At 37.4% G+C, this 65,191-nt stretch overlaps 1 protein-coding gene and 1 pseudogene across 7 annotated transcripts; both read right to left on the reverse strand.

Annotated features, from left to right (window-relative positions):
* Nucleotides 1-23,832: 23,832 nt before the first annotated feature.
* LOC148207920 (secreted RxLR effector protein 161 pseudogene) lies at nt 23,833-24,513 on the reverse strand (annotated as a pseudogene).
* Nucleotides 24,514-32,183: 7,670 nt separating this feature from the next.
* LOC111024531 (uncharacterized) lies at nt 32,184-55,022 on the reverse strand. 7 transcript variants are annotated; one of them, XM_022302232.2, is made up of 13 exons: nt 54,414-55,022; nt 54,284-54,323; nt 51,683-51,811; nt 51,550-51,597; nt 51,340-51,381; nt 50,873-50,992; nt 50,539-50,684; nt 49,261-49,408; nt 49,055-49,138; nt 42,923-43,038; nt 41,841-41,899; nt 41,534-41,624; nt 32,184-32,590 (listed from the first exon to the last, which is right to left on the reverse strand). In XM_022302232.2, exons 3-13 carry the CDS (start codon nt 51,777-51,779, stop codon nt 32,363-32,365), a joined length of 1,179 nt encoding a protein of 392 aa, XP_022157924.2. In that variant the 5' UTR covers nt 51,780-51,811; nt 54,284-54,323; nt 54,414-55,022; the 3' UTR covers nt 32,184-32,362. The 7 variants fall into 7 exon arrangements, with proteins under 7 accessions (XP_022157924.2, XP_022157923.2, XP_022157922.2 ...); XM_022302231.2 differs by having other exon boundaries at nt 54,422-55,021; XM_022302230.2 differs by having other exon boundaries at nt 54,410-55,021.
* Nucleotides 55,023-65,191: the final 10,169 nt, after the last annotated feature.

Below are 65,191 nucleotides of genomic sequence, written 5' to 3' on the forward strand. Positions count from 1 at the left end.
GGGAAGGAAATATGGTTTGATGCCACACAGATCAACTACACCTTCAACATTAAGAATATCAGAGATGCTGTGGGCAATAAGATGTTAGTGACTCCGACTCTAGAACAGCTCGGTGAGGCTCTAGAATGTGTTGGGACGCCCTCTGCCACTTGGGATTTGACTACTCATGGCAAGGTACGACTAAGACCCGAGGATGTTTCACTAGCTGCTGCAGGATGGTTATATATAGTCAAAAACAGAATTCTGCCAACGGAGCATGATAAGCATGTCACTCAGGATAGGGCACTGCTGGTTTATGCCATGCTAAAGGGCATAGATATGAATTATGGAGAATTGATCAATACCAGTATCCATGAGTGTGCCCACCGGACACGTGGTAAGCTTTATCACCCACGCTTGGTCACTTCTTTATGCTTGTGACAAGGTGTGCAGCTCCCTGAGGATCAAATTAAGAGAGATGCCCCAGTTGTGGAAGAGAAGAATATTCGGAGAATTATCTCATATGCGCTACAAAGAAGGGAAGGTACTGGGACGTCTCCTACATCGGAGATCCGTCGTCTCCGAGAGGAGAACCAACAGCTGCGAGATCAGGTTCGAGAAGTCGTGCAACATATCTACAACTTGAGGGCTTCATTGGATTTTGCGGTTTTACCTTCATGGCCTCCAGCGCTAGCTGCTATCCTTGGTCATCCATCTTCCAGTACCGGCACTGATCCTAGTCCACAACCTCCAACTTCATGAAGGGGAGGTTCCTTCTTTGCTATTTTTTTGTGTTTCATTCTTTTGGTTAATGACGTTGTTTGCATATTCTAGCCTTACTACGCATGTTTTTTTGTATTGATTATGTTTCGAGCTCAGTTGAAGCATGTATAAATTAGTATCGTTTATCTTCTGATCACTTAAAGTATGCCTTCACTTAACCTTAGTTTAGCTTTTCACATGCCTACTTTGAAGCATCTGTGCTGTGCATGTGATTTCATGTCAATGATGATTCTAAGAGATTGTTGAGTTTTCTGTTCTATGCTGACTAAGCTTTGAGCTATTTCCTTCGTTTATGTGATAAACTCATTTTCTTTTATGTGTTTTTGATCTTTACAAACTTTAAGCTTTTTCTTTGCCCCTATATAGGAAGTCCTTGTCCTTTTTACTGTTAAGCCTTTTTCATCAGATGCAAAAGTCTTTCCCCAGTGAGGACACTATCTCTCTTAAGTTTGGTGGGGACAGTAGTTGTGTCAGTCATTGTTTCAGAAAGATAAAGTGTTATTATATTTGAAAAATCATGCTATTTTCTTTTGAAAAAGAGTCAGTTGGAAAGAAAGAAAGTGTTGAAAATCACTTAGCTTAAAAAAAAAAGACAAAAGTTGCAAGAGAGAAAAAAGAGTCTTGTTGAGAGAAAATAAGAGTGGGGAAAAGACTTGTGTTAGAAAGAAAAACGTGGTAAAAACAATCAGAGTTAAAGAAAATGTATTTATGATTTATGAGTCCTACTTTAGACACCCATTTAGTTTTAGGTTGGGTGTTGACTTTGAAAATAGCAGTAAGGATGGTGATAAGTGGCTTCGTGTTTCTTATTGTCGTCATCTTATGACCTAGCTGTTAGTTTCAAAGTCTTTCTACGAGTAGCTGTGGTTAAAACCGATGTTAGTGTGTGGAAACCTTAGGGGCTAGTAGCCGGTCTTTCAGATGTAAAAGTTTCAAGGTAAAAAGGGAGTGTGCAGATTCCTTAGAGGTATTTGAAAACGTTTTCTGTTTTTGAAAGGAAAAAGGATTTTGAAAGAGAAAGTTTTTATCATTTCAAACTTGGTTTATAGTAACTAAGCTTACAAAGGCAATAGAATGGTAGGCTTTGACATCTTTTCCCTGAGACAATTTATGATTGAACATCTCGGTTGCTTTTGCTTTACCTTGTCCATGTGTTAGAAAGCTGATTAAAGTTGCTAAGTTTTGCTTGAGAACAAGCAAAAAGTTAAGTTTGGGGGTGTGATTACGCTTGTTTACATGCGTAAAAAGAAGGTTTTAGATGCTGTTTTTACTATGTTTTAACTTTGTTTCGGACTTTGTCTCGGTCGTTTGAGTTCCAATTCATGCAAAATTCATATATGATACTTTGTGGTTGGCTTATATTGTATTTATGACATTTTAGGACCATTTGGGAATGCAAATTAATCAAAAGAAGCAAAAAGACTGAAAAACATCATAGGAGGCGCCAGACGCCTGCGTGGCTGCAGAAAAACTGGTTTTCTTCCAACTTTGCCCTTAATGAAACGCGTCTTCCAATGCGTTTTGGTGGTTCCAACTGATGCATACGTGTAGAAGAAGTGTTCCACTATCAGTTTGAGCACGATTTAGTCAGTCAAAGGAGTTGAAAATGGGTGATCCACCAGCGTTTTAGGACCTACCTAACCAATTCTGCACAGCTATAAATTCCAGCAGCTTCTCCACCAAATGCATCAAGCCTTGCTTCCTTCTCTTGATCATTCTTAGTGTTTCTTTGTTTCTTTCTAAGTACTTTTGAGTTGATTTCATTAGTTGCTTTCTAAGTACTTTTGAGTTGCTTTCATTAGTTGCTTTTAGTTTTTAAATCTCGAGCACTTTACATTCCTTTATTGAACTTTGTTTTGTTTCCGTTTGTACTTAGTTATTTTCTACCTATACAAATATATAAAAATTCAGCACTTTGCTTATCTTCCCTTTGCCTTTACTTTATTTTTAGTTAAGAGAATTGTGTTTTTGGAGGAAAGAGCACGTAACACTCCCCCTTGCTTGAAAGAGAAGGGCGAAGCTCTCAATCCCGAGCAAAACTCTCCGTTAGTTAACTTTTGTTTTTCACACATGCATTTCAATTTCAACTATTTTACTTGCTGTACTTTCTTCAATATGTCTTTCTAAATTCCCGTCTCTAGCCCGGTTATGGATAGTTAGCCTTTTATTTCTAAAAAGGGTTGTTAAGAGTAGTGTTTTTGCTTTCCACTCATTGCTCAACATGTTTTCCCAAAAAGTTAGGATTTAGAGAAGGCCACTGTAAGTCTTAACAAGTCAATACTGAAAAGGTTGCTTATTTGCATTGTTGAGTGGTTAAACCGAGGAGAGGAGCGCCTTAGACATAAGGGTTCCGGTTAAGTAGCCTAGACATAGGACCTTAACCCGAGGTTGCGACTATTTCCATCCTAAAAGTAAGATATCTCTCATAATAGACATATTAGGGAATGTCTTAGGACTTTGAACTTGCTTAGACATAAGTCAAGTGAAAAGCGTAGTCGTTGGTTCCTAAAGTAAAATGCATATCGTCCTTAGCGTATCCTTGATTCTTTGTTGGCTAACTTGAAGTAATTCGGGCTAGGTTTTACCATTATAAGACCAAATCCCAAATCCAAAACCATTATTTGTGACCACTTCCCATTTTACAAGAATCACTCATTTCAACGTTCACTATTCATTAAAACTTTAGAGTTTGGAAATTATTTAGAAGTCCTTGAGGATCGATACTTGGATACTCCATCCATTTTATATTACTCTGACAGGTGTGCGCTTGCATCTATAGAATTGTTACCACGCTTAGTGCGTGCGTTCAGCATAACGTCAGTCAACACTTACGAGAAGTTATTAAGTTTGTTAGTAACTCCTTGACCAAACAAATAGTGACTAACTTTTATAGGATGTTATTCTGGTGTAATATTTAGTTGAGAATGTCTCAATTTAGTGAAGGAGTAGCTGACTTCCCTATGGTAGCTGTTGCTCTAAATCACTGAAAAATAATCTTGATTGATTTGGTGCATTATTATTTTTTGCTAAATTTGATTGGGTTTAATGGGTAGTGCAAGTTTCTAATATAGATTTGTTACATTTGAGCATGTCTACTTCCGTTATTGCCCTTTTTGTCGTCGAAAAACTTAACGGCGAAAATTACACACAATGGAAAACGAACCTTAACATGATACTCGTGGATGATCTTAGGTTCGTCTTAACTGAGGAGTGTCATCAGGCTCCCACGTCTAATGCAGCCCGAGCCAGTCGAGATGCCTATGACAGATGGATCAAGGCCAATGACAAGGCCAAGGTCTACATCTTGGCAAGCATATTTGATGTGCTTGTTAAGAAGCATGAGAGCATGGTCACCGCAAGGGAGATCATGGATTCGTTGCAGGATATGTTTGGACAGCCGTCCATTCAAGCCCGACACGATGCCTTCAAGTTCATTTACAATTCCCGCATGAAAGAGGGAACATCAGTGCAAGAACATGTTCTCAATCTGATGGTCCACTTTAATGTGGCTGAAGTGAACGACGCTGTCATAGACGAGGGGTGTCAGGTCAGCTTTATCTTGGAATCTTTTCCGAAGAGTTTCCTACAGTTTCGCAACAATGCTGTAATGAACAATATCGAGTACAACCTTACCACGCTCTTAAATGAGCTACTAATTTTTCAGTCTCTTATGAAAAATAAGGGACAGGAAGGGGAGGCAAACGTTGTCATCTCAAAACGGTTACATCGAGGTTCAATCTCAGGAACCAAATCTGCATTTTCTTCTTCTGGAAGTAAGACTTTCAAGAAAAAGAAGAACAATGGTAAGGGGGTAAAAGCTGACCCTACTGCTACTACTGCTACCAAGAATGACAAGGTCAAAGTTGCAGACAAAGGAAAATGTTTCCACTGCAACATGGATGGGCACTGGAAAAGAAACTGTCGAAATACTTGGTCGAAAAGAAGATAGCCAAATAAGGTAAATATGATTTACTTGTTTTTGAAACATGTTTAATGGAGAATGAAGACTCTACCTGGATACTGGATTCAGGGACCATTAACCATGTTTGTTCTTCTTTTCAGGGAATTAGTTCCTGGAGGCAGCTTGATGATGGGGAGATGACTCTCAAAGTTGGAATAGAAGATATCATCTCAGCAGTCGCAGTGGAGACCTAAAGTTGTTTTTAGACAAGAGTACATATATATTATTAGATAATGTGTATGTAGTTCCCAAAATAAAGAGGAACTTGATTTCAATTTCTTGTCTACTAGAACAATGTTATGCTAATTCTTTTTCGTTAAATGAAGTGTTCAATTCACGAAATGGTGTTAACATTTGTTCTGGAAAACTTGAAAACAACTTATATGTGTTAAGACCAACCATAACTACAGTAATTTGAAATACAGAGTTGTTTAACAATGCAAAAAACTCAACACAAAGGCAAAGAAATTTTCTAAAAGAAGATACCTATCTTTGGCACTTAAAACTAGGTCACATAAATCTCAATAGGATCGAGAGATTGGTTAAGAGTGGACTTCTAAGCGAGTTATAAGATGACTCCTTTCCTCCGTGTGAATCTTATCTTGAAGGCAAGATGACTAAAAGACCTTTTACTGGAAAAGGTTACAGAACGAAAGAACCTTTGGAGCTTGTACATTCAGACCTTTGTGGTCCGATGAATGTTAAAGACAGAGGAGGATATGAGTATTTCATCTCTTTCATAGATGATTATTCAAGGTATGGATATCTCTACCTAATGCAACATAAGTCTGAAACCCTTGAAAAGTTTAAGGAGTACAAGACTGAAGTTGAAAGCCAATTAGGTAAGACGATAAAGACACTTCGATCTAATTGGGGAGGAGATTATATCGACTTAAGATTCAAGGACTATATGATAGAACATGGAATTACATCTCATCTCTCATCACCTGGTACACCTCAATAGAACGGTGTATCAGAAAGGAGAAATACAACCTTGTTAGACATGATGCGATCTATGATGAGCTATGCTCAATTGCCTACCTCGTTTTGGGGTTATGCAGTAGAGACTGCAGTATACATTTTGAACACAATTCCATCAAAAAGTGTTTCTGAAACACCTTTTGAACTATGGAGGGGACGTAAATTTAGTTTACCTCACTTCAGAATTTGGGGATGTCCAACACATGTGTTAGTGACAAACCCGAATAAACTGGAATCTTGTTCAAAATTGTGCCTATTTTTAGGTTACCCCAAGGAAATGAGAGGTGGATTCTTTTTCGATCCGCAAGAAAACAAAGTGTTTGTATCGACAAATGCTACATTCTTGGAAGAGGACCACATTAGAGATCATAAACCACAAAACAAGATTGTGTTAAATGAGATTTCCGATGATGCTACAAATACATCAACAAGAGTTGTTGATAAAGCTAGCAGTTCAACAAGAGTTGTTGATGGTGCTAGTACATCACGTCAGTCACATCCATCTCAAGAGTTGAGACTGCCTCGGCGTAGTGGGAGGATTGTGTCACAACCTGATCGTTACGTGGGTTTAATAGAAATCCAGGTCGTCATACATGATGATGGCGTTGAGGATCCATTTACATACAAAAAGGCAATGGAAGATGTTTATAAGGACAAATGGATCGACCTTGAGATGGAGTCTATGTACTTCAATTCTATCTGTGACCTTGTAGATCGACCTGATAGGATCAAACCTATAGGTTGTAAGTGGCTCTACAAGAGAAAACGAGACATCGAAGGAAAGGTACAAACCTTTAATGCTAGAATCATGGCAAAGGGTTACACCTAAAGGGAAGGGGTGGACTATAAGGAAACCTTCTCCCCGGTTGCCTTTGCTAAAGTCTATAAGAATACTCTTATCCATTGCCACATTTTATGACTATGAAATTTGGCAAATGGATGTCAAGACTGCTTTTCTGAATGGCAATCTTGAAGAGAGTATTTATATGTCTCAACCAGATGGGTTCATTAAGCAAGGTCAAGAGCAAAAGGTTTGCAAGCTTAAACAATCCATTTATGGATTAAAACAAGCATCTCGATCTTGGAATATAAGATTTGATACCGCAATCAAGTCTTATGGTTTTGACCAAAATATTGATGAGCCTTGTGTATACAAGAAGATCATCAACAACACTGTAGCTTTATTGGTGTTGTATGTGAATGATATCCTACTCATTGGGAATGATGTAGGTTTCCTAACTAACATTAAGAAGCTAGTAACTAAATTCCAAATGAAAGATTTGGGAGACGCTCAGTTTGTTATGGGGATTCAAATCATAAAGAATCGAAAAAACAAAACGCTAGCCCTGTCTCAGCCAACTTATATCGACAAAATGCTTGTTAGATATTTGATGCAGAATTCCAAGAAAGGTATACTACGTTTCATACATGGAATCTCTCTATCTAAGGAACAATGTCCTAAGACACCTCAAGAAGTTGAGGATATGAGACACACTCCCTATGCTTCAGTAGTAGGCAGCCTGATGTATGTCATGTTGTGTACTAGGCCTGACATTTGATATGCAGTAGGGATTGTCAGTAGGTATCAATCATGTAGATACCGTGTTTGGTCCGATTTATTTTTAATTATTATTTCATTTTACTTTCTTAACTTATTAATAAAAAAAGAGTTTTTTTATATACTATATTTTTGTCTTTTAAATAAAAACTAAAATTAAAAGGAAAAAATAGCAAAAATAATTAATTTAAAAGAAATTGATTTTATTTATTTATTTGAAAGTCTCTTTTATTAATTAAGTTAAAAGGTGAATTTTTCAATACTAATGTGCAAATTTGAAATCTTCTTAGTCTTTGCTTGCACAAGTTTAGCTCCTAACCTTTTATATTTAAAAATATATATTCTTTACCCTATATAAAGGGAGTGTTTAACTGTTTGTAGGGGACACCATTCGTGAAAGGGAAAGATGAATCTTATCCCCATTCTCTCACTCCTTTGACAAACTCACTCTTGGAAACCATCACCTTTTTCACCCACTTCCATAGGCCCAAAACTCACTATTTTTCCCATCATTTCGGTTGGAAAAATTATTCCATATGGGTCTTGAATTTTGATCAGACCATTAGCACATAGACTTTCCCTTGTCATAAGCAAATGAAAAAAAAAAAAGAACAATAGTGAAAGGCCAAGAGAAAGGAAATTCATCTCTCTACAACCTCACAACAATCATTTGTCTTCCCCTCTCTTTCTTACTTTCTCACGAGCTCTAGCGGCAGTATGACTTAACGGCGACCTTCAGCGGTGGCAGGACCTGATAACTCATTTTTTGAGTTGCCTTACACAAACTCTGGCGACTTCCGTCATTCCAGTGATTGGTGAGTAAAGGTAGGTTTCTTAAGTTTCTTTTAATAAAGAAAACGAAATCTATTTATTTTTTGAAGTAAAAGAAAACCTTTTACTAATAAAGTTTTTTTTTTTAGTTTGGAAGGAGGAAACCTTTTAACGAGATTTAAATAAATTTGGTAAAGAAAGCTAAAATGTTTGGCAAATAAAATTTGTTTTTTTTTTAAATAAAAGAGTTTGTTTTAAAAGTGAAAGCAAATAAAAAATAGGATTTTAAAATAAACAAATTGTTTTAAATAAGTTTTTGAAAATAAAATAAAAGATTTTGATAAATATAATTTGTTTAAAACAAAAAAAAATTTATTTGGTAAATCAAGATAAATTTTAAAAACAAAGAAGATTTCGTTTTAAATTTTGAGTTTTTATTTTAATGCAAAATAAATAAAATGTTGGTTTGTTTTTTAAATAAAAGGTATTGTTTTAAAATAAGGTTCCTAAATAATTTACTTTGGAAAAAAGAGCAAAAAGTTTTTAAAAATAATTTTTTTTTTTTTAAGCTTCCTCCTCTTTTTTATTTCTTTTTAAATAGTAGTAAGATAGCTTGTCTTGATTTTAAAATAGATGTCTTTAATTTTTTTTTAAAGTTTAGTTTTTAAAAGAAGGAAAATTCTTCTCTAAGGAAAGTATTAAAAATAAAGTTTTTTTCAAAATATAAGTTTGATAAAATGAAACTTAAATTTCAACGTAAAAAAAATTGAGTTTTTAAAGTAAAGATTCGTTTAAATGTTTTTTAAAATAAAGTTTTTATTTAACATGTGTTTTTAAAAAGAAATTAAAGTTTACATTTTTAGGTGTTGGCACAAGAGGTAAGAATCTTGGGTAGTTACATTTAGACCCTTATGTTCTCTTTTTTTTATTTGTTATTAATTTATGTTTTTTAAATAATGAAAACTCCGATGACGGGAATTGGAACCTTCCAATATTCTTAAGGTGGTTAATTTTGCTAATGACCTTTGTGTCACTCATAATTGTTAATTCAGATTTTATCATAAAATGTGAATTAATAAATATGGAACATTTAAACAAAAACACAAAAATATTTTTCTTTTGGACAAAATAAAATAATAGGATTATATTTGACAAAATGTGGTACCGTTTTCAAACGGGTGTGGTAGGGTGCTAACACCTTCCCTACGCTCAGTTGACTCCCAACCCAACAATTCTGTTTTTCGCAAATCGTTTTTTATATTTTAGATGACCAATCACACCTCGTAGATGATTGGTGGCGACTCCAAACCCTTATCTCAAAAGTGACCCATCAGGGGATGACGTCGGTCGCTCTGCGTTGCGATGATGTTGCGACAGCTTGGCGACTCCGCTGGGGACGTTTAGAGATTCAAGTCATTATTATTGTTTTTTATTGTCCTATTATATTGCTTTTTGGTCCGCTTTATTTTTTTTAGTTGTATTGTTTTAATTATTATTTTGTAATGATTAATTTTATTTTGCATCGCCATGCATTTCACACACATCCACAAGTACCCGTGCTTTACCTCTTAGGATTAGATCGGAAACTGAGTAGTGTGACCTTCGTGGAATTTCGGTTCCCGTGCAGGAGTATGAAATTCTCCACTCAAGTCGACCATACTGTCAAAGCATATGGAAGATTTGAGGGTCATTAACCTATAGGATTCATTAGTACATAACGTCACACCATATTCATATTGCATTTTATGTGGGTTGTTATGTCATTCATGACATATTGTTTTTTAATAAAAAATTTAGGTTTGATTTGGAGTTTTAACCATAAGGTTTGAAATGAACCACTTTTTTAAAAATAAAGGAAAAGAGTAAAAAATCATTTACCTTACTTCTTCCTAGCTATTTGTTTAAGTTTTGGGTAGAAGTGTTGTATTTCAAAAGGGTTATAAATGTCCCTATGTAGGCCCACCAAAGACTTTCAAATTCATTCATTTTTTATCCAAAACTTAGGAGTTAAGCCTTAACCCTTAGAATCAAATGTCATGCATATTCATGTTTCTCTCTTAGGATGAGTTAGAGTCTAGCATTGCATTTACATGCACTAATAATTGCATATGTATCATATCATTAGGGCACCTTGTAGCATATTTAAGGAAAATCAAACTAAAAAAAAAAACTCTATGTCTTTCTCATGCACCATGCCACATGTCGTCATCACAAATTAAAAGAATATATCTCGCATTTATCATTTTACATGTCCATCATTCTCATGCATCACTAAAAAAAAACTCTATATTATCTTATGCATGCATCATTTCACATGTTCATAATCATTTAAAAAATTTTCCCCTAATTTATATCAAACATTTGCATAACATCGTCTCATGCATATCAATTTCTATCTTCAAAAAAAACAAAATTTGTGCATTCTCCATTACTACATCATAATTAACACGAACTCTTAGAAAAAACAGCTCAACAACTACATATTTACTATTCTTTATTTACAAGGTACATAAACCAGCATAACATGGAAGAATTTAACACTAAGCTAAAGAAAGAGACGAAATCCACGAACAGGTCATGAAAGAATTGAATGCTGAGCTAAATAAAATAAGAGACGAGATTCAAGAATAGGTCATGAAGGTACAGAATGTAGAGCTAAAGAAGATGAGACAAGACATCGATAAGATTCAAAGGCAAGTCACGGAAATTTTCAATGTCTTAAAGAATATTGTTGGGGACATTTCTCAACCTAACAATTTAGTCAAATCTCATAACAATTCATCACCTAGGGTGGACCCACCTCTTTGTCAATCAACAGAGGGCTTCCCCCAGCATAATTCGTCACATGAAACTCAGCTTTCCAAGAAAGGCCAACAAGTTCCTACGAACTATCAGGTTGAATTCACATTCCGAGATGAACAAACATCAAAGACAAATTACTCAGATAATTCAAAAGGTAAAGAAAAAGAAAATGTTACCAATGGAAATGCTGAAGAAACTGCAGGGAAAGAATATCCTCACAGATGGGGAGAAGCAACGGAACAACTGCCAGTGCCTTTATTTAATAAAGAGTCACATCCTGAAACGAATGGAAGCTCTTTTAAAAGGAAAAATAAAGTCCAGGCAGCAAACTCAAAGCGCAAATGGATGCACCAACATGGATCTACGATATACAATAATCCGTCTACAGTACCTATAAACTCATAGTAGTCGGAGGCAACTAAAGCAAGAGATCTTTCATCCGATCCTAATATCTTATATCGAGCTGTTATCCCAATTATTTCAAGGTAATTTATTAGCTTCCGTACCCGTAGAGCGATTACAACCACGTTATCCAAAGTGGTACGACCCGCATGTTTGTTGTGATTACCATGCAACAGCTGTAGGTCATTCAACTGAGAACCGTACTTCACTGAAGCATAAAGTGCAAGTTTTAATGAGGGCAGGGTGGCTTAAGTTTTCAAAGGAAGATGGTCCACACATGAAGCACTAGAATCATGAGTGTACAAGGTTGTGAAAGTCAATGTTGACCTATTGCTTTGCACTATCAATAAAGTCTATTTCTTATTTGAAGTCATCTTTGAGATTGCTTGTTAATGTTAAAACGACAATGAAGCTTTAGTCATCTATGATTTAGCTAAGTACTTGTCAAAAATAATTTTAGTATGTGGAAATTGAGCTATTTTTCTAAAAAGAAAAAGTCAAAGGTCATACATTCATTCATTCATTCATACATCACTGCATATCATTTATTAAAAGAAAAAAAAAATGTTTTCTTTCAAAAGACTCTCCATAAAATAAAATTGCATCTTTTGATATGGTCTACTCTTATCATTCTTGTTAGTTGAGAATTTAGCAAGAATCAAACAATTATAGTAAGTCACTTAGAGGAAACAAGAAATAATAAATAAAAATAAATAAAAATAAAAATAAAAGTGAAAAAAGAAATGAAAAATGAAAAAAATGAATGTCTTCAAAGTTCTCAACGAGATATAATATTTTTCAAAACTCAACCATTTTACCAAGCTTTGTTCTCGGGCTAAACCCTAACTCAAAGCAACTTTATGTTGGCCTCTTTATTTCTTCTCATGTGCAAACCAGTAAACCACTAAATTTCCATGCTAGGGCAAGAATACATTTTTGAGGTGAGAATCCAAAATTACTCACTCCCTGTAAAACCTTGAGCCTAGCCTGCTTTGAGCCTAATCTACTTTGAGCCTAGCCTACCAATATATGGTAAATATGGTCAACATTGAGAGTTGACCATTTACTACAAAAAAAAAAATCCCTTGCTGAGTCCGTCACATACAATTTTTGTGATGAATATCCATATTTATTTGCTCACTATAAAAAGCCTTTTGCTAAGCCTACCACATCTAATTATGTGGTAAACATTCAAAATTATCCGCCTAATTTTACCAAGAGAATTTTGAAGGTAATGAAATAATATTGGGCTCTTATGATTTACTGCTTCATGAATTGGTATTTGTAGTAGCACAAAAATCTCCCTATTTTGACTGCCTTTTATTCATATCTAATTTTTTCTTCCCAACTCTCTTCCGTCTTGTTCTTCAAGATTAATCTTTTGTCTGCTCCTTTCTTTTGAGTAAAAAGTGATTCCAAGATCGAGGATAATGATTTTGAGAATTGGAAAGTTAGCGACCTGACAAATAGTCTTAAGATCTCGATCTTCTTTAATGAGCTTCGTTTGAGAACAGTTTCATCATGTTATTGGAGCAACAGAAAAGAAATAATTTGGAACAGCAGTCAGAGTTGTAAAAGGCGAGTACGCCTGATCAAATTTTATTTTTTTATATGAGATTGCACCCTACTTTGTTTATAAAAAAGATTATGTCCAGCAAAAAGAAAAAAGAAAAACGAGGAAAAAAAAGAAAAGATAAAAGAAAGATAAAAAGGCCATGACAATCATTTAGTTCCATGACTGGGGCAATCAATATAGATCAACAACTGCAGTTTCAAAGACTTCAAGGTTCTGTTTACAAATTTTCAAACTGGGGCAAAGTTGAGAAATGTTTCGTTGGGGCAAAATGGTAATTGCATTGTACAAAGCTTTGAGACAAAGGTCATCTTCAGATTGAGATTTGTTACATTGCACAAAATCTTTCAATTTTTGAGAAGTCTTCAACATTCACAAAGTGTAATCTACAATCCATAAAGAGCTACACTTTGAGAAATGAGAGGTCTTTTGCATTCAAAAGTGAACTGCATCAACTGCACTTCGAAGCTAAGGCTAAAAAGACTGGCTTTACATTCAAAGTGGACCACAATAACGTTTCCATGGAGGATAACATGTGGTTAGAAAGATCATTTCATCAAAGGTCTCTAGCTAAGCTCAAAGAATGAGTGAGGTAAATGAGATGAACTATTGGGAGTTACGCAACCAATTCTCAAGGTTATTTATCCAAATAAATTGGATCACTTTTACTCTTCTATCATAATCTCTAACCCAAAGCTTCAATAAAAAAAAAAATCAATATCTTATTGTTCAAGAGATTTGATAAAATATCTTTGAACTCTTGGTTTCTTTTTCTTTAAAAAGGAAGCTCACTGACTTTTCCCATCATGAGGCTTGATGGAAAATCATGGTTTCCATCCTCATTTGTTCATAAAGTCAAATTCATGTTCTCCTATCTAATCTTCTTGTCAATTACAAGGATAAGGTTATGAAGTAGTTTAATCAAGCAAGATGTACAATGTTATGGATTACTTTTTAATAGTTCTCTAAACTAGCACATGAGATACATATACAAAATAATCTCCACCAAACCTGATATGGTTGAGAAATTACCCTTATGTGTATATATTTTATCACGTGAAGGCATTCATTAAAAAAAAGGGGGGGGGGGGAGGGGACAAAAGCAAAAGAAAATGAAAAAGAAAAAAGAGTTGAAGGTTTACTCCAATGTCGACATTACCTATTCTCGTTTGATTCTTTGCTAATATTTGCTAATAAGAGGGATGAGACACAAAAGTAATATATTTGCAAAATATGGAAAAACTTCTTGTTCTCTCAACCATATTTTTACAAATCATGCATTCACATCACTTGCATATATATTCTTCAAAAAAATAAATAGTTTTCATATCATGGTTAAATTATGAAAACTTAAATATCATGCATTGTGCATTCATAGTCACATTCTATTGCTTGAGCCAAAACAAAAATGACTATCATGCATACATGTTGCAGCCTTCTAGTTTTTAGAATGCATTCATTATTGCATCATGCGTTGAAGGTCAAATTCATTGGTTAAGCTAAATTGAGATCATATGTTGTCACACATTGTCAATGAGTTATCATTCTTCAAGTAAAAAACACAAGCAAAATAATAAATGAGCATCATTTGTCATTCATGACATTGAGGCAATGTACATTTGTAGATGCACCCATCCTTCATAAGATAGTTGCGCCAAAGGTCGCGCAGCAGTTTCCCATGGAGCCTCCTGCGAATCTCTTTAGCTTTTCTTCGACCTATAGAGTTAAAGCTAATTCATAGGCCATACTCAATTGTCAGTGACAAGGTACCCGATCTTCATTAGCTCTTTTGGGGACGCATTTTAATATGAGCATAGCTTTCCACCGCCTCCATTCCTATCACATCCTTTATGATCTCTGGCTCAGCTGCAGCCATTTCTAGGACCGACCAGCGCATCACCTGCATAGGTACATATGTAGTATAGTCTCGGTTGCCAGGATGAGTTAGTTTGGTCTGACCTCTCGCTCGGATGTCAGACTCCCGCTGCGATAAGTACTGCATACTGCCATTGGAGGTTTGGATTTGCATGAACACGTGGTTTTTGTTAGTCTTATCATCATGCGTCAAGTGTATATCTCATGCACTTAGCAAGCTTATAAGAATCTATAAACCCTACACTTAGGTGGCATATCCTTATTAGAAGAGAAAAGTTTTATCACCTCAGTATTTCGACTGTCAACCGAGTCGACTCCGTTATGGCTAAGCCTACCAAGATTTTCTTTGGTCCCGTTTTCATTCTTTGTTTGAGTCGACCTAGACCTATCTTGCTCCGCCACAGATTTCGACCTATATATATAGAAATCATTTGCCTCTATCCCAGGTACACGAACATTGTATTTTCTCTCGAATACAAATTGGATTCTTCCTGACTTGGGCGTCGGAGTGTTTTTTCTTGAAGATCTCCTGCTCAGATAAATTCAGCTCATCTTCAAGGTCATCATTTTGTTTCAGCCGAGCTCGTAGGCTTGGTAATTTTTTGTGATCAAATATTTATCTTCGGTTAAATCGAACCCGACCCAAGTCCATGTCGAAGCATGTTGTTAAAGCCATGTCTATTGCATTTTCTGTTTCGGTTAAATCGAAACCGATCGAAGTCGAGCTCGAAGCCTTTGTTAAAGTCAGGTCCGTTGCATTATATCATTTGGTTAAATAGAACCCGATCCAAGTCGAGGTCGAAGCCTGTTGTTTAAGCCAGGTCCGTTGCATTTTATCATTCAGTTAAATCGAACTCGATCTAAGTCGAGGTCGAAGCCTGTTGTTAAAGCCAGATTCGTTGCATTTTATCTGTAACGCCCCGCGTTACTCAGGTTAGTTTATCTCGAATCCCCGGGCCTCTTTTCTTAGAAATTTCTTTTTATTTAATTTCATTGTTCATTTCATTTTATTTCGAGCTATTGTGGTAATTGTTATGAGTGTTGAAGTGTACTTACGTATCCAATTATTGTGTAACGAGGAAATTATTTTCTCTATAATTGTTCTGGTCCGTTGGGCCCAAATTAAGTATCTAAGTAAGTGGGTCTTTCTTGTTTTAATACAAGGGGGAAAGAGAAAAGGGCCTAGCCCAAGTGGGTCCCTTCTTGTTAAAACAAAAGGAAGGTAAGAGGAAACCCTAGCCCCCAACAACCCTTCCCCTTTCGTGAACCTCTTCTTCCCCTCCCCATTTTAGTTTTCATCTTCTTTCTTCTACCGGCGCCTCAACCCTCCCCGAAACACTCGACGGACGGCGACCACCGGCAATTTGACAGCAGCGACAGCAGGCGACGGCACGGCAGGTGGCGCGGCAGGCAACGGCGGCGGCGACTCCGGGCAGCGGCGGTGTGCGGCGTCAGGCAGCAACGGGCAGGTGCGCGTGGGTGACGGCAGCAGCAGTTCGCGGGCAACGGGCAGCAGCGGTGCGCGGGAGTCGGCAGCAGCATTGTGCGGGTGTCGGGTAGTGGCGGAGGTGCACAACGCGTCGGACAACAGCAGTGGTGCGCGAGTTCCGATAGCAGCGGGTCGTGGCGCGGGTTCTTGCTGCACACAGCGTCGTGGGCATCGTTTTGGTGAATTTTTACTGCTAAAATAGTCCGGACAGTAGCAGTTTCCGATCCCGGCACCTACCCATAACCATTAGAGGCTCGATTTACGCAACCCACAACCATTCGAGTTAGGCCTGAGCTACCCGCACCTAGACGAAGTCGATTTTTGCAGTAATGGACATTGCAATATCTCTTAGAATGAATTTAGACGGCTGGAAATTTTGTATTAATTATTTCGTTGTCTATTGTTGTTTAGGTGGTGGGTTGACGCAAGATATAGGAGCATAGCAGTGTCTAAGTAGCACCAGGGGGCGAGTCGTGCGTTATTTTGTATTAACTGAAATGGTTTTGGTGCTGATTTTTAATTAGTTGAATGGTTTTGGTGTTGATTTTTAATTTAGAATAATTTATTTCGTGCATTAGAAAATTGTTAGCCGTGGTTTGTGAACTCTCAGTGATTATCGTTGTGTTACGTGTTGTTGTTTCATTGCTAGACATTATGATTTTTTTGTAGTTGAAACTCTCAGTGACGAAATGCATGTGTTGATAGCCTGTTATATAGTTTTATATTATTTTGTTGGAAGCTGCTGAGTTAGTGTATTGTTGGTACGAAGAAAAGCATGCTGGTAAAATTGAGCTGTGAATTGAAATGTGGAAGACTTATTTATAGGTTGTCTTTGGAAGATTAGTGGGAATTGTCACGAGCGATGGGACGGGTTAGTGGTTCGTTAACCTGTGGGGTGTCTAAATTGAAAATGCATACTAGTCGCATGGTTATTCAAAGCTTTGAGTGGGTGCCTTGGGAATAAATGGCAAGACCGAACATCAGGTTTCTATGGAGAAGTATTGGGGTCTTGGGAATAAATGTCAAGAACCAATACGCCGGGTAGTCATCGGTGCCTTGGGAATAAATGTCAAGGACTGGTGCATAGTTCTAGACCTTGGGAATAAATGGCAAGGTCGAACTTCAAGTTTCTGTAGAGAAGTGTTGGGGCCTTGGGAATAAATGTCAAGTGCCAAAACGATTAGAGGAGTTAAGTACGCAGGACTAACGTGAAGGGGTGCTTAAGATGTAACAGTTCTAGACCTTGGGAATAAATGGCAGGGTCGAACACCAAGCGTTGTAGAGGGAGGTCGGTATCTTGGGAATAAATGTCAATAGCCGTTACGCCTCGAAAAGTTAGACTTGGAGTACTAACATGGAGTGGGAGTGAGTGTTAGTTCAAGTATGGACAAGTGCTAGTGGGTAGTGTGGTTGGGGTCCCGGAAGTCTAGGTGTTGGGTAGCTTGTATGGAATTGTTAATCTATTATTATTATCCCGTGCTGCCAATCTGTTGTTCTGCTATTGTTCTTTTGATGTGGTTGTGATTATGAGCGTGTTGCGGTTTTTAGTTAGGGTGGGCTACTTACGGAGTATTTATATACTCACCCCCCCCTCTACCTTTTTGTTTCAAGTGTGAACCGGGCTGACCGTGGTGATGACGTGGAGGAGGTCTGACTGAGGCGGGATCACTAGCTGTGTCGGTTAGGCTAGGGAATGATGTCTTGCAATGCAGACATCGTTAAAATCTTACTGCTATGAAATAAAAAGGGGAATTAGACATTGGGTTAACTCCAAGGACACTTTCTTTTATTGCTTTATGGGTATTTTGTTTTTGCTATTCGAACTACTGATGTATTTGGGATTACGAGACAAAATGATTATATTCTTGATTTGATTCCTGACCACTGAGGCGGGTATTATCTCCTGAATATTCTATTATTGTGTACCTCCATTTTGTATGATGCATTAGGAGAACATTACATTTTCGTTACTTTAGATGGGAGGGTTCAGTAAGCATTATAGGGTCGTTACCTCGTTAAACGTGTCAGACATCTGGGTCTTTACAGTTGGTATCAGAGCCGAAACGTTCCTGTAGACTGACCTAGTAACTAGGGTACTTAGGAGTAGTGATCCCTATCGGCCTCCGTGTCATCACCATGTACGCCTCATGCTTGCTCTTGTGAACTTATACTTTCCCCATGAATTTCCTCTGCGTTTAATTCTTTTCTCTTCAGTTAAAGTTGCAGCTCAGCTTCATTAGGCCTAGTGCGATCACTGAGTATATTAGCTAGAATGTAGCTGACCTTGCTCTTATGTTGGAGTTTCGACTGCCATTCTACTATTGGTCTTTCTGTTTGGTAACGTACTAACGTCGTACTTGATTGTTGTGCTCTTTCATCCAGAGAATGCCACCCCCGTCGTAGTATGAGGCTGCGTGCAAGCGTCGACCCAGCTCCCGGAGGTGAAAATGTGGCGGACCCACTACCCCCTCCTGCTGGTGTTCAGGCAGAGGTAGTTCCTCCAATTCCTCCAGCAGCAGATTAGGAGTGGGTCAATCGCCCAGTTCCCCCGACAGTTCCCCAGGGAAACCCACAGTTGGCGTTGCTTGTGGAGGCGTTGCAGGCACTGGTCAATAACACAGCAGGGGTTGGCGGTGCACAAACTCAACCGCCTCGACACTTTCATACTCCCCAGAGCGAAGCTCAATTCATCAAGGATTTCAAGCGTTACGGACCCCCTACCTTTGACGGGGGAAGCGAGAAAGCGACAGCAGCAGAAGAGTGGGTCAGGGAGTTGGAAGCCCTTTACGTGTACCTGGGTAATGAGGACCAATTCAAGGTTAAGGGTGCGGTCTTTATGTTGAGGGGCGAGGCTCTGAATTGGTGGGACTCAGTAGCAGCGGCTGAAGATCATGCTAACGTACCAGTTACGTGGGCAAGGTTCAAGGACATGTTGTACGACTACTATTACCCGGAGACCGTGAAAGATATGAAAGAGGCAGAATTCCTCCATCTCAGCCAAGGAACCTTAACGGTAGCACAGTATGAAAGGAAGTTTACGGAGCTCTCTCGTTTTGCTCGGGAATTAATTCTCACTGAAGCAATGAAGATCAAGAGGTTTGTTAAGGGCTTACGCAAGGGAATAAGGGGACCAGTGGACCTTCAGCGACCCGCTACCTACGCTGAAGCAGTTAGGGGCGCCTTAATCATGGATAAGGATGTCTCCAACAGGGTCCAACCTCTGGTGGAAGTCGGATCATCTTCGGGTGTGAAAAGGAAGGTCGCTCTGGCTTATGCCGACCAGCCATTTAGAGCACCCCAGCGCCCGGCTCAGCAGCAGGGCCTGCGACCAGTGTGCCCCTCCTGCCAGAAAAGACATGCGGGACAGTGTTGGACGGGAACTAGGGGTTGCTTCAGGTGCGGAAGGGAAGGGCATTTTGCAAGGGAATGTTCTATGACGGCCGCGAATACTCAGAGGCTAGGGCAGAGGGCTCCCCCAACAGTTTCGACGTAGGGAGGTAATTAGAGGGCTCGTGTCTTTGCACTTACTCGCAAGGAAGCGGCGGATGCCGAAACCGTTGTCACAAGTACTCCTTTCTCGCTTGGGGTTTTCTTTTTGTTTTATTTGAGGTGTTTGTGTGCGGGATTTATGTCTTTACCTTTGCATTATCTACCAGGTACGGTCTTAGTCCATATGTGCCTGCTTATGTATTATTTGACTCGGGATCGAGTCACACCTTCATCTCTACTGCGTTTGTTCGTCGGGCAACCCTCGAACTAGAGCCTTTAAGGTTTCTGTTGTCAGTTTCTACACCTTCAGGGTCGGTTTTGATTGCTAGTCAAATGGTGAGAGCAGGTGAGTTATCTTTTGACAATCAGACCCTAGAGGCACGTTTGATCCAACTGGACATGCGGGATTTTGACGTCATTTTGGGCATGGATTGGCTAGCTACCAACCAAGCCAACATTAATTGCTCGAGGAGGGAAGTCTCTTTCCAACTACCTTCGGGTCGGAGCTTTACGTTTAAAGGAATTTCGGGTGGAGTTCCAAGGGCAGTCTCAGCGTTGAAGGCAAGGCGCCTTTTACAGAATGGTGCCTGGGGATATCTGGCCAGTGTCGTCGACATTAGTGTGACTCCACCCAGCATCGACTCCATCCACGTGTTCAAAGAGTTTCCAGATGTGTTCCCTAAAGACCTCCCGGCGCTACCTCCTGTCCGTGAACTGGACTTTTGCATCGATTTCTTGCCCGGGACAGCCCCTATCTCGAAGGCACCGTACCGCATGGCTCCAGCGGAACTTAAGGAGCTCAAGGCTCAGCTAGTAGAGCTCTTAAACAAGGGCTTCATTCGCCCGAGCGTGTCTCCTTGGGGTGCTCCAGTGCTTTTTGTGAAAAAGAAGGACGGATCTATGAGACTTTGCATCGATTACTGAGAGTTGAACAAGGTGACAACGAAGAATTGATACCCCCTTCCTCGCATTGACGACCTCTTTGACCATTTAAAAGGAGCTATGGTGTTTTCGAAGATAGACCTACGATCGGGGTAATACCAGTTGAGAATTTAGGACGCCGACATACCAAAGACAGCCTTCAGGACCAAGTATGGGCATTTTGAGTTTACTGTAATGTCCTTCGGACTCACTAATGCCCCTGCGGCATTCATGGATCTCATGAATCGGGTTTTTAAGGAATTTTTGGACCTGTTTGTGATCGTATTTATCGACGATATTTGAATTTACTCCAAGACAGAAGAACAGCACGAAGAACATTTGCGACGGGTCTTTACCGCCTTGAGGGGGAATAGCTTGTATGCGAAATTCTCAAAATGGGAGTTTTGGTTGGATAAGGTGGCCTTCCTTGGCCACATAGTCACCAGGGAAGGTATTGCCGTGGACCCGGCCAAAGTAGAGGCGGTCAGTGGTTGGCCAAGGCCTCGCACAGTGACCGAAATCTGCAGTTTTCTCGGGCTAGCTAGCTATTACAGGAGGTTCGTCCAAGATTTCTCCCGGTTGGCAGCGCCCTTGACTCAGTTGACCCGTAAGAATGCCACATTCGCTTGGAGCATGGGTCCGAGAAGAGTTTTCAGGAACTAAAGAAGCGTTTGGTCACGGTCCCGGTACTAACGGTACCGGATGGGACGGGAGGTCTAGTGGTGTATAGTGATGCTTCGCGGAGAGGTTTGGGTTGCGTTCTGATGCAACATGGGAAAGTCATAGCCTATGCCTCGCGGCAGTTAAAGGTACACGAGCTTAATTACCCCACCCATGATTTGGAGCTTGTTGCGGTGGTGTTTGCCCTGAAACTATGGAGACACTACCTTTATGGGGAAAAGATTCAAATTTTCACCGACCACCAAAGTTTGAAATATTTCTTCACTCAGAAAGAACTTAACCTAAGGCAGAGGAGGTGGTTAGAACTGGTAAAGGACTATGACTATGAGATCAACTACCATCCGGACAAGGCGAACGTGGTGGCCGATGCACTCAGTAGGAGGGCAACGAGCATGGCACCTCCGACAGTGTCTCGTAGACCAGTACTAGACGAGTTGGATCGTTCTGAGGTGGAGTTAGCAGTGGAGAATGTCTCGGCAGTGTTAGCTCGACTCTCGGTTGAACCCACTTTCAGACAGCGGGTCATCGCTGCACAGAAGGGAGATTCCAGCCTGAGCAAGGGTTTCAGTATGTTAGGTCAAGGGGATTTTTCTCTTTCTGGAGATACGGCCCTGCTTTATCAGGGGAGACTGTGTGTACCAAGAGACTTCTCTTTAAGGAAGGACCTATTAACCGAGGCTCATAGTACCCCGTTCTCGGTGCGTCCTGGGAGCACCAAAATGTACAGGGATCTTAAGAAACACTACTGGTGGCATAACATGAAGCGCGAGATTGCCCAGTTTGTTATTAAGTGTTTGATGTGTCAACAGGTGAAGGCCTCAAGGCAGAGACCTGCCGGGTTGCTGCAACCTCTAAGTGTACCGGTGTGGAAATAGGATGACATAGCCATGGACTTCATTACAGGGTTGCCGAGGACGGCTAGAGGTTTCACAGTGATCTGGGTAATTGTGGATCGCTTAACAAAGTCTGCGCATTTCATACCAGGCAAGGCCACCTTTTCAATAGAAAGGTGGCCGGAGTTGTATATGCAAGAGATAGTTAGACTCCATGGCATACTAGCGTCCATCGTGTCAGATCGAGACCCCCGCTTCACGTCAACTTTTTGGCGAAGTTGGCATAAAGCACTTGGGACTCAGCTCAATTTTAGTACGGCGTTCCATCCCCAGACTGATGGCCAGATTGAGCGACTGAATCAGATTTTGGAGGATATGTTGAGGGCTTGCGTACTGGACTTCGGTGGTTCTTGGGACAAATACCTATTCTTAACGGAGTTTGCCTACAACAATAGTTATCAGTCAACTATTGCCATGGCCCCATATGAAGCTTTGTATGGGAGGAAGTGTAGGTCGCCGGTGCATTGGGACGAGGTCGGTGAGAGGGCCCTGTTGGGACCAGAGTTGGTGCAGGAGACTAATAGCGCCATCCAAAGGATTAGGGCAAGAATGCAGTCGGCTCAGAGCAGACAGAAGAGTTACGCTGATGTTAGGCGAAGAGCATTGGAGTTTGATGTTGGCTACCACGTTTTTCTTCGTGTGGCATCGGTGAAGGGAGTTCTACGTTTTGGTAAGAAGGGAAAACTCAGTCCAAGATTTATTGGTCCTTTTGAGATCTTGGAGCGCATTGGCCCAGTCGCTTACCGGTTGGCCTTGCCACCGTCGTTGATTGCAGTGCATAACGTGTTCCACATGTCCATGCTGAGGAAGTATGTCCATGACCCTTCACACGTCTTGGATTATGAACCACTGTAGGTGGACGAAACCTTGTGTTATAAGGAGGTACCCATTGAGATCGTAGCAAGAGAGACCAAGGTGCTGCGGAATCGGGCAATTGACATGGTGAAGGTCTTGTGGAGAAATCACCAAGTAGAGGAAGCCACCTGGGAAAAGGAGGGACGAAATTAGTGCCCGGTACCCTGAATTATTCGAACGACGAACTTTCGAGGACGAAAGTGTCTAAAGGGGGGAAGTCTATAACGCCCCGCGTTACTCAGGTTAGTTGATCTCAAATCCCCGGGCCTCTTTTCTTAGAAATTTCTTTTTTTTTATTTCATTGTTCATTTCATTTTATTTCGAGCTGCTATGGTAATTGTTGTGAGTGTTGAAGTGTACTTACGTATCCAATTATTGTGTAACGAGGAAATTATTTTCTCTATAATTGTTCTGGTCCGTTGGGCCCAACTTGTTACAATAATGGGCTGTATTCAATAGTGTCTCCAGGAAAAGGTACCCAACTTGATCCATGTACTATTGATTGTTTAGGCTATTTACTTGAACTTGATCAAGTTTATGTCTCTACATAAAGTCCAAGTACTCATTATAATAGCCAAGGGTTCGTAGTTTATTGGATTTATTAAAAAACAAATTCACTTTCATTTAACAACATTTGTCTGAATAACCTCACATTAATGTTCACTGTTTAGAAAGTACGAGTTTTAGGACAGTGTACCCAACAAACTCCCACTTGGACTAAAACTCCTAGTGGGTTTACAACGTGGTTGAGTTAAGTGCGAGAAATGTAAATACAATAAACTAGGGCATCTCATACCCAATTTCTCCCACTTGCCCTATTTATTCTAATCGTAGTCCTAAACTTTTTAGATGACTCTCAAAAACACTAGCCGGGAAGGCCTTCGTAAACGGATCAGCAATGTTGTGCTCAGACGCTATTTGTCTTACACTAACGTCTCCTCTCTGCACAATTTCTCTGATGAGATGGTATTTGCGCTCAATATGCTTTCCGCGCTTATGGCTTCTCGGTTCTTTGGAGTTCACCACTGCCCCACTGTTATCGCAATACAAAGTGATGGGCAGATATATGTCTGGAACAACTTCTAGACCATTTAGGAACTTCCTAAGCCATACTGTTTCCTTGGCTGTTTCGCATGCAGCAACATATTCTGCTTCCATTGTGGAGTCGGCAATGCAGCTCTGCTTTATACTTCTCCACACTACTGCTCCTCCATTAAGAGTGAACACCGATCCCGAAGTAGATCTCCTTGAGTCTATATCAGTCTGAAAATCGGAGTCAGTGTATCCAGTAAGGATCAGATCCTTATTTCCATACACGAGCACATAGTTCCTTGTTCTCCTAAGATACTTGAGGATATTCTTAACAACAGTCCAATGTGCATAAGCGGGATTGGACTGATACCTACTGACTATCCCTACTGCAAAGCATATGTCTGGTCGGGTACATAGCATTGCATACATCAAACTCCCGACTGTTGATGCATAGGGAACACGTCTCATATCCTCAATTTCTTGAGGTGTCTTATAACATTGTTCCTTCGATAGATGTATTCCATATCTGAAAGGTAGAAGACCTCTCTTGGAATCCTGCATCTTATATTTAGACAACACTTTGTCTATATAGGATGTTTGAGACATAGCTAGCGTTCTGTTCTTTCGTTTTCGAACTATTTGGATACCTAGAACATATTGCGTCTCTCCAAGATCTTTCATTTGAAATTGGGTTGCTAGCCAATTTTTTATGTCAGTTAAATATCCTACATTATTCCCAATAAGTAGGATGTCATCTACATACAAAACAAGAAATGCTACCGTGGAGTTGATGATCCTTTTGTAAACACAAGGTTCATCAATATTTTGTTCAAAACCGTAAGATTTGACCGCAGCGTCAAACCTCATGTTCCAGGATCTGGATGCTTGTTTTAATCCATAAATGGATTTTTTAAGTTTGCAAACTTTTTGCTCCTGACCCTGTTCTACGAACCCTTCTGGTTGGACCATATAGATACTTTCGTCAAGATTACCATTCCGAAAGGCAGTTTTGACATCCATTTGCCAAATTTCATAATCATAAAAAGTGGCAATGGATAATAGTATCCTAATAGATTTAATCATAGCAACAGGTGAAAAGGTTTCTTCATAGTCTATCCCCTCCACCTAGGTGTAACCTTTTGCTACTAGTATCCTAATTAAATATGATTTAATTAAATTAATGTCATATATTAATTTGGTTAAATTAAATTAGATTTAATTAAATTAAATTAATAATTCTTTTTTTAATTAATTATTATTTTAATTAAAATAAAAGAAGAAAGGGAAAGAAAATGGGAGAAAACCTCCCACTTCCCACTTCCCACTTCCCACCATTGGGGAAGTGAGTGGGGGAAGTGGTGACTTCCCCCTCACTCCTCCGTCCCTATAAAGGGGAGGTTCTTCATCTCTTTTAAAAAGTCCAAACGTCGGTTGATAGAGTTTCCGAAACTCTAAACGTGAAAAGCTCTCTCTCGATTTCTCAATTTCTCTTTCAATTATAAAACGGTTCCCACAAACCGAGTTCTTAATATCCAGAGGATAGCAAGGAAGATTTTGTGGTGGCGTTGGTGTCTACATTGAAGAGGTGTCTTCAAAGGTATGTATCACTAACTTTTTCTTATTCATGCTTATATGTCTTTTCTTTGTTGTAATTCTAAGACAAGATCGAAGCACACGCGTTCGTGCGTTTCCGCTGCGCGATCTGATCCCTTCAATATTTATAGAGAGAGAAAATCCTAAGACCATTAGGATATCTTATCATTTTGTATATAAAATAAATTTCTCCTTAGTCTAGGGGAAATTTCAAGACCTTCAGGATATCTTATTCTTTTAATTTAATTAATAATAAACAAATTAATCAAATCAATTAACAATTAACAATTAATTAATTTAATTAATAACTATGAATCTAAATAATAATCAATTAATTTAAATTTAAATATTAATTAAATAAATAATAATTAATTATTTAACTTTTAATTAAATATCACATATTTAATTAAAACTATATGTTTGAATCATATTTAAATGCATCTCTCTTGTATAATCTATAGTTTTAATATCTATAGTTTTAATATGACTCAAATTCATATTAATTATTTGAATCCTATTCAAATATTTCTCTCATAGTATATAGTTTAATTATTGAATCTCTATTAAAAAATAAACTATGTATACAATGTATCATAATATACATAATATAAATTCCCTGATATATAATTTGAACATTTCAAATTCTCTCAAAATCTTGATCCTCGTTTTACCCATTGTGAGCTAGCAAAAGGACCTAATGGACCTACAGATCAGAAGCTTCAACAGTACGAGGTTAATTGATTAAACTTATTAATCAAATTAACCAATATTCGTTAACTGCAGATCATTCTACTAAAGATCTGCAGCTGCACTATTCTCACTGCAGGATATTTCGTGTCCACGGAAATTGACCATTCGCGGTAAGTTCATCCTTAACGAGTGCACGTAACTCTATCTGGGTCAAATTACCATTTTACCCCTGAGTTACATCTTGCTCCTTAAATACCACTATTCCTCGAATGAACAATCCAGTTATGGTCCGATCAATAATCGGAAGTCCCTCTCGGGCTAGTGGGAGGATGTGGCCCTTTGTTCAACTCCCGGAGTCAGCATGTAAGGGAACACTCATCTACTTCCCTAAGTCGGGAAGGAGTGAATTCCATCTTGCGTAGTGATGTTTCCAGCTCCACGCTCGGTCTCGTCCCAAAAATGGTAGGATCATTGAGTCGGCAACCCGGGCCACTCTCACCCATACAAACCAAAGGACGATCCCTTATAAGTAGGAGTCCCTAACTCGGTCAGGATTAAGATCGAGTTACCTGGTCATCCTATGAGATAACAATCTATTGACTAGCGGTACGGTCCGATCTTATACAAACTCATTGTACAGGATACCCCCACTCGCATGTCTCTACATGAAGGACCTAGATAAATTTGTTTGGAACTATTACAAAACGGGTTGTATCCATAGTGTTACCAGGATAAGGTACCCAACCTTATCCATATACTATAGACCATTTAGGTTATTACTGGAACATTATCCATTTGTATATCGAATATATATTGTATATCGAATATGTACATTGTATATTAAATATATACTATATATCAAATATATACATTGTATATTAAATATATATTGTATATCAAATATATACTGTTTTAGTTAAATTAAATAACCTTGGATCTTAGTTTATTGGAATACGAGTAATGCAAATAAATAATAAGATAATTCTTTATTGAATAAATAATTTGCTCATAAATTAGAAATACACGAGCTAAGGGCACCAAACTCAACAACCTGATGTGGAAGTGAGACCCTCTATTTATAAGTAGGGGACCCGACAAGCTATTCGACATGTGGTGATGTGTGTTGGCTTGAAGGTCGGACATTTTGGGTGCCTAAGGTCAAACCCAGATGACGGCTACATTACTAAGAGGCATCTTAGTAGCGTTATATAACTAAGTATGGCAGGTCGAACTTGTTAGAGACAATGTTTAGGTAGGACTTGGTTCATTTGGACCTTCCTCCATCCTCCACATGGCAGCTAATTTTCTTTCGCCAACATTGGCCCCAACTCTGCTTGGTCGTGAGTGCGACCTGGTAGAGGAGTTTTCTGAATTTGAAAATTTGCCTAAGTGGCGACTTCATTGCTTGGAGCTCAATGGTACCGAACTAGCGAAATAATATCGTTAGGAATGTAAAAGATTGGTATGACCGCTATCGGAGCACTCAAAACGTTTCTGATGCTCGGTATGCTGTTAGATCTTAACCATTGACTTTTGGACACGTGTAAGGTTGAGATGAATTTTTGATTTGCTATAAGTAATCCTCATATCCATCTCCACCTTTTACACTTTCTTGTTTTTGAAATTCTTGAGTCCGACCTAGTAAACTCGGTGCTTCCTTTTAGGTTGGTCTTCTGCCTTTGAAAATTTTCTTGTTATATTTCGTTTTATTGGAAATGTCCAGCTCTAGCGATCCGTCTTTCAATGTTATAATTGGCTGGAAAGAGAGCAGATCGTCCTATAGTTATGTAAATAGTGCCTCGATTAGCGGGTTTCTTATGACAAACCTTTGGCACCCCGTTCCCGAGTGGTTTCACTTTGTGAATAGATTTAATGAGGAGCTTGAAGTAGATGCTCCTCACAGTAGTTTTAGGCTAAATTATAGTATATCTATTTTATATTTTCTGATCTATTTTTTTTTTCAAATACACTATATGAGGAAAAGGTTAATAGAAAAATCTTTTAAAATGACCAATTACACAAACATGCTTTCACAAATAATTTATTATTAAAAGAAGAAAACTATTATTAAAATCAACTCTTTTAATATTTTTATTTTTAGAATTTATTTCAAAAATATTGAGTGACAAATACAAGAGTATAGATCGGAGCAAATAATATGTTAAATAAAATAAATATGTCTTAACCACCAAGGTACAATTGTATTATTCTTTGAATACACATCATATTTTTTTACTATATATTTAAAGAAACATTGCATAGTTAACCCCAAAATTATGAAAACTTACTCATACCTCCCTGATTTAACTAGTGAAGGATTCTCGTAAACTTACAAAAATTGATTTTAAAATATTGTAATAATTCATTTTTTTTGTTCATAATTAAATAACTGACATTATGACCATTAAACTTTTTAAAATATATTATTTTGGCATCAAATTTTTGTTAGTTTACCAGTGTTCAAATTTACAATTTATGAATATGAAAATAACGATCCCAAAATTCCACGGTTAATTAAGCAATGTTCTCTTAAATATATAAAATTGCCGAGAAGAGTCTAGTAGTAGCTTAGAAGTAGTAGTAGTTACTTCTAATATTTTAGATGAAAAGATATTTTTGGTTGTATATATATATATGAAACATTTTCAACTTCAAAGGTTATGTAAGAGCAAACTGAGACTATGATGAGTTTGAACCGAAAGCACAGGAATAAGGATCAAACATTAGTTTAAAACGTCTCAACTTCTTACAATGTGACACAACTTTCACCATCTCGTATTTGAACATACTCACAAAATTGAGCCTCCAACCTCAAGGGAAGGAGAATATGTCTTATTGCTTAACATTTGATAAAATTATACACAATCAACTACTACGTTTTGATAATTGATATAGGTGAATTTATCTTAGAATATAGTCTATAAATAATGGACGTATGATATATTTGTAAAGTTTTTTTTAGTACATGTATTTCGAAAGTTATAGTCAATAAGTAATATTCTTTGACATTTGATGGTTTACTAATAGTCAACTAGTGGTTGATGTCTATGTGCTCTAAGATCTATGTGATTTGAGAGTGTTTTTAAAATAAGTGATTTTAGTAAAACTACTTCAATTAAAGTACTTAAACATAAATTTTTAATAAAAGTACTTTAAGTGATTCATCGACAAGTATTTGGGTCAGATGCACTTAAAAATTACTTTCTTACAAAGCACTTTTTTTCCGAAAGTAATTATAAACTAACTTCCAAACATGATGAATTTGAGTGGAAAGTATTTTGGGTGACGACAAAAATGCTAACTCTAAGTGGCCGTTTGTTTTTCGAGAATGTAGATGTTCGGCATCTAGCGATGCTTGAAATTTCAGATGCCCAAAATTTTAGATATCCGACATCTTCACATACCCATGTTTGTTTCCTAGGAATATTTATTAAGGATGTCCGGGAATATTTGGATAGCCACGTTTGTTTTGCAGGATTTGTTTTTGGGATGTGTTAAATTTATAGAATGTTCCAAAAATGCCCTCACGATTACTCATATAATTTATAAATTCATTTAATATAATAGATTTATTTTAATTAATTTAATATTTTGTTTTTTTATATGTTGTTGTGGAGAACGAATTAATTCCTATTAATTTAATATATATTTCATTTTCAACTTTAATATTTTTCCAAAAACACAATCATATAATTGGTATTATTTTCCATAAAATTTATTTATCTTACCATCATATTATATTTTTAGGAAAAATATCACAAATATATTTGTCATCAAAAAATTGTTTGATTTAAAATTATATATTTCTGATAATAAATATTATTGATAATTTAATTCCTTCAAAATATTAAAAATAAATTCATATATTATATAATTTAATTGTAGTTTATTTTATATGTAAATGTAATATACAAATATACTTAATTGCATAAAATTGCTTATCCATTAATTTATTTGAATTATAAATTTAAAAATAAAATAAAATATTTTTTGGGAAAAAATAAAGAAAATATATGCAAAAAAAATGAAAGGCAAAAATGTAGAGAGCGGATGCCCTCAACACCGGAATCTTGGATACCCACGTTTCAAAAAGGCATCTAAAACTCGCTAAATGCCTCCCGTACGGGTATTTAGGATATCCGGACATACTTGAGATACTCGGGTATCATACATTTACTGTAAAACAAACGTGGGAATCCATATGCCCGTCCAATGGGAATCTTGGATTCCCACAAAACAAACGGCCCCTAAAGATAATCTTAATATATGATTTACATTTTTTTTAGTTCAATAAAGGATGAGGAATTAAATCTTTAACCTTGGAAAAAGGTAATATAGATATCTTATCCATTAAGTAATGTTCGAACTTTTTACTCAAAAAAAAAAGATAATGTTCGGACTAATAAGATGTGTATTACATTTAGATCTAATGAACACAAATTAGGTTAGTCAAAACAAACTTTTGAACATCTCCCGATCATATTGTTGTTTCCTTCGTCTGAGAAACCCCATTGATGAACAAATAGGTGATAATTGTATATCTTCGAGACGTTTTGAGATGTGATTACGGTGATAAAATTTGAAATGTTTAGATCCACCACTGACTTGAGAAAAAAAGTGAGGAGCTAAAACAATGTGACCATATTTGACATCGTTGGATGTATCCAAGAAAATTTAAAATGATTATTAAGCTGACATATTTTGTTACATCATCTAACAATTTCTCAATTTCTCATTATTGTATAATTATTATCCATGGGTCATACTTTTAAAATTTTGTTTTATCTTGATATAACATTAAAAAAATTTGTCCATTAAAAATTTTTCCGTTTTTCAACGAAATTGAATTTACAAATTTCAAAATACTTTAAATTCTTGCATGAGCATAAATTAATTGATTAAGACATTTTTCAACGAAGTTGAATATACAAATTTAAAAATACTTTAAATTCTTGCGTGAGCATAAATTAATTGGTTAAGATATTTTTCAACGTAGTTGAATATACAAATTTAAAAATACGTTAAATTCTTGCGTGAGCATAAATGAATTGATTAAGACATTATATTGGTTTAAAAAAAAATTGATTAAGACGTTATAACTTAAGTAAATTATGCAGAAGATACAAAATTTACACTTATTAAGTGTGATTGAGATTGATGGTAGAATGAGTGATTTTTAAAAAATAGATTTAATTATAATTGATTTTCCAAATTATCATCTAATTAATACCTTAAAAATCAGTTTAAAGTAATTTTAAACTTTACTAAAATTAATTTTTTAATTTGCCAAAATTAATTTTTTAATTTGCCAAACATTGATTTTGACGTTCTTCTACACAATTGACCCTTCTAATTCAACTCTCCTTTTACACATCAATGTAACTCTCATCCAACAAAAACAAGTTTTAAACTTCGACATAAAATTATTCCACTTTTATAAATAATTTGCCTATATACTTTTCAAAACATATCATTTCATTTACATTTTTTAATCATTTGTTAAGAAAAGAGTACACTTTTGGATTTGTTGTTTTACTTGAACACATTGTTATTATTGAAATTACCCAAAAATGGTGACAATTTTATTTTTATTTAAATATTTAATGTAGCTAGAATTTGTTCGATGTTATTTACTTTGAGAAAATTTCTTAAACATTAGCTATACATGTTTCAATTAAATTTATGTTGATCAATAATATATTTAATTTTAATCTTTCCACTGAAAGAAAATATTTGGTAACCATTAAAATAACCACATTAACATAAAATACCATCTAATCAAATTTTCACAAATCTTATTAACAATATAAACTAACACAACATTTAATTAACATTCAAAACTTCAAGCTATCATATTCTAAACCATAAAAGACTAACTTGTATAATTTATCAAACATCAATGACCAAAAATTTTACCTAACCATACTTGACAAACCAATACAAACTCATAAAATGGTATAAATTCATATAATTACGGATGAATCAACAATGGGATCACAACTTGTGACATTGAAATTTAGTATGAAGATCCTACTTAATGATACTCTGCAATCTCAAAAACCCGAGCTGTATTATCGAGAGCAACAGAAACAAGGTATTCATGGTTGGCAGATATCGAGAGAGATTGGATGGCATCAGAGTGCCCAATGAAGGTCCTTACACATTCTCCGGAGAGACTATCCCATATTCGTACTCGACCATCAACACATCCAGTTGCCAGGTATCTTGATGTGCCAATCCATGTCAAGCATGCTACTCCATCCTGTCAAAAATAGACAGTTTGTTTTTGCTTAAACAAGTCAAACCGGACAACAAATAGTCAATGTCAAACAAGAAAAGATAATGATTATGAGTGCAACCGATATTTTAGTAGTTTAAATTGTATGATTGGTTGCACTCATAGATCAAATTTCACTCATAGATTAAAATAATAATAAAAAAACATTGATCATCAAATTTCAGTCCATTGATCTCAAAGCAAGAGCATATTTAGGTATTTTTCATTTAGCCTGAAGCTTCAATTTTAGGTAATTATTCTAAGGTCGGTTGTTTAAATTTTTGTAGTTAAATCATAGATCATTGGTATTAAGTCTTAATACTTTTGGATTTATTTTAGTTTTATCAAGAAATAATTAATGGCTCTACTTTTGAAATGCCTTAAAGTTTAAATCATGGAATGCATGCTTATGAATGCGTAGGTTTTAATGAAAAATTACTGCAGTTATCCTCTTTTCAAGTAGATGAACCTAGACTGAGTTCGAGTAGCTAGATTGGTGGTCTTGACTCCATAAATTTGGTGGCAACTATCAGTTGGGTAGAATCTCGCATGAAACCTGCCTACGCACCACCAAGGAATTGATAACTAAGTAAATTTTATGTACATCATAGACTTAGGCGCTTTAATGGTTCTGTAGACTTGACTTGCTTACATCATAAGAATTAGTATCATAAGAATTAGTGTCACCATGGCCAAGCATGCGAACACCCAGTCACTTCCAGGTATGTCTTTCGTTATAACAATTAAAAGAAAAAAAAATGTAACATACCTAAATAATAGACATGATTATTTGTACTGTAATGAACATTATGCTTAATGATTGTGACATTAGACTTAGCAGAAGTCTGCAGAAAGGGGTTTGTGAGACGGGGTGGCTAGGTAGAGGTGCAATCCTTGAGACAGTAAACAATAAATCAACTTAATGACAGAGAATCCACTAGTGAGTCAAACTTCTAGGCAGCCAGAGGCTATTGTAGCGCTCTTAATGATGGAGACTTCCCAAACACTTGTTCAAACTGCAGTCCATGTTTTAAAAAGCTTTTGAGGCTTACGCCTTGAGGCTCGCCTCGAGGCAAGGCTCTAACTTTTAGCCTCAAGACTTACGCCTTCTTTGAACCATAAGAGGCTTACGCCTCTTTGAAGACACACTGAGGCTTAAAGTCTTTACGCCTCGTGTAATGATTAGAATAATTTTAGTAATTTGCCCAATTCTTACAAAATATAAAGGTTTCTTTGCATACGGAATGCACTCTAGGTGTGACGATGATTCAATCTATCACTACTTTTACTAATTGGACTTTAAAAACATTGGAGACAAATTTTATAGAATAAGTCGATCATATTAGTGATAATAGTACTAGTGATAATAGTAGCGATAATAGTAGTGATATTGAGGATCTTCTTTTAGGATTTTTATTTAAGTGGTAACTAACAGGTGATTTTTTTATACTTTTATATAACTATTATGTTTAGCAATACTTGATCATACAAATTTTAGATTTGTATAATTTTTTAATTAAAATTGAGGCTTACGCCTCATACCGCCTCGAGGCTTACGCCTCGCCTCTTCAAGAGGAAAAGCCTCGAGGCAGCCTTTATCCTTTTAAAACATTGAGTCTGCAGTCTTTAACCAAATGGCTCAATTTGCTCAAGACCGAGGAGGCATGTAGAAGCCAAGTATTTGTGAGATTTTAAGAAGTGTGATCCTCGATCTCTTGATGGACTATCCTTAGAACTGACTGTTGGATTTATCAATATTTGTGTAAATATTAGGTGTCAATATTAGTTGTTAATATTTAGTCTTTATCGTTGATATTCAGTCTTTATGGTATTTATTACTTTCCTTGTTTGTCTGGTCATTCTCCCATATAAGAAGAACTAAGTTACATGTTTGAACATAGTAGTATATTTTTTACTGTTAGAATCCATATAAATGAATTAAATTTACCCAACCCATCAGCTTAAGCTTTTGGGTTGAGTGGTGGTTTGTTCATTCTTAAGATGGTATCAGAGCGGGAGGTCCTATCTTCGAACCCCTGCATTGTCGTTTCCTCCCCATTTATTATGATTTCCACTTGTTGGGTCTTGATGTTTTCCAAGCCCACAAGTGAGGGGGAGTGTTAGAATCCATATAAATGAATTAAATTTACCCAACCCATCAACTTAAGCTTTTGGGTTGAGTGGTGGTTTGTTCATTCTTAAGATTTACTCTCTCAAATTAACATGGTATCAGAGCTTAGGAAGTAAACCCTAACTCTCAAACTAGCCATCATAAAAAATACCAAACCCTAATTTTAAAACCCTAGCCGTCAATCAAAACCCTAGCTGTCAATCAAAACCCTAGTTGTCATCCATTCCTCCTTCCGATAAGTCTACCTTCGGCGAACTCCCCACGGCAACGCAGCTGTTGTCGTCGATCCGTCGTCCTCACCATCGATCTGCACCAGTGTCATCCGCACAGATCCGCCACTACTCCCATCCACGACGCAACCTGTCGTTCACCGGTCTCCGTCATCCGCACAGATCCATCGCGACGTGACCCTTCATCTGTCGACCTCCGCGTCTCTTCGTCTAATATTCACGATCGCCCATCTCTGGCTGTTGCACATCCTCACCGTCTTCGATCCGCTAGCACTCTTGTCGGTCGCCATCTTCTGCTCATAGTCGACCTCTTCTGCTCGCAGATCTGTTCGCAGCCGACCTCACAACCGCCATCACCAACGTCGTGTCTGACCTACGTTCATAGATTCGTGCCGCTACACCATCGTTCCTTCGCAGATCTATTAGTCTGGCAACATCCTTCGCATATCTGTCAGTCTAGCCACCGCAGATCTCACCGCCGCCTCTGTAGTCACCGTCAATCCTGTCCGCCGGAGATTTTCTAAGTATTGCATTGTTCAATTCTTTGGTTCAAATCGGTTCGGGTTGTTTCATCTGCCGTAACTTATTCTGACTTGGTTCAACTCTCCTGGTTATGATCATCTCCTTTCTAATATCAATTTATGGCCTGATTTGATTTGGTTAATTACTATCTAGTGGTGTAGTTCTGTTGTCAGCCTTTGTTTAGGCCAAGTTGTTCAGGACAAGTTGTTTATTTACAATGGTCCAAATCTCAACTGTCAATGGTAGAGAAATGTTTGGTGATAGTTGTGGTGACTCAAGTATAGAGCAAATTAATCAAATCCTAAAATTGCTATCCTCCAATTTACCTTCTAATAACTCATGTGTATCATTGACACAAACAGGTATTTATTATAAGGCTTTCTCGTGTAGTCATTTCCATGGATTATAGATTCTGGAGTTTCTGATCATATGACAAGTTCTTCTAATCTCTTTGAATCATACCTTCCTTCACATTCCAATAAAAAAGTTAGAATGGCAGATGGTAGTTTTTCTTCTGTTGTAGAAAAAGGAACCATTAAATTGACTGAGACCATTTCGTTACAGTCTGTCCTCCATGTTCCACAATTAGCATGTAATCTTTTATCTGTCAACCAACTTTCTAAAGATTCTAACTGTCGTGTTACTTTCTTTGAATCCCATTGTATTTTTCAGAATCAGAACTCGGAGAGGATAATTGGTCGCAGTAGGATGGTTGATGGTCTCTACTACTTTGATGAAGGTAACTTTAGTAATAAAATAACTCAGGGCTTTAGTAGTATTAGTTCTCTTTCTGTTAGGTAACAAATTATGCTTTGGCATCGTAGACTAGGACATCCCAGTTTTATCTATTTAAAATATTTGTTTCCAAAGTTATTTAAGGGAATTGATTGTTCATTTTTTAAGTGTGAAAGTTGTTTTTTAGAAAAAAATCATCACTCCACATAATTTCCAAAACCTGATAAAGCTTCCAAACCATTTTCCTTAATTCACAGTGATATTTGGGGTCCTTCTAAAATCAGTACTCATAGTGGAAGAAGATGGTTTATTACTTTCATTGACGATCATACTCGCCTGTCTTGGATTTATTTAATGTCAAAAAAATCTGAGGTGAAAGACATTTTCAAAAACTTTTATGAGATGATTGAAACTCAATTTCAAACAAAAATTTGTATTTTACATTCTGAGAATGGAACTGAGTATTTTAATGAGTTTTTGGAAAAATGTTTTGAAAGAAAAAGGTATGGTTCATTAGTCTACTTGTCCGGATACTCCTCAACAAAATGGGATTGCTGAAAGAAAAAATAGGCATTTACTTGGAGTAGCACGTGCTATAATGTTTTCTATGCATGTTCCAAAATATTTATAGGGGGAAGTGATTCTCACAGCGACCTATCTAATAAATAGGATGCCTACTAAAGTTTTAAATTTCAAAACTCCCATTGAGTCATTTAAAAATATTTTTCCAACATCCTGCATATATTCTGATCTACCTCTCAAAGTTTTTGGGTGTACTACTTACGTTCACACACCTAGTCATTTCAGGTCGAAACATGACCCTTGCACTATTAAATGTGTTTTCTTAGGCTATATTTCAGGTAAAAAAGGTTACAAATGTTTTGATCCTCAGACCAAAAAAATTTTTGTGAGTATGGATGTGTCTTTCTTAGAAAATCAACCATATTTTACCCAAAATTCTCTTCAGGGGGAGAAAATGAATTTGGAAGATAATTTTTGGGATATTTCTGTTCCTCTTTCTAGTTCTACCTGTTTGGATTTTACTAGTCCTTCGATGCCAAGTATAGAAACTGTCCAATCAGGGGGAGAAATACTACGAAACGATTTTGCGAATCCTAGTTCTAAGTTAAAGTTTTATACTAGAAGGAAATTCAATCAGAGGAACCAAGATCAAATAGTTACTCCTTCACAAAGCCAATCTGAGACTCCGAGAAATGAAACTGAACTATCTGATAATCCTCCCTTTTCAACATTGTCTGGTAATCCCTCTTCTTCAAATTTTCAAAATAATTCACTTGTTGTCTCTGACCTTGATGTTCCCATAGCCATTAGAAAAGGCGTTCGAAGTTGTACCAAATATCCTATTTCGAACTACATTTCATATGAAAAACTATCAAATAGTCAGAAGGCCTTCACATCTAGGATAACTAATTTGTTTGTTCCAATGAATATACATGAAGCTTTAGAAGATCCAAATTGGAAACTAGCTGTCATGGAGGAGATGAATGCTCTAAAGCAAAACAGTACTTGGGAGATAGTAGAATTGCCAAAGGATAAGAAACTAGTGGGATGTAAATGGGTGTTTACCGTAAAATGTAATGCAGATGGTAGCATCAAAAGATACAAGGCTAGATTGGTAGCTAAAGACTTCACACAAACCTACGAGATAGATTATCAGGAAACGTTTGCTCCTGTTGCAAAAATTAACTCTATTAGAGTTCTTTTCTCTTGCAGTTAATTCAAATTGGCCTCTCCACCAGCTTGATGTGAAAAATGCTTTTCTCAATGACAACTTTAAGGAAGAAGTTTTTATGGATTTGCCACCAGGTTTTGAAAAAGAACTCGGATGGAATAAAATCTGCAGATTAAAGAAATCTCTCTATGGCCTCAAACTGTCTCCTAGAGCTTGGTTCGAACGATTCGGAAAAGTCATATCGAGTTATGAATTTCTCCAGAGTCAAGCTGACCATACTATATTTTATAAACACTCTGAGAATAATAAAATCTTAATTCTGATTGTCTATGTAGATGATATTATTCTCACTGGTGATGATGAAGCAGGACTAGCTGGTCTTAAGAAAAATCTGGCAAGTGAGTTTCAAATCAAGGACTTGGGAACATTAAAATATTTTATAGGAATGGAATTCGCAAGATCGAAGAAAGGTATATTCGTTAATCAATCTTGACTTACTTGGAGAAACAGGATTGCTTGGTTGCAGGATCGCAGAAACTCCTATTGAACCTAACTTGAAATTACAAGTAGCAAACGCACAAGAAATAAAGGATAGGGAGCAATACCAGAGACTCGTGGGAAGATTAATTTATCTGTCACATACGCGACCAGATATTGCATTTGCTGTGGTAAGTCAATTCATGCATGCACCTGGACCAACTCATTTTGAAGCTGTCTACAGAATCTTGAGATATTTGAAAGGAACTCCTGGAAAAGGTATTTTATTCGAAAAGAATAACCACTTCCAAGTAGAAGTTTATACTGATGCAGATTGGACTGGAAGTACTACCGACAGAAGGTCTACTTCTGGTTACTGTTCCTTTGTTGGAAGAAACCAAGTTACATGGAGGAGAAAAAGACAAAATGTAGTGCTGAAACAAAGTTTAGAGCATTGGCTCATGGAATTTGTGAAGGTATATGGATCAAAAGGATACTTGAAGAATTGAAGATTCCTCAACCGACACCTATACGGATTTATTGTGACAATAAGTCTGCCATATGTATAGCTCATAACCCTGTGCTACATGACCGAACCAAACATATCGAGGTTGACAAACATTTTATTAAAGAGAAGATTGATGCAGGTACAATATGTATTCCTTATCTTCCGACAACAGAGCAAATTACCGATGTTTTAACTAAGGGACTTCCAAAGAAACAATTCGCAACAAGCTAGCTATGGACGACATCTTCAAACTAGCTTAAGGGGGAGTGTTGGATTTATCAATATTTGTGTAAATATTAGGTGTCAATTTTAGTTGTTAATATTTAGTCTTTATTGTTGATATTTAGTCTTTATGGTACTTATTACTTTCCTTGTTTGTAGTAGGTCATTCTCCTATATAAGAAGACCTAAGTTACATGTTTGAATATAGTAGTATATTTTTTACTCTCTCAAATTAACACTGACGATGGTTGAGGCTTAGTTGTCGCCCAGAAGTGTCAGGAACAGAATGTGCAGTGTGTAGTCTTCATGTTGAAACACGATACTCTTTTATGGTGAGAGTGTTCTACGAGGTCTATTGACGTTAGTGGAGAATGGTCACATGGTTGCAATTTAATTACCTAATAATAACTCGATTCAAGAAACAAGCATAATTCTTGAACCGTACCTGTCACTAAAGCATCAACGTCCTTCACTCCATGACATGTAATGAGTAAAGTTTTTCCTACTATCGGGTCTACTTGAGGTTCGCTGGTTCATATTAGAGGGTTGTTTTGCATCAACTTGGGCATATCTTCGTGGCAATTTACAACCATGTGCCCTTCCTTGCCGCATTAGAAACATAGTTTAGTTCCTTACCAACAACGCCCCCAATGATGCTTTCCACAAGTACTGCAAACAGATTTTTCATAATTAGGCCCTTGTTGTCGATTGGGCAATTGCTCTGAACTTTAGCTTGGTTTGTCGTGACAAAATTATCCTCAAGCTGTTGTAGATTACAAGATGCTTGCTCGAACTTCCTCTTCTATCCTGAGAAAGATCCTAGTCCTAAAGGACTTAAAGACTAACTTGTCAACAGTTGTCAATCAATGCAGCTGCTCGAAGTGTTGTAGGATAATCTGATGAAGAGAGAGCTACCACAGAGCCTTGAATCTCATCCTTCAAACCCATAATAAATCGTTCAATCTTTCTGGCCTCTGTGTCAACTATCTCAGGGCAAAACAGGACAATTTTGTAAATTCTATCTCATATTCCTCCAAGGTCTATTGCCTTGCTTCACGCTCAGGAATTTTGTTTGTTTCTGAATCAGGTGGTTGCTAGGTAGTACTGTCGAAAGAAAACCTTCTTAAATTGCAACTAATATCAATAGACCTCCACTAATATCAATAGACCTCTCTGCGGACTACCACCATAAAAGAGTATATCTTTCAACATGAAGACTGCACATTGCACCTTCTTTTCCTCTGGACACCTAATGTAACGGAAGATATTCTCTATAGATGACAATCAAGTCTCAGCCATCGTTGGATCTAAGGATAATCCATCAAAAGTGTGAGGGTCATACTTCTTAAAATCTCACAAATACTTGGCTTCTAGTGACATGTCTCCTTGGTCCTCAGCCAATTGAGTCATTTGGTAAGAGACCGCAGTTTGAACAAGTGTTTGGAAGGTCTTCATCAATGGCGCTTTGACTGTCTAGAAATTTGACCTATTGATGGATTCTCTATCTGACCATTAGGTTAATTCATTGCTGGCTCTACTATCTTAGTGACTGCACCTCTACCTAGTCCACCCATCTCATATACCCTCTTCTGCGTGGAGCCATAATCAAATAATCACAACAGAGTTGAACTAAGTCTTAACGTCACAACCATTAAACATCAAACATATTGTTCATTACAATACAATATAATCATGTCTATTTTTTATGCATATTACACAAATTTTTTAATATATATATATATAAACAAACATAACATACTTGGCAATGACAAAGTATTTAAATGCTTGACCATGGTGACACACTAATGCTTACAAGCAAGTCTACAAAACCATTAACTCGGGCTTTGATACCAACTTTTAAGCATTAGTGTACATAAAATTTACTTAGGTACTAACTTTATGGTGGTGCTAGATTGTAATGGGTCCTAAGAGCCATGTGCTTGGCCATGGTGACACACTAAGTAAATTTTCATTTTAGATAATGGCAAAAGCATACCAGACAAGTCTAACGGCTATTTGCTAAAGTGTGTCATGGGGGTCTGCGTCAGCATGGTCTTTTTTTCGCATTTAAATATTGTCCATGCTTGGATAGAGTTATTTTAAGAACTTGAAATAACGTTTCTATTTATTTACTATTAATAATTTTTTTAAGTTTTGGATTTGGTTAAATTTTACTTTTTCATGGATTCCATATAAGTTTTGAATATTTTTTTTAAAAATTATCTTGCGCTAGTATAATTTTCCTTTTCTAAAGTACTTCTTCCCTAGTTTTGACATTCCCTAGTTTTTAAATGTCAATAACATGCATAACCAGTATATGTCCAAAAACCAGGTCGTTACAATGAGATCAACAATAAATTGAATTATATTCTAGAGTTGAGTTAAAAACATAAATCAGTTCTCAACAGACCTCATGCACGCATGTAGTGCGTGGCAACGACTGTCGAAGATCCCAAATGATGAGCTTCTGATCCATTCCTCCAGTTGCAGCCCAAGGGGAGCTGAAATGCAAGTTTTCAAGAATCAGAACATTCATAGGCTATAGAAAATAAAAAAGTCTACACTATAGCATTTCTGCAGCAATTAGAACATCCCTACTAATTCAACATGATGTATCAAAGTCATTACTTTTACGGATTAACATGCTTTCATAATTTCTTTTTTTGGAACCTCTACCTTAAGGAGGTGAATGACAACATAGCAGAAAATCACAATACCTTGGCGCTAGACCAATGCACTCAATTGAATCCGAATGGGAAACTAGAGAATTTACCACCTGTCAAAAGCAGTAAGTGATTTCATTTCAATTTACATCAAAACATCATAATTCTGCATCCATGGTCCAAACCACCGTAAAATTTTGTTTCTTATAAATGTGGATATCCAAACCAAGTTATGGATATCTCAACCAGTCTTACAAACATCTGTTGACCGACCCTACAAAAATTTAGCGTATCACAACCAGATAAATACATTGGCCAACTCAAAGTGGTTTACTAAAATTAAGAATCTGTTGCTAAGTCTAATGCTGATAACTAAGCAACAACTGTGTACCTATCAAATATAAGATTCAATTTGTCAATATCTTATTCATCATTATCAACAAATAAAAGTTCTGAAAAGAACACAACATTTGTCAAAATTCTCAATCTCGACTTTTGATGCATTAGCCACCTTAGATATCAAAATTTTTAGAACCTCTTTTCACATTCATCATTATTAAGGTTTAAAATAAATACAATTCATAATTTTAACATATTAACTCTTCCAGTTAACCATTCATATACATTTTCCAAGCTTCCAAGATGATTCAAGGTCTCTCGTCCGCTACTATAATACATACTTATGCCTCTTACATTAACTAACCAACTAGTTTCTAGCATGCCTATAACATATTTTATAGGCGTTCAACACGAGAATTTCCCAAATAGCCACCCAACTTAGTACTACTCTCGCCGAAGCATGCTTGGCTGTGAAGTTCTCTATGAGATCTGGTGCATTAGTGCTGGTATGATCAAACCACATGGCTATATCATATCACAAAAACCCCCTCTTTACACCTTCCTTTAGCTCTCCTCACATAGTTATGTATATATATGTAGCACCAAATCTAGTTTCTCTATTACATATTCAACAAAACAATGATAGTGGTCATATTTCATAGTATTAGTATTTCAAGAAAACAAAAAATTTTAGAACGTGGCATCAATTGTCCACTCGAATGCAATCTAACTGAGACAAGAAAGATAATTATATGGTTAGACAAATAGATATCATCTAATTAAATTGTAGAAATAACCTTTCCAGTTGCTATATTCACAATATGAACGGAACCATCTTTTGAACCAGAAAGAGCAAGCGTTGAATCGAAACTGAGTGCTAAGGAAGTCAATCCTTGCGTGTGATAGGGATGACCTGAAGAATAATACAAAAAGATAAAATCATCACCACTTGAAAGAAATAGTAACTTAACATGTGCACGACACGTAGTTTTTTTTTCTTTTTTGTTAAGAAACAATTTCATTGATGAGTGAAATTACAAAATGGTGGGTATATCCCAAATACCAAAGGAGTTACATGAAACTTCTCCGATTCGTCCAAAGAGAATCTATGCTATATGAGTAAAATATTGGAGATGCTTTACATCAATATATAGCAAGAATGATATTGTCAGAGTCTATCGAATGGGCGTTCATTTTTTGTAAAGAGCCTATGGTTTCTTCACTTATAGAATGTCAACAAAAAAAAAAGGCTCGAAGGATGTGTTTCCAAATGAGCGCCTTTTCTCTCTTGAAAGGATGGCCCAACTATGTGCACCACACGTAGTTCAAATTGTTATTATATAAATATTTGATCTTTTTATTTTTGTATTTTTAATATACTAGTTTGTATTCATCAATTTTGTTATGTTTGCTTATAGCGAAAAAGTTATCAATTTTTTCTTTTAATTTTGAATTGGTTATCTATTATATTTTAAAATATCTATCATATTCCAAGTTAAGTCTACCTACATCCCTTGAACTCCAAAGGCTCTCCAGAGCTTTCCTATTTACCTTTATTTAAAATGAAAAACCAGCTTAAGCTTAAGAAAAATGAAAGATCGCAAGATGTATGTATTCAGACCCACAAACTACAGCCCATTCAAAAGAACACTACCATACTTGCAATAATCCTATCCCACAGGGTGTTCGGTTCCAATAGGAAATGCCATGACATTTGGCCAACGAGGCTTCATTGCAAAGCTTCAAATTCCCAATATCCAGGCCTAAATGTCAATTGGCCTTGAAACCACCTCTAATGTAATCCTTGATACCACCTCTCCCCTAATTAAATGTAATCCCCACCTCCTGGACACCTTCCCAAATAAAATCTCTCAAAAGCTTTCTCCACACCATTACTAATGGCCATAAGAAGTAAAGACGGATCTGTGAGAGTCCTATTAGAAATATTAGTTTGTTAGTATGAATGGGTAGTATGGTAATTAGTTAGGGTGAGTTGTTATAAATAAGGGTAGTAGGGAGAGGAGAAGATCATCTTGGAGAATTGTATTTTGGTAAGGAACTTGAGAGAGTTCTTGGGAGAGAGATAGCCCTCTCGAAAGGCTATCGGTATTGTAATTACTCTTTTGTATTGCAATATAGTGTTCTTGTTAGGTTCTTGCATTCGGATACCTAACAAATTGGTATCAGAGCAAGTTCATCTTGGCGATGGATCTATTAGTCGAGACAAGAATGAAGTTATAGAGAATGTGTGAAGAAATGATGGGAAGGTGTGAAAAAATGATGGAAAATTCGAAGGAAATGGTTCGAATATGCAACGAATTGCAAAATAGACTTGCAGAGAGCATTGCGGTTAGAGAGGAAAAAAGGACGTTAAGGAGGGAAGAAGTAGCAGGGAAGAGCATTCAGAAGCAGGGACGAAGGGTTGTTGGAAGGCGACGATTGTACCCAAGAATGTGGATGGGAGTTCGATGGAAAATCAACCGACGAAAAGGAATGTCTTCGTGCAGGTATTCATCGAGAAGAGAAGAGAAAAGTTACCCTCAACCGAATATGAAGAAGCTAAGGAAGAGAGGAAGAAGGAAACACCGACCATAGAAGTTCGAAAAGGGGGATGAAGAAGAAATTGAATATCCAAAAAGAAACGGCAAGAGTCTAAGAATGGTTGGGTCAGATTTGCACGGTGGTTCTCCGATGAAGAAGCGGCGAAAAAAGAAGGGTAGGGCATGACTGCAAGTAGAACGGCTTAAAATCCCACGAGACTTGAAGATCGGTCACGAGAGAGTCGGGGCGATATATGTGACGAGGGAGACGGGATTCTTCAAGGATGGCCGACAATTCTTGGCGTCTAAAGTATGGAGAAAAGTAGGAAATCCAGAAGAAAATGAAAGAAAAAAGAGATAAAGGACTGATGGAAGGCATCGTGGGCGAATGTTTGGGTGGTCGGAGTTACAGGAATGGTGGCGCCGCCGCATACGCTCCAAAACATGGAGGGAGAAAGGAGGAGCTGTGTGGATTTTGTGCCTAATTTTTCTGTAGTCGAACGTGCTAAAGAGAATGGACTGCAATTGGAAGCTACCGAGGGAAATGGGCTAGAATTGGATAAAGTGTTTGAGGCCCAAGACTTTTCAAAGATAGAAAAGGAGAGAGAAATAAAAGGTGGGCTTTGGGCCATGTCCTTGATTTTAAACTTCCAATCCAAACTAACTCTAGCTGCCTTTCTTTTCTCCTACGCAGCAGACCTTCCAACCTATATTGCCGCCGACCGCCGCACGCCACCGATAACCGACCGCCATCACCCGCCACATGTGCCTCCACCGCCGTCTGTCGCCGCCACCATCCGCCGTCCACACACCACTACCGCCATCGTTGGTCGTGCCACCGTCTGTCGTCGCCACCACCATCACCAGCACGATTTACCATCTGCTGCACACCTCATCCGCTGTCGTCTGTCAGAAACTAGGGTTTTTTAGTTGATATTTAGCTGGGTTTCTAAATTTGTTGGTATTCATCATTTTGCTCTTGTGTATTCACACCTTGAGGACAAGGTGTCTTTGAAGGGCGGGGTAACATGAGAGTCCTATTAGAAATATTAGTTTGTTAGTATGAATGGGTAGTATGGTAATTAGTTAGGGTGAGTTGTTATAAATAATGGTAGTAGGTAGAGGAGAAGATAATCTTGGAGAATTGTATTTTGGTAAGGAACTTGAGAGAGTTCTTGGGAGAGAGATAGCCCTCTCGAAAGGCTATCGGTATTGTAATTACTCTTTTGTATTGCAATATAGTGTTCTTGTTAGGTTCTTGTATTCGGATACCTAACAAATCCAACTCTTTGGGGGTTTCCCTAAGGATAGACTCTTAGGACAATAACCCAAAGCAAGGCTAAGGCAGGAAGAAGGAAGGTTACCCATGATGCAACTCCTCGAAGGTGAGGCTTACTGAGACACCTTCGAGGGGTTGTAAAGAACATCAATAACTAAGCTCTTCTCGAAGAACAGAAAAAAATGGTTAAGATTATGATAGGAAAAGGGATATTATTAGGGTATTGAGGGTACCTTGGTAATTAGATAGGGAAGTTGTTAGGGATAGTTGTTATAAATAGAATGAGGGTGTAAGGACCAAGGTATCCAATTAGTGAATACTTTTTAGGCTTGAGTGATATCTCAAGAGGGAAGGACCCAAGTACCTCTAATACTTGTTAGCTATTGTAGTTCGTTTATCTTTTATCCTACAATATATTTGGAGGTTCCATTAGTCGTATCAGATTACCCTAATAATATCCCTTTATTACCCTAAGGGTCATTCCTATCAGATTACTAGCTTTCCTATCTACTTTGGGAGTATCTTTTTGTGAGAGCCCTATTAGGGGTACAGGGGGATATTAGTTTGTTAGTATGAAGGGATAGTATGGTAATTAGTATGGTAATTATTCAAGGGTCAGATGGATATAAATAAGGGTAGTAAGGGAGAAGGAGAGCATCTTTGGGAATAGTATTTTGGTGAGGAACTTAGCATGCTTCTTAGGAGAGGGATAGCCCTCTCGAAAGCCTATTGATATTGTAATTTATCTTTGATATTGCAATATAGTTTTCTAGTTAGGTTCTTGTATTTGAGATCCTAACAAATTGGTATCAGAGTAAGTTCATCCTGGCCATGGGAATTGTATCGGAGTTAATCCTGGCCATGGGAATTGTATCAGAGTTAGTATTACAGAAGCTAAGGAGATGGGCAGTGGAAGAGGATAATCCTTTGAAAGAATTGCAACGACAACTCAAAGAAATGTGAGACCTGCTTAAGGAGTGCACAGCAAGACCGTTTGGGAGGGAAAAAGAGACACCAAAGACGGAAGGACCAATTGTGAAGAAACCAGTCTTAAAGTTATTGGATTGTCGGAAGCAGGAGCGAAGAGTTGCTGGAAGATAGCGATCGTACCCAAGAATGTGGACTGGAGCTCGATGGAAAATCAGCCGAGGTATGAAAAGGTCAGCGTGCAGGGATTCATCGAGAACGGATGAGAAAAATTATACTCAACTGAGCAGAAATAAGCTAGGAAGGAGAAGAAAAAGGCAACACCGATCATGAAAGTTTGACAAGAGGGATGAAGTAGAAATTAAACTTCGACTAAATTCGAAGATCAAGTGAGTTGAGCTGATGAATGTTGCGACTGAGGCTGGAGTTCCAAAGTGAGGTTGACACCATGGATGGTTCTGTGGCGAGAATCGAAAACTCGGAAGGGAAGGAGTTTTAATAATCGTTGGGAAAAAGGTGCAAGTAACGACGAAAACAAAAGGAAAAAGAGGCATAAGACAAATGGAAGACATCGCCAATGAAAGCAAGTATGGTCGGAGAAGAAGCTCAGGATGAGGCGCCGATGGAAGTTCTATGAAGAGGCAACCATGGAGCTTAAGGAGAAGAGGGGTCACAGGAGAAAGAGGGAAGAAGGAACCCTAACCACGTGAATCTCGTGAAGGGCAAGGAAGAAGAAGGTTACGTGGACAAGTTGGACCCTAGGCTGGAAGAGGGAACTGGGCTGAAAGGACTGAAATTAAATGACTTTGGTGAGGCCCATTTTGATTCAGAAAAGGAGGTCGGGCAAGATAGGTTTGGGTTTCGAGCCGGGTCAAGATTTGTTTTAAATCCAAACCCAAAACCCGACCCGAAATGGCATATCCCTACCCATGAGATGGGAGAAACCCTAATACCCAACATTGGGAAATTCCATCTTAACGCCAACATGACGCCGCCGTCCACCTTCACAATGTTCGCCGCTGATCGCGACTTGGGCATCCACCGTTGTCGTCAATCCTCAGCCATCACCATCTGCCGCTACTGCCATTCGTCGTATGCCATCGGTGTACACCATCACCCACCGAAGTTCGTCACGCCACCCCTGCCATCATTTGTCACGCACCACTGAGCGCCATCGTCTGCCGCCGCCACCATCCGCCGTACATCGTCTGCCGCCACCCCCGCCAAGTTCGTCCGACGTTGTTTGTCACACACCACCGCCGCCATCTGTCGCACACCGCTGGTTATCACCGTTTGCCACGTTTCATCAGACCAGCTGATCCAACTAGGATTTTTCTTTTACTTTTTATTTGAAGCAGTTTCTGGGTGGATATTTTCTTCTTAAAAAAAAAATTGTCATGCACACCAGGAGTAGGACAAGGTGTCTTTGAAAGGCGGGTATTGTGACAGTCCTATTAGGAGTATAGGGGAATATTAGTTTGTTAGTATGAAGGGATAGTATGGTAATTAGTTAGGGATAAGATGGATATAAATAAGGGTGGTAATGGAGAAAGAGAGCATCTTTGGGAATAGTATTTTGGTGAAGAACTTAAGCATGGTTCTTGAGAGAGAGATAGCCCTCTCGAAAGGCTATTGATATTGTCATTTCTCTTTGATATTGCAATATAGTTTTCTAGTTAGGTTCTCCGTTGTTGTATTTGGAATCCTAACACTTTTCTTGTAAAATATTAAAAGGATTCACTTTCAAGATCAAGCAAGTCTTAAACGATCACCCTTTTCCTATATCCCTAATCTCATACCATTATAGCAAGTCCCAATTGTCCAAGACTAGCTCATATTCAGAGGCAGATAAGGAATAAGGCCTCATCAAACTTTCACAAAAAGACAAGGATGGAAAATTAAATTCTCAATACTTCCTAACCAATACATTAACATCTGTCCAATGGAAATTGCACTTCCCAAAAAGTATACTTACAAAAAAGATTTTCTTATTTAAAAAAAAAACTTATAAATAAATATATTGATTAAAGTAAAATATACACAGAAGATTGACCAATCAATTTCTTAAAAAAATCAGGGCAAGGATTTCAATTTTAATTTCTTATGAGTTTAAAATTTTAACAAGTTTATAACTAATGAGGAAAAATTTTTAAATGGATCATACACTCAAGTTTCAAATGTACCTCTCACAACGTGAATATTCTCACCACTTCTTGGATTCCATATCCTCATCGTTGCATCATCAGAACCCGTGCAAATCATTTTACCTTGAATAACGTCATGGTCATTTGAAAAAAAAAATATTTAAAAATGTGCGTATCATAGAATCTGGTAATTGATCGTCACATAGAGTAACAAAAAAAAAACAAGGTGGAGATTAGTTAAATACCATCAGGGGTAAAATCACCGCAGGTAACACTAGCACCGTGACCAGAAAATATATTAAGATAGACACCTCTCTCGGCATTCCACATCCAAGCAGAGGAATCCTCAGAACCAGCCAAAACCAGATGTCCTTTTGGATGCCACCTTACCCACTAAGCATTATTTTATAATAAAAACCAAGTTTTCATTGAGAACAAATAAAATAGCATACAAGAGCCCTACAAAAAACAAGCACACCAAAGAAGAATTCATCTACAAGAAGGGACCCTGACTAAAACGAATGGCACCTGGTAATTATAAAAAGCCTAAAACCCGACAACCACAAAGAAGTATTAAATCTAACTAGATCCCAAATTTCCCCCGATAAAAATTCTAATTTTCCTCTCGATCCAAATACCCCACAAATAGCAAAAAGAAGAAACAAGTCTGCTAGCTGCAACAATAGGGTCCCTCTATCCCAAAGGGGCAAAGCAAGACTTCCTCCACCATTGTCCAAAACTCCATCCTATTACAAGCCAAAGAAACACCAAAAAACTCTAGGAACTGACCCAAATAAACTGAGCAAACTGGTAGCTCCACAGGATACGATCAAGGTCCTGATAAGCATTTTTGCAAAGGAGACACCACTGAGGACCCAACCAAAAAGAACCCCTCTAAATATGGTCTATGGTATTAATTTTTCCATGTAAAACCTATCAGGCAAAGGACTTAACCTTTTTAGAATTTTTACCTTCTAGAGCAAGGCGAATAGCAAGGCATTAAGGGGGAGGTGAAGAAAAACTCAAAATATTAAAGAAAGAACTACAAGTAAAACCCAACAATGGGTTACGGGATCAAATACGAAAGTCCTTCCTTGCCTGAATCACACATACCTCCCCTAGGTACAAGCAAATCAACAACCTTCAACAATTCCCTATACGCGACAGAGACTAGGGATTTATCTCAAAAAAAAAAAACAGATACTAGAGAAATAAAAGAGGAATTTCCTGAAGACCCCAACACAGAGGCCACTTAATGCAACCACTTTTCAGAAAGGCGGTAAAGACGAGGAAATATGAAACACGAGGGTTTGATCATCCAACCAACAATCCTCCAAAAATAGGTTGTTGTACCATCCCCAATGGAGCAATAAACAAACAGAAAGAAAAAGGGGATTAACCTAAAGAATGATGACTGGTGAGAGATCAAATGGTTCTTATTAATGAACCTAAACCACGATCATCCTAAAAACTTAATGGCTTGGTTAAATAATCAATTTTATCATAAATAAATATAGCTTCACCTCAATTCCCCCTCCTGGGCCATCAAGTGTGCATTTAAGATTCCCCGAGGAAATGTCCCAAATTTGGATAAGCCCATCAAAACTCCCTGATGCAAGTAATTTTCCATCTGTACTAAATGCTAAGCTAGACACAGAATCCTTGTGACCTGCATACAGTTGTCCTTAAACCAGTTAGAAAAAATTAACAGATATAAGATCTAATATGCTAATTCACAGAGTTAGCTTAGGGAAAGGAAGTGGAATTGATACTTAGGAAGTATAATATAATACTTTTGGAAATGAAAAGTAAAACAAAAATATATGTTTACAACTATTTACAGTATCATGGACACACCACTAAGCTCCTGTGCAAAATCTCCTCGGCTAATCTTCCACATGAATCCTTTGTCATCTCCACCACCTGTTGCAACTAAAGCAGCATCTACTAGACTACAAGCCACCGTGTAAACCTCACCTAAGGGAAAGGGGTACACCAATATGAACTTCCATTAATATGAGGGAAAGGTTCAATATTTTCTTTGCATATGCATGAAACGACACACCTCCAATTATAAGATGAATGAAAAACAAGCTTCACAAAAGTTAGATTAGGCAAATTTCTTACATCTAATACTACACTTTGATTCAAAGATTGAAAACATGAGTTATTATTGTCATCAATTGATACATCAAATAAATATATGAACCTTATGGAGAGAGCATAAGAAGAAAAAGAAAGCAATATATGTAATATGTATGTATGTGCGTGTGTGTGTATATATTGCACACATAAACTGAATAACAATTAGAATAGACTCTTACCAGTGTGGCCAGTAAAAGTATGAACTGAATCATCGGCCTCATCTGAAAACAATCAAATAAATGCAACCAATTTACAGAGCATAATACTCCGATAAATTTCTAAATTATCTTCAAACATAACATAGAAAGTTATAAACCTATATAATAGAAATATTCTTCACGAACATCAAGCATTAAGCAAGCAAGATTACTGAAAATAGCATCTCATACCGACAAATTCCTCATCAGAGCCTTCTTCATCAGCAGCATCAGGAAGATCTTAAATTGACAGAATAAACCTAATAATTAGTAAAGCAAACTTCATATAAACACACGCACAAAATCAACAGGAGGAAAGAGAGACCTTCCTCATCTACTGCAACTTCCTCGATTATGTCAGATTCATCAAGAAAGACCTCACCGCGATCATCTTCCTCCTCATGTGAAGCTGGAATGTTCATAGCTCTATCACGTGGTAGAGCAGTTGGAATTGCTGTGAAAGACAGGAAAAAGATAATATGAGAGTCAAGAAAGCAACCATTTTTTTCAATGATGCTTTTTCTTTGGTTCTGTTTTACTTTTTGAAGAAAATCATTACATAATGAATTATAGCCCAACCTTCAATAATCTTTTAACGCACTGCAAGGCCTCATTGGTCTCTTTAAAAATATTGTTTAAAAGAAATAAAAACATTTATTCCATAAGGTTAAGGTTGGGAGTAAAACACCAATTCTCCTCTTCAGACCTTTTTTTTAGAAACCAAGAGAGAAATATATTCAAAAGAAAGCACGAAAAGCAAGATGTCATAACACAATATTCACTGCAACATATCGAGGATCATCGGACTGAAGTAAAGAAGCAAGCATTCGCGTACACTTTAACTTCGATAAACATTGGTTTAATGCAAAATTCGATGTGTACTTCCTACCTACATATAGGACATATATTAAATGAGGAACAATGATCCAATCTAAAAGCAAATTGGTTATTATCTAGTTACGTGAGGAATCTCCTCACGCTAAAAGAAACGAACTTAACCAAAAGCTTAATAACATCTCCCTTTTCGAAGAGAAACCTAATTATCAAACCCGAATCTCAGGAAAGGAATAAGAGGAGAAAATTCCCCTTTTATCAGATGGGACCTTTCAATTCTCTCCTATGCAACGATATAGGATTCCAAAACATGATAGACCAAGTGAGAAACGACTTGTTACACAACCACACTCAGCGTAATATGGAGGTAGTTATGGCAAAACGGGCCGATCTGATCCTTCACAATAAAGTGATAGATGAAATTGCCATTAAACGACTTATTAGCAGGTTACTCGATCACTTCGAAATGGCATATACATCACATATCCTGGATCAAATAAAGACTTTGGGATTCCAACGGACCGTTGCTACATCCATTTCATTAGGAATTGATGATCTTTTAACAATACCTTCTAAGGGATGGCTAGTCCAAGATGCTGAACAACAAAGTTTGATTTTGGAAAAAACACCATGGAAACATACACGCAGTACAAAAATTAGAGATATGATATGCTACAAGTGAATACTGGCAACAAGAAATGAATCCTAATTTTAGGATGACTGACCCTTTTAATCTCATCCATATAATGTCTTTTTCAAGAGCTCGAGGAAATATCTCAAGTACACCAATTTGTAGGTATGAGAGAATTAATATCATATCCACAAAGACAAATTGTAACGCCCCAAATTTTCAAGAACACCAAATGGGGCACGTAAAAAAATCTCCTATTCAACCCATACCATTAACAGAGAATAACCACATTTTGTACCACGACTTCAAAGCAACTTAATCAACTTTTACTATCCATAAACTATCCAGTATCGAGAAACCTGAATACTCAAATGACAATGAATCAAGAACTATTCATTTAACTAAAGTTAATCTCAAAAGTCTCAATTTTCGCAACTTGAGCAATAATCAAACTAGAGTTCTCAAAATTTCAAAATGACAATTTTAAAGCGTTCTTTAAAAAGGAATCTAAACAAAACTTAAACAATTAACCGAAATAAGAAACTCCACTAAAAATAAACTACTGCAACTACTCTACTAAAAATCAAAACTAGAGAGAAACTAAGCTACGCAACCTAATGGTCTCTTACCGTCAAGTCTCGTCCTCGCCATCACCATGCTTGTGAGTACAACCACTAGTCCTCAGTAAGCATCCCTTACTTGAAGGGTCACGCACAAACATCATGCTTTACAGGAAATTTAAACAACAAGCTTAACAAGTCATCATGCTTTACATAATATAAACTCAACTAAACATGCAAACTACATGCCAAAACCCAATCCTCAAATCACGACTCACTCATTCTCTCTCATATTCCTCCAAGGCTTACTCCTTCGAGTCGTATCGACCCCAGACCATCTATTCAGAGCCCCGACACTTCTCTAGAGCGCTTGGCGTTCGATCCTTGACCTTTGTACCCAAAGCCTTGAACTGTTGCATCGACCCTTTACGTTCTATTCAAGGTCTCGATAGATTTGCAACATATTGGTCCTTGTCCTTTCCCCTCAAGGCCCCAATACTTGTCTTCCCTCTAAAATTCATCGCATCGACCGTCGACCATTTATTCGAAGCCTCGACACTCATCTTTGTCCAAAGTTAGCGTATCGATCAATGACCTTTGTACCCGGAGCCTCAATACCCAACTAGTGACGTATCATCCCTCTGGCCCTGATACTCACCTATTCACTTCATAATAGAGCCAAGCTCTCACCAGAAGCACAATTTAATCAAGAGAGAATACAACACAATCAAGTAACCATGCATAATCACGCAACCAAACATAATCAAGCAACCAAGCATACATGCTACAAACAATTCCCTCTAAAGTAAGAAACTACATGCATAATCACGCTACCAAACATAATCAAGCAACCAAGCATACATGCTACAAACAATTCCCCCTAAAGTAAGAAACTACTTACAAACGAATGTCCTAAAGTTCCTAAGCTTGTTGAATAGTTCCTAAAACAAAAGGAATACAATCTCAGGTTAGTAACCAATTCAAACCACTTAAATATAACCGAAACCGAGTTTAGGTGAGTCGTTACCTACTAACTCACCCTACAACAACTTGGGTTAGGAGTGGGTTAACGCCGAGGAAGTTCAGGCTCCCAAATCCGAGTTCAAAAGGCCTTATGCTGGCTGGTCCGATGTCGAGAAGTGATGGATAACTCCGATTTGGGTCCGAATAGGAGTGGGTCAACGTCGAATCAATGCCGGAAGGGGTGGGTAACACTAACCAAGCTCCGTTTGGGTATGGGTCAACGTCGAACGTCACCGGAAGGCCGGAAAACGTAACCAAATTCGCTGGGCTTAACGAATTCGGACTGTTCGGGGCCGTCGAGGCCAGAGAACGAACCAAAACTGCTCTGTCTGTCGTGCACCGCCGTGGACAGTCGCTGGAACACCGTACCAATGTCGGATCTGAGCTCGGGCCACCGAAATCCACGAGGCACACCGCTGAACCGCCGCCACTGCTAAAGGATCGCTGCACCGCGCCGTACGCCGTGCCCTCGTCGGCGTTGGTCTGGGTTCTCGCCGGAGGAGGTGGTGGTTCCCGGCCGGGGAAAAGAAATCAAGAGGGGCGGCGGCTAGGGTTTTTCCTTTTTGTTTGTTTTTCTTCTTTTACTTCTTATTTACCAAAAAAAACAAGATAATAATAATATTAAATCAAATGACTAGTGTTTTAAATAAAAAAGGATTTTCCCTAATCCATTTTAGAAAAGGAGACCCACTTTTATGATGGATAATTTAACTGAGAGATTATCTTAATTTTATAACTCAATAATATATATATCTATATCTATATCTATATCTATAGTATATATAAAAGGATTTTTTTTTTAATATTGTTGTAAATGAAATTTATTTTTAAAATATAGTTGTTTAATTAAAAATATTGTAGATTTTGAAACTTATTTTAAAAATATTGTAGTTTTAAAAAACTGAAACTTGGTCGTCTCTTGAGGAGACAACCATTTAGACGTTGCGCCACGCGTGCGCCACGTAAATTTTTTTTTTAAAATTTGAATGTCTCTAGAGACGACCACTCGGTCGGTTTATTTCTCAAAAAAAAAAAGTATAAGGTTTTATATTATATATTATTTAGTAGCTTTATCTCAAAAAATTCCTGAGTAGTGTAGTGGATATACTGTTACTCCATATCTCTTCCGTTCTAGATTCGAATCTTAGGTAAGATTCCAACCTAGGATGGAAGAGATATAAAACGATAGTACATCCACTACACCACTCAAGAATCTTTTGAATAAAAACTACTAAATAATATATAATATAAAATATTATACTTTTTCTTTTCAAAAATAAACCGATCGGATGGTTGTCTCTCCCACATGGTCTCTTTGACGACCAACATTCAAATTTAAAAAAAAAAAAATTAAATGGTCGTCTCTCGACCATGTTGGATGGTATCTCTTCAAGAGTCGACCACCCTTCACTTTTTTAAAACAACTATATTTTAAAAAAAAGTTTCAAAACATAACATATTTTAAACATTTTTAATTAAAATACAATATTTTTAAAATAACTTTTATTATTAACATTATTAATAAAAAACACCGAGGGGCTATAGGAAGAAACTTTTTATCCCTATTTTACCCTTTTAATTTCAACATTCTCATAGATATTTTGAGGACAATTTTGTACTTCAAATATAAATTTTTCTCTCTCACTCCCTCTTCCTCCCCCTTTCACGCCACTTTCCCTTTTTTTTCATTTCTTTTAAAATATTTAATCTCTATAATTACAAATCTTACATTTCTCAAATTAATTTTCTTTTTTTAATAAACTCTCTCTCTTAAAATTTAGAATATAAAGTGTTAGAATATGAAGGGTTTTGGTTCTTTATTTCTATGTTAAAAAGTTATAACTTATTTTGAATTATAATTAATAAAGAATTTAAAAAATTTCGTAACTTTTTATTTTCTACAACTATATAAAGAGTTTTTTCTTACTCTTTCTCCCAATTTTTTCTTCATCAAAACTTGAGTTTCTTTTCTCTTTCGGTATGTAAATTTTCTTCTTTAGTCAATGTCTTGTGTTTTTTTATATTTAGTTAGATTGTTTGATTGAATATTCAACTTTTTTAGTTATTTTTTTTCCAGACGACTCAATCAACTGGAAAAAGGAGAGTGAAAATGAGTGATAAGATCGAATCACATTGGACGGATCCACTTTGGGATGGTACTTGATAACCGCGAGAACTCTCTCAATGACCTCCTCCTTGGAAAGGTGAGCATCGTGTGATGAAAATAGTCGGAGCAATCCATCGGAACATGGCTACGGTTGGCATTCCCCGCGAGCTATGACAAAGAATTGGACCGGAACTCGAACATGGCAAAGAACAGCTGCCCTCAACGCATCTCTATCTCTCACTATTTTTTTTTTGTCATTTTATTTTTCAATGACTCAAATAAGAAATTGAAACAAAGTTGTATTTACTTTTATGTATTCTTATGTTCTGGGAAAAAAGATGAAAAATCCATGAATATGTGTTTTGTTTAGAAATAAAATTTAAGTAATTGAAGAATAATACTTTTAGTTACACTAACCGCATCAGTGTGTGATGAGAATTATTGAGACGTTCTATGAGATAAACATTGAAAATACGAAAAAACTTGGTGAGGTAAACATTTAGAGATAAAAAAAAAACCAAATTATATTATAAATTTTAACTATTTAATTAAATTTTTATTTTTAAACATTGAAATAAAAACTATGAAATTTCACGTGCACCGCACGTGTTTCTTACTAGTATATTATGTGTGGATGTCGGAAAAACATTTTTTTGACATTTTTTCCCTTCCTTAATTTATTAATTTTCAAATTATGTCATTAATAATTTACCATAAATATTAAATTTATTATTGATTATTAATTATCAATAATAATAAATGTACCTTATCTAAAGAAGGTTAGAATGCAAAATGTTAGAATATAAAAGGTTTTTTACACCATAAAATTAAATTATTTTCATTAATTACAATTCATAATAGAATTTCAAAAGTTTTATAACGTTTTCTCTCTACTACTAAAAACATACTTTCTTTCACTATTTTTTCACAACACTTAATTCTCTCCAAACATTGCTCTCAAATATTATTTCATCTCAAAAACATATCAAAATCATGTTGGTGACATATTCATCAAGTGGTAGAGAATACCTGTGTCGAATCTATATATTGAATCCAAGGCTTGCGAGATTACCGTTCTATAATTTATGAGGTAAAATAATAGTGATTGTTAAGCATAAGCATATTTTAGATTAGTGTATAGCTAAAGTTTGTTTTTTTTTTTGTTACTATTGTTTGTATTGTTTTATAATTAGTGTTTCATGTATTTAGAATGTTATTTTAGAAAAAAATAATAATGTATTGATCTATTACAAGTTCATGTTGATTTTGTTGAAAAAAATGTTGTGTAGGGACAAAAAAGTTTTAATTAGTTGTAAATATTAAATTAATAAATTAATTATGAACAATAGCATGAAATCTAGAAAGTTTGAATATATAACTTTTTGTCTCTTCCTTTTCTAATAATATAATTTAAAGATTTTTTTTAATAATTTTAATTATAATATGAATTTAAATTAATATAAACTAAAATGTTTAATATATAACAAAATGTTAGCCCAAAATTTTTTTAGAATTTCTAATAAAACAAACAAAATACTTTTAAAAAACAATGGACCAAAATTAGGTAAAATAACATTTTTAAAATAAAAAATTAAAGTACTTATACATTTTTTAATCAATATATTAATGATATGAAATGTAACTTAAAATCATTAAAAAGAAGTGGTACGAAAATAATGCAAAGTAAATATACTCATTGATTAAATGATTAAATTAGTAAAGTACATATATCTTAATGAAGTTTGCATATATACATCTTAATTTTCTTTTTTTTTTTTTTTTGGTTATTATTGTTATTATTTTACTATTAGTGATATTATTTTTCTCATTTATTTATGTTATTATAAATTAAGTTCAATAGAAAATATCTGTGCATTTGCACGTGGTATCGAACTAGTAAAATCCAAAGGCACAATTTAAATCTTAAAAAAATAACTTGAAAACTCAAGACATCACACAAATGATTTATTTACCCCTTCAAAGCAATTTACATGAGGGATTGTCCTTAACGGAATATATCATTCTTTTGCGAGTAAGTATGATATATAATTGACTAACTTAAGCTAATAGAGTTCTAGACCAATATTTCGATGGATGAAATTGTCTGCTTTATGGTACCGGTAAGCTCCACCTATCAATTCAATAACTTCGAGCTACCTATGTGGTTCTACAAAAAAAATAATAAAAAAAAAACCTCCTAAAACTTAGCAGCTACTAGAAAGAAAGTAGTAGTGGCTAAGAAAGCTATTCGATTTTCTTTGAAGGCTCCTCCTAAAATACTAGCAAGAGCTAATAGCAAAAGCTAGCATAGCTTTCAAATTGGCCAAAGCTATTGTCCTACTGAGCTTCCACCTTCCCTACGCTAAATGAAATAAAAGAGCTACTAGATAGCTAAGGTTAAGCCTTAGATTGGGTTGTAGCAGCTAGTAATTGAGCTTGAAAGCTTTGCTTTTTGGTTTCATTTAGTTGTAGCTGGTTTGGATAGAAAGCGTGTAGTAGCTTGAAGCACACTCGATTGAACTCACACAGGGAGCAGTCTTGCCCAACAACGTTACAGGACGTCGACATTGGTTAATGAGGAGATTAGCAGCAGCAGCAGTTGAAATAGTTGCTCAAAAAGGGTCATAATTGGGCCCAGTTCATCTTTTGTGCCTTGCCCCTCTCTAAAAGGTCTTAGTATCAAGGAAGACTCTAATTACACCACTTCGTTGGAAGAACGATTTGGTATAATCACCAGGATTTCAATAAAGATTCAATCGAGTTTGAATGCATGATAAAAGACTATACAAGAGGTCATACACAAGGAAAAAATGAAAGGGTAGACTCGATCTCATAGAAATTTAATACATCGGAATCGACGTCTTATTCGTTTGCAAAAATAAGACTCAAAAGAATCATGATATGGTAAATAGGCCACTAATCGACATACAATCTTTACTAACTAATAGGGTGAGGGTCCGACAGATGCATACCAAGCCATTCGAGGGTAGCTAAGCAAAGACAGCTTATGGTCATGTGCTAGCAAAAAGAGTCTCATCAAACCTTCCAGTGTCGAGTTGTCACGAGTAGGTTTTTTAGTCATAGCTAGACAGCCAACCTCGATGTCCTTCTCCCCGGTCAGACTTAGTATCCTTGGTTGAAAAATGATTGGATAAGACTCACAATCCTACCACTTCACTAGAAGATCAAGATCATGTCAAAACTGAAAATCCAAAGGCACTTCCTCTTAGCCATTCACTAGAGTTCTTTCTTTTTAAAGAAAGGGAAAGGTGGTGGAGCAAGATTCACGCATGTTGTCCGGTCAAAAAAAGAAGGGTAAGTCCCAAACAGTTCTTCCGTTCTGCATTTCAGGAATCAGATGATGAGAAGACGAATACTATATGATCGTGTCATTCTCTATATGCCTGAAAATTTGTCATATTAGAGATCTTTCTTTTTGTCTTCGTCCAATGGAAAGTGGAATGAACCTAGGTTTGAAAAACTTATGTTGCAGGTGAGTCGTACCTACTTCAATAGGAAATTGAACAAGGCTTCTTTCGACAGTTGAGGATCGTTTCGTGCCTGACTACACTCACTACCTTTTAGCATGAATGGATAAAGAATGCCCTCAAAGAGCTCGGTACCAAACAGGCACTGTTAAGGAAAATTGTGCACTCAAAGGAACATGTCATCGAAGAGTTTCCAACATTCATTCTCGAGTGGGGAGCGAGTTCAAGATTAAAGAAAACTGTAGCATCTCTTCCATTTTGCCTTGCCTCAAGGGCTTACTGGTCCGTGGGCACAGTTAAACAAGCCTTGTATTTAGATACAGGTAGAGTATCACGGTTGAAAAAGGCCAGACCATAAATGAAAAAGTTAGCAAGAAGATGAAAGAACCATAGCCAAAAGAACAAAGAAACTATACATTCAGTGTTGTGCAACAAACAAAAGGCAGAGATCTCGTGAGACGAGCTTGTCAGGATTGAAGACGTTGGAATTAGATTAGCAGACTATGGATAGGTCAAGACGTCGAGTAAAGTCTCCGTCATCTCCAAAATCAGGGTGATTAGGTTCGAGTCTTCATCGATGAGGTGGTCGGATGCAATCTAATAGTAGTATATATTTAGGGGTGAGAAAGGCGAAATCTCTCTCATCTAGCTCCTTCCACACAATACAACTAGGATCAAATGATTTACAATAATGCTAAGAAAGATAGAGATCGAGACCTTTTTTAGATAAAGGACTTGACTTCTATCAGGTCAGCGTCAAGGAAGAGTAAACCAGCTATTGGGTATGTAAAAAGAGAGTGGGTTAAAAGGGCATTCTCAGATCTAGAATCACAAAGATGTCGACTTTGCACTATGCCATACGATCTCAGGATTGATTTGATTCCTTAACACTATGTGGGGAGAACTTTACCAAGCAATCGGTGGTTCATCAAAGGATTCCATTTTTCGGGGAAAGCAAGAAGGGTGAGAAAGCTAACCTACCCTTTTGTTTGTTTAATCTAACCTTGGTCTAATAGTTCGGGCTTCTACACGAATAACATGCATTATGACATCAAGTTTCAACTATGCCAAGAGATCACTACTTTGATACGGTCAGTTCCATTGGTCATTCTTCAGGAGAAGTCCTGAAACTGAACTAGTCAATTCAAAGGATCATTGCTAACCCATTGACTTCATCGAGATCGTCTCACGCATAAGAGGGCATTTTAAGAATGAGAAGATTCGCTTTCTACACTCTGACATATCCTGCCTCTTCCTTCCTTGCCACCTCAGAATATTCCTTCCTGGTCGAACAAAGTTGCATTGATTTCAATTATTAAATCAATTCTGGTCTTCGCTGAAAAAAATGAGGCTTCTCAAGACGAGAGTAGACCTCAGTTACCCGCTTATTGGGACCTGCAAGAAGCTGAGTTTCTTTGCTTTCTTTCGTCACAGTAGTTGGAAAAAGAAAAGGTTAAAGCAGCAGACTAGTAGTCCCATTATCCACCATTAGAGACATTTTTGAAGAAGGTTTCATTTAACACATCTTGGCCAAGTAGGAAAAACAGGAAATAAATGCTTTATCGATTGAAGGTGCTCTCTTCTCACTCCTAAACAAGAGAGAGGCTCATTCTTCATCCATAGTATCCTCCACATCTTATGCATTTTTGTCTCTTCTCTTGGTTTTAGGGAGTCTGTGAGCAAGAGTTACCCCTGAAAGTGGCTTTGACGAAGGGAAGTGAGCTTCATTTGATGGAATACTTGTTTGTTGAACTCAAGGGGTCCGATTTTTCAATTTAGTACGGCGGGGGAGACACTATTTGTTGACCTTTCTTGGGACTAGTGTTTTCAAGGCACGCCCAGGCGGTCGCCTAAGGCGAGGGGAGAGGCATTTTTCCTGGGCGCGCCTTGAACGAACCGAGGCGAGCGCCCGGGCGCTCGCCTCTGTGCGCCTTGCTATGCCTTTGCACCATTGCCATAAGGTGAGGCGATCGCCTTTTTGAAGCGAGGCATCTTTTTTTTTTTGGTTATAATTTTAAAAACCCACAAAACAAGCCCCAAAAAGATGAAAACCCACACCTAAAAATCGAATACCCACACCCGAAAGTCTTCCTCCTTCACCGCCGCTTCATCCTTTGATGTGCCATTGCTGCCGCCTTTGCTGCTCATTACACGATATAAAGCCATCATGACCTTCTCCTTCTTCATAGATAATCAATAATCAAAATATTTAGTTTCACTTACGAACGTGTATTCATGACGACGTAGGTGCTCGAAAAGGAAGAATTAGAGATGAAGAAAGAAGAATCAGGAAAGAAGAATTAGAGATAAAGAAGAAGAAGAATTGGAAAAGCGGAAGAAGTAGAAGAGGAATTAAAAAATAAAATAAAAGATATGAGGATTTGATGCTTGGTTGAGACTTTTCATATTCCCTTTTACATTTTCAAGGCATGCATCGTTAATTGCATGCAATTTTATCTTGCCATCTGGCAGCAAAAGGCAAAGATGGCAATAAATCTTTTTATTATTAATTTATGAATTAATTTTAGTATTCTACTTCATCACTAATTTTATTATTTCTTTTTAAATCTGTATTTTTATTTTTCTTATTATTTAAGTTAAAATTTATTTGCATGAAATATTTTCACCTAAAGTTTTTTTACATAAAATTTCTATAGATAATATTTATTTTACTATTTTATTTAGTGTGTCTCACTTCACTCAAGTGACGTCTTTTTGTCGCCTCTCGCCTTGAGGCGATAAGGAGGCTTGTTGCCTTGAGGTGCGCCTTGCGCCTGATTAGGACATGTTGTAATGTGAAATGGCAAGATAATAGATATTGAGTCAATGATCAATCCGACATTCAATCGTTCTCAGAAATGGTGATCAGACTTGTTAAGATCTCTTCTATGCTGAAAAATCATGTGAATACCCATTTTGATTGACTTTGACCGGTCATTTTTGGAAGTGGCAAGGTATTAAATTACCCGATGCTTCCACTCCCCAAGTCACGCTTCATTAAGGCTTCAATAATTAACATCTTTAATGCGACTCATAGCTTTCCTTCTTGGGTAGGTGATGGCGTCTTTATAAAATCAGCCGCTTCATTTTCTTCCTCCCATTTCTTAAGATGGGGAAGAAACGAAAGCTCCCTTCTAATGAGGACGAACCTTGTGATAGTAATGGCATTCCTCTTGGCGAGGACGAACTGGCTTCCTAGGTTCTAAGGTTGCGTCGTGCTCTTGCCGATATGAAGAGTTTTGCTTATAGCCAAGCGTACCAGGCAAACTTCTCTGTAGAGCTAATTCTACCCTAGACATGCAGAAGGCTGAATTGAAGGCGAAAATCAAGGCTCTTCGTACTGATAACCAGACTCTCCGCGACCGCATGGCTGCCTTGGAACATGCCTTGTCCATCAAGTCAAACGATTGTCAGAGGAATAAGCGACGCTGGCGCCGACCTGTTGGAGGACGTCCCTCCAATTGGAGACTTCTTCGACTGAAACAATTATCCAGGGGAAAGACTGCTCGTGTGGCGGTTGTTCGGGCTCTATTGTAGGGTAGTGTCCTATGGCTCTGACTTCTACCATTTTTGTACTCATACTTGTTATAGGGTAGCGTTGCGGAGCTTTGTTGGTTGTTTTTGTGTGATCATAGTGGATAGTTGTACTTGATGAGTCGTTATTTTTAATGAAAATGACGCTCTTTTTGTTTATTTTGATTTGCTTTGCTCGACCTATATCTTAGGGAGTTGTGGTACGGATTTTCTCCCTCGGCCCAGGTTGTGTTTTTCCTTTAGGATAAGTAGGGCCTGGGTCTTACGACACCACGCAAATTCAAAATAATTGTAAACAAAAATATCCCATTTTTACTTAATAACAAAGGAGTCACCTACATGGTAGACGGTTGTTGATCCTCTTATGGGTAGTACATGAACAAATGTTCGGCGTTCCATGGGTGGCGAAGGGGCTTGCCATCCAGGTCTTCCAACGTGTAAGTTCCTGGTCGAATAACGCCAGTTACACAGTACGGGCCCTCCCAGTTCCGGTCGAGTGCTTGATCTGCATGGTCCTTCTTGTTCAGCATCACTTTCCTTAGTACTAGGGTTTCGACTCCCAATCTGCGCGGCTTTACTCGCTAATTGTAGTACCTTACGACTCAGCTTTGGTGTTGTGCTACACGTAGACGAGCAGTTTCCCTGTGCTCTTCCATAAGGTCTAAGGAATTAAATATTCCCTCATTGTTCAGGTCTTTATCGAAGGCTTGGATTCTTAACTGAGGAACTTCCATTTCTACAGGTACTACGACCTCAATTCCGAAGGACAACGAATAGAGGGTTCACCCGTCGAAGTCTTGGTGTGGTTCTGTAAGCCCATAAGATGCTTGGAAGCTTCTCTGCCCACTGACCTTTGAGTTTCTCGAGCCTAGCTTTTAGGATCTTTTTAATGACCTTGTTTACAGCCTCGATCTTCCCATTAGTTTGAGAGTGCATAGGAGTCGAGCTGAGCTGTTTGATGTTAAGCTCCAAGCAAAACCTCTTAAAGTTTCTTTTTTCGAATTGCTTCCCATATATGAGATGATAGTATTTGGGATACCGCACTGACAGATAATGGACTTCCATACTAAAGCCGTTATGTTCGCTCGGTGATGGCGGCGAAGGGTTTAGCTTCAGCCCACTTGGTGAAGTAATTGATTGCGACAACTGCAAATTTTGTTTGGACTTTTCCCATGGGCAATGGATCGATTAGATCGATCCCCCACTGGGCGAAGGGCAAGGGGCTGTTAGGCTCGTCGGCTGCTCGGCTGGTCGCACGTACAACGACAGTTTGCTGGCACCTGTCGCAATGCGATGCGAACTTCCTGGAGTCTTTGTTCATCGTGGGCCAATAAAATCCCTGTCGCAAGATCTTGTTTGCAAGTTCTCGACTAGAATGCCGTCTCTTGTATAGGACCCCATCTCTGAGTAGATAATGGGTGCTCTGTCTTTGAAGCCTTTGGGTGGTCGCCTGATCTTTCGATAGTTTACCGGTTTCCAAATATTCTTTGATCGGGCTCGTCAATCTGGGGGTATCAGGTTGATCGGTGTCCATCATCTCTGGCCCAATGAGGCTTATTCGTCCAGTATCTTGATTAAGACCGTCCTGGACAGGTTGGTCTCATAAGACGATGCTAGACGAGCCAGAGCGTCCGCGTTGGCATTCTTTGAACGAGGG

The sequence above is a fragment of the Momordica charantia genome, unplaced genomic scaffold, assembly GCF_013281855.1.
Source record: "Momordica charantia cultivar OHB3-1 unplaced genomic scaffold, Mcharantia_2.0 BLBB01000028.1, whole genome shotgun sequence".
In the NCBI taxonomy this organism is placed as follows: Eukaryota; Viridiplantae; Streptophyta; class Magnoliopsida; order Cucurbitales; family Cucurbitaceae; genus Momordica; species Momordica charantia.

Bases quoted from the DNA above. Each gene is read 5' to 3' on its own strand.
- LOC111024531 (XM_022302229.2), bottom strand. From the start codon at position 53,479: ATGGTGATGGCGAGGACGAGACTTGACG. The intron at 50,993-51,339 runs GTAAGAGTCTAT...CCTTTCCCTTAG, and splicing joins TACTTTTACTGGCCACACTG to GTGAGGTTTACACGGTGGCT. The intron at 41,900-42,922 runs GTTATTTCTACA...TGCTTTTGACAG, and splicing joins TGAATATAGCAACTGGAAAG to GTGGTAAATTCTCTAGTTTC.